General features: G+C 43.3%; 1 protein-coding gene across 2 annotated transcripts; it reads left to right on the top strand.

Annotated features, from left to right (window-relative positions):
* Positions 1-13520: 13520 nt before the first annotated feature.
* BNIP3 (BCL2 interacting protein 3) lies at positions 13521-70002 on the top strand. 2 transcript variants are annotated; one of them, XM_056529019.1, is made up of 6 exons: positions 13521-13697; positions 32563-32743; positions 40144-40228; positions 52106-52212; positions 53197-53346; positions 68911-70002. In XM_056529019.1, the coding sequence occupies exons 1-6, from the start codon at positions 13652-13654 to the stop codon at positions 68954-68956; spliced, it is 615 nt and encodes a 204-aa protein (XP_056384994.1). In that variant the 5' UTR covers positions 13521-13651; the 3' UTR covers positions 68957-70002. The 2 variants fall into 2 exon arrangements, with proteins under 2 accessions (XP_056384994.1, XP_056384995.1); XM_056529020.1 differs by having other exon boundaries at positions 13531-13697; positions 32566-32743.
* The last annotated feature ends 2087 nt before the right edge of the window (positions 70003-72089 follow it).

The following is a 72089-nucleotide window of genomic DNA, read 5'->3' as shown; positions in this document are numbered from 1 at the left end:
CCTGAGGAGTGATGCAGATCAATAGCTGGACCATGAAGTTAGGAGCTCCGAGGGATCGGGCAGCATCTTTTGGTATCTTTTGGAATCTGATGATTCCTAAAGGAAAGAAACGAGTTGAGAGGAAAAGCATCATGACATATCATACTACTTGAGTATCCATTCTTATTTTTTACACCCTTATCTCTGCCCAATTTAATGGTAATGGGGATATGCTTCTGTGGCTGCAGATTCTGACCCTGATTTATGAGCAGGACTGTGATGTCTGCATGTACAGGGGATTGTTGGTTATCTGTGCATTTTTTCTCCTGTTTACGATTGCATTAATGGGGGACAGTCTGTTATTTGTGAAGTTTCTTCTGTTTGGTGCATCATAATGTTATCATATGATTGGTTAATTAATTGTGATACCTATCTACGCATGTTCCTCTTTCTGTATGTTACACACATATTATCGTGGCAACAAGTGTCTAATGAGGCGATTTTGTACCATATTGATATGTATCGCTCCTCGTATGTAGGATGATATACTAAAGTAACTGGGCAGCTGGGTGACCTATACCATTGTATTTTTGGGAGGGGGCATTGTTACCCTGCTGGTTGAGGCTGGCCCCCTTCTTTACTACTGGCTAACGTACTGTATAACCTTAGTACCATGAGGGCAGTGTGCCATGCACCCCCCTGTACATTGCCTCCAATATATGTATCATCAGCATGTACTGTACAGAGGGGATCAAAAGTTTGGGCACCCTAGGTAAAAATTTGTATTCATGTGCATCAAGAAGCCAAGGAAAGATGGAAAAATCTCCAAAAGGCATCAAATTACAGATTAGACATTCTTATAATATGTCAACAAAAGTTAGATTTTATTTCCATCATTTACACTTTCAAAATAACAGAAAACAAAAAAATGTCATCTGCAAAAGTTTGGGCACCCTGCAGAGTTAATATCTTGTACGGCCCCCTTTGGCAAGAATCACAGCTTGTAAATGCTTTTTGTAGCCAGCAAAGAGTCTTTCAATTCTTGTTTCAGGTATCTTTGCCCATTCTTCCTTACAAAAGTCTTCCAGTCCTTTGAGATTTCTGGGCTGTCTGTCACGCACTGCTCTTTTAAGGTCTATCCATAGATTTTCAATTATGTTGAGGTCAGGAGATTGTGAAGGCTATGGCAAAACCTTCAGTTTATGCCTCTTAATGTAATCCCCCTTGGATTTCGAGGTGTGTTTAGGATCATTATCCATTTGTAGAAGCCATCCTCTCTTTAACTTCAGCTTTTTCACAGATGGCATCAAGTTAGCATCCAAAATTAGCTGAAATTTTATTGAATCCATCTTTCCTTCTACTCGTGAGATGTTCCCTGTGCCACTGGCTGCAATAAAACCCCAAAGCATGATTGATCCACCCCCAGGCTTAACAGTTGGACAGAGGTTCTTTTCATTAAATTCTGTTCCCCTTCTTCTCCAAACGTACCTTTGCTCATTCCGGTCAAAAAGTTCAATTTTAACCTCATCGGTCCACAGAACTTGTTTCCAAAATGCAACAGGCTTGTCTATATGTTCATTTGCAAAGTTCAAACTGTGATTTTTGTGGTGAGGACGTAGAAGAGGTTTTCTTCTGATGACTCCATGAAGACCATATTTGTACAAGTATCTCTTTATAGTGGAATAGTGTACCACAACTCCAGTGTCTGCCAGATCTTTCTGGAGGGATTGTGCAGTCAAATGGGGGTTTTGAATTGTTTTTCTCACAATCCTGCGAGCTGTTCTGTCTGATATTTTTCTTGGTCTTCCAGATCTTGATATAACTTCCACTGTTCCTGATGACTGCCATTTCTTAATTACATTCCGAACAGAGGACATTGATATCTGAAAACCTTTTACTATCTTCTTATAGCCTTCTCCAGCTTTGTGAGCATAAACTATTTTCAGTTTCAGATTCAGTTTCAGAAGAACCCATGGTGCTGATTGTTGGGGCAAGGTCAGATGAGTCTGGGCATTTAAAACCTTTGAGATTGACATCACCTGGTCTTCCCAGATGATGATTGAGAACAATCCATGACACTGGCAGGTCTCAGCTTTGCAAAGGGGCAGTGCATGCTATAAATTCTGCAGGGTGCCTATACTTTTGCAGACGCCATTTTTTTATTTTCTTTTATTTTGAAAGTGTAAATGATGGAAATAAAATCTAACTTTTGTTGACATATTATAAGAATGTCTAATCTGTAATTTGATGCCTTTTGGAGATTTTTCCATCTTTCCTTGGCTTCTTTATGCACATTAATACAAATTTTTACCTGGGGTGCCCAAACTTTTGATCCCCACTGTATTAAGAAATCAGGACCATATAATGCCTTAGAAAAAATCTTTTTGAATCCCATCCTTATAAAGGATATACGCCAGCTCTTTGCATTTTGCCCCACTGGTGACTTAGAAATTTTCCACAGCCTGACACAAAAATATTGTCCCAAAAGAAGACATCTACTCTAGCATTGTCTTGCATTAGGAGGAACCCAGGGCCAACCGCACCAGCTCACAAGGGGTCTGAGGATCTCATCTCGATACCTAATGGCAGTCAGGCTACCTCTGGCAAGCACATGGAGGACTGTGCGGCTCCCCCAATGAAATGCCACCCCATGCCATTACTGACCCACCGCCAAACCGGTCATGCTGGAGGATGTTGCAGGATGCAGAACGTTCTCCACAGCATCTCCGGACTCTGTCACATCTGTCACCTGTGCTCAGTGTGAATCTGCTTTCATCTGTGAAGAGCACAGGGCGCCAGTGGCGAATTTGCCAATCTTGGTGTTCTCTGGCAAATGCCAAACGTCCTGCACGGTGTTGGGCTGTAAGCACAACCCCCAACTGTGGACGTCGGGCCCTCATACCACCCTCATGGAGTCTGTTTCTGACCGTTTGAGTGGATACATGCACATTTGTGGCCTGCTGGAGGTCATTTTGCAGGGCTCTGGCAGTTATCCTCCTGCTCCTCCTTGCACAAAGGCGGAGGTAGCGGTCCTGCTGCTGGGTTGTTGCCCTCCTATGGCCTTCTCCACGTCTCCTGATGTACTGGCCTGTCTCCTGGTAGCGCCTCCATGCTCTGGACACTACGCTAACAGACACAGCAAACCTTCTTGCCACAGCTCGCATTGATGTGCCATCCTGGATGAGCTGAACTACCTGAGCCACTTGTGTGTGTTGTAGACTTCGTCTCATGCTACCGCTAGAGTGAAAGCTCCGTCAGCATTCAAAAGTGACCAAAACATCAGCCAGGAAGCAAAGGAACTGAAAGTGGTCTGTGGTCACCACCTGCAGAACCAGTCCTTTATTGGGGTGTCTTGCTAATTGCCTATAATTTCCACCTGTTGTCTGTGCCATTTGCACAACAGCATGTGAAATTGATTGTCAATCAGTGTTGCTTCCTGAGTGGACAGTGTGATTTCACAGAAGTGTCATTGACTTGGAGTTACATTGTGTTGTTTAAGTGTTCCCTTTATTTTTTTGAGCAGTGTATTTCAAGGACACACAGTAAACCAGCCCTTATGTTGTGTACCCCAAATTACTTTTACTTTGAGCATGTAAACTTGTCAACAGAGATAAAGATTTAGAAAATCAATAAAAAGGTTTTACATAAGACTGTAGACTCCTACAATATGGGTATTAACATACAGAGATTATGTGTTTGCTTGTGTCATATAAACAAAAAACATATTTTTTTTCACTCCGTACCTAATCCTGACCATGTACATCTAATTTTTATGTATTTAGCACTTAATTTATTTTTTATTACACTTTTAATTTAGCTCACTAGTCTGAATTCCTCTCAAAGGGAGGGGGCGTGTCCTACTGTGCAGGTCTCCGCCCCCTCCCTCAGTATGCTGTCTGCTCACATCTCCCCTAGCATTAGCAAAACTACAACTCCCAGCTTGTCCTCACTGACAGTGGGAGGCTTTTTCTTCCAGGTGTGAGCCCTGCACTCACAGCTGTCAATCAAGGAAGTGTGTCCATGACATAGGTGATGACGCATGGACACAGCAGGACTAGTATGTGTCCAAGCAGGCAGGAGAGGCAGTTGTTTGACTGGCTTTTTAAGTATGAAATACAAAAATGTTGTAATGAAAGCAATTGCAAAACCAATTGGTTATACATGCTTTACAATATATCAAAAGTTTTTGTATCTGACAGTGCCCATTTTAGAGTGACTAAACCTAGAAATTTTTACCATCTGGGGTTCTCATGGAATTATAGCATCTCACCCATTGAAAGCCAGTTTAGTTTCCTGTAGTGTCAGGAAACGTATCTCTAACCACATTAATCACACACGACAGGATGGACACCTGATGTCCTTTTCCCAAATGACCATATGTCATGGCAGAGAATGATCTGTAAGCCACCCAGAGTAGATATCTGTAGAGAGAAATAACTTTTCCAAATTCAAAAAATACACAATAAACTATGTAGAGAAGAAAGTATAAACACACAATAAACTATGTGGCATAAAGAGACTAATTCCAACATGGTAAAATGGTAAACTGAAAAAGTTCACCACATTGCCTACTGCAGCTTTTTGTAACCTGGAACAGTACAGCCACAGCAACCAAAAATAGTTGGTAAACACAGTTATGGAAGAAGCCTATTTTTAATTTTTTTTTTTTAAAGCAGGATAAACACACTTCTTTTTCCTAACGAACTTGTTTGGGATATTTAGCATTTACATTACAGAAACACAGAGTCACTTTCTACACTATGGGTCTTTACTGCTGTCAAAACTTTCCCAATATGACAGACAGCAGATAATTTGTAAGGTACCCAACGTATCCAAGAAAGCCTGTGTTAATATTTTGACTCTTTGGTGGTAAAATGGACAATGTTGCCTTTGTAAAATTTAACCAATAATAATCAATTCACAGCAGTCAACAATCAGCGCCATTAAAATGTCACTTACCGATTTGTCTCACGTTGCAACTGTCGGTAAGGGACAAGATTGCCCATATTTATGTGATGGCGAAGCAGGGCCCCATCAAGAACCCATTGTTGCATTTTCGGATGTGAACACACACATTGCAAATCTTGCTTGAAATCGCGTATCTGGACAAACTCGGCACAACGTAGGCTTTCCTCTACACTCATCATGAGCCGGCAATTGTGACATGTGCCCCATTTAGCTGCTAGGAGTCTCCCCTCCGTATCAGGCATGAGTCTAGGGTGCCTTTCATTAGGCCTCCATCGTTGACAGGGGTATTAATGACAGGGGTGTTAATGACAGGGGTCTGGATGATGACAGGGGGGGATGATGACATGGGGGGATGATGTATTTCCCACCCTAGGCTTATAGTTGAGTCAATAACTTTTCCTGGGTTTTGGGGGTGAAATTAGGGGCCTCGGCTTATATTCGGGTCGGCTTATACTCGAGAATATATATGGTAGTTTAAAATCTAATACCAAAAGTATTGGACATTAAATGAGTAATGCATGTTTTGGGAATATTTGACAAAGCTACAGGGGCTGTACGTTTAGTGTAGTTAATAATATATTGAATGTACCTGTGGGTAAGTGTGGTCTCCCAAATCTTCAGTGGTTATGGTCCAATTTTTAAAATGTATAAGATTTTTTTCAAATAATTGATGGGTAGGTATTTACCAGGATGAAGTGAATGAAGACCTGACATCACTAGTGTGATGATCATAGAAAGCCTGACCTGCTTCAAATGTGCTTCAAATATAGGCCTGCTGGTTAAAAAACACTGTTTTTAATGGTGGAAGGAAGATGATGTGTGAAAGATAGACAAATAACCTAATACTGACAAGTATGGAAATATGGGCTGTGTATTTTAGATACCAAAATCCAACAGGAAATATCCAGTCCTGCAAGGTTTGTCTCAAAATCACCTTATGGTGCATAACCCCTTAAGATATTGCAAACATAATTACCCGATTATTTTAAATATTACCCGCTTTTTTTAATAGAGTTACATTTAAGACCATATAAAAGTATATTTAGCGTCACTTAGGCGATGTGTTTATCCAAAATGATCTTCCATCAAGTAGTGTGAGGTAATTTAACAGGTTGGTTTTAATAATGTAATGACAAAAAAAGTGTGATAGAGTAAAACTAGGATTTGTTAGTTTGTATATTTTCATGGTGCAACCAAATTACATGATTGGATGGATTGGTGTCAAGCAGTCCATAAATATTTCCATGACTGCTTCTTTAAAAATTACACAACTTACACATTTTTGCACTGTATTTGCATGGCATTTTGATCAGAAACATCCCAAAAATGGTAGTTATTTCAATTGCTATGTAGGTGTAGGGGTGTCATAGAAGGTGGAAGCTGTGAGTTGCTAGGGTCATGAATTTTATGGGCAGTATAAGCTTCAATATAGTGTGAGAACATTAATTTGCAATGAGGTAATAGAATGACTTTTGCTCTCTGCTTTGATTGATAAGAAACAAAGAGTCTTTGAAAGCATGCTTGAGTGAAATTTTTTATGTTAAAAAGGTGTTCTACGCACCTAGACATTTTCATCTTTTTTAAAATTCAATGTGTGAAGATGTCTTATCTGTGTGTAAACCCTGAAATCATCAATAAATGGTTTGAGGTTGCGACAGGGATTGTAATGTGATGTTACGGCCCTTCAAGAGTGACTAAAACATCTCCTTCACGCTAGATTATTGGTTGATTATGGAGGGCCAATATTGTAGACCTGCCTGTAGGAAGGGGGCCTTGATGTGAGGGGGGCCATACGTGATGTAAAGAGCCACGTTTCGGACAAACTGTGTACGTTACACCAATCCTACAACGCATGTGGAAATTTCCTGATTCAACATACTGTGCTTGAAGGCCGTGTGGTAATGTTGTTTGATTGAGGTGAATTTTCCTCTGCTAGATCCTAGTCAAAAAACATAACCAAGTTTACTCCCCATTATTCGAAAAAAAAAAAAAAACATTTCTATGGGTTATGGATACACAAAGTTGAAGTAAAATCTAGAACATTCTCACGCAAAAGTGTCTGTAGATTTTTGCAAGCATTGTGAAAAATGAAAATTGCAGAGTTGGCCCTAGGAACCATAAACACATAGAGGGCACTGGCAACTGTAAACTAGCCAAAATAAAAAAGAATGACGTGAGGAATGAAGAATGCAAGGCCAAGGCAGCAGGGCAATAATGCAGGTTTAAAAATAAATAAAAAATAAATAAATAAAAAAAAATAAAAAAAATGGAAAGAACAAACACAGTTTCCACGTGTAAAAAAAAAAAAAGAAAAAGAGGAATAGTGGAAGTGTAGAAAAGAGAGGCACAGTCGAAGTGGAAGAGGGGTAGAGGTATGTTTTTAAATATAAGAAAAAAAATTGCATATTATTGCTGTTGCCCCAAGCAACCAATAAATTAAAACTGTTTAAAAGTGCATGTGAGAGGGAGTCCCATTAAAAAAAACAAAAAGATTAATCTTAGAAATTAGAGGCAACAGTTGCCATGGTAGAGAGTGTAGACTCTCTAAAGATTATAAACCAAGTTTACAAAAAAAAACTAAAGAAACATCAAATTAAACACACACACAACAAAACATTACCTCAAGAACAAACAGAAATCACAGAACATGCAAATGAACATACAAATTAGAAAAAAATGGAACAGATATTACCAAAACATGAGACAAACATAAGAAAAAAAAACAAAAAACAACACACTAGAACCCCTCATGCAAACAACAAAGCAATGGCAGGAACTTGAAATAATACCTCACAATATTAAAAACAGTCCAAATACCATACAGATAGCAGAGAACACACCATTCAGCTGCAAACCTTTCAACAACTCAGCACAAAGCTGTAAGTCACTGAAACTGGACGACGCACAACAAAGCAATGGCTGAAACAAAAAAAAAACTTCTGCACACTATTCCAAACAGTGCGGAAACCCTGCTGAAAACCAGAAAAAAAGTTAAAACATTTTTTTAAACCATACTGAAAGCAGGTACAAGCAAGTAGAGCCAGCTCCACCCCAGGCTTCTGAGCGCGGACAGGAGCAGGACTAGTCCAAACATTTGCAAGAAAAGAAGAATGTCCAGCGCATACACGTGTAAAACCGAGCTGCTTTATTGCATAGTTGCCATAGGATACATCGGACACTCAGGTAACGTGACGCGTTTCAGCCCGCAGGGCCTTAGTCATACACATGTTACTAGCACTTAGATCATTTATATATGCAGGGTGAGAATATCCTGGGCGGGGCTTAGCCCCGGTTCACGTGACATCACGTCTGCACATATAATTACTAACAATGTTAAAAGGTACGTACCATATCTTTATTTCATCATAATTATAACAAGATTATATACAAAAGAAAAAGAAAAATGAAACATTGTAAAATAAATCCTATGCGTTAGTTATACACATCTGGTTCCAAAACCTGGAAGACCAGACTCCATCCATTTTAAACATATACCCGGATGGTAGTGAACAACTAGCACATAGACCTAAAATATCCAATGCTGATCCTGAAGAGCGATTGTGTGCCGGAGCAGGGAAACAGTTTCAAGCAGCCAAAATGTCAAGTTACAGACAAGTTAAGCAGAATATAAATTTATATGCTTATATAAAACACTGAACAGGTGACTGGAAAGCATACAACAAATGAGACATGCACAGCAATATCTGGATTTTTAACATTATGGTTATAAAACCCAACTAATTTAATAATGTAAAATCGTATCCAGTCTCCTGTTCAGACCTAGCGGTATCCTCGTCTCAAGGGTGAGAATCCAGTATATTTCACGATCCAACACTTTCTGTCTCATGTTTCCACCTCTCAGTGGTTTATCCACCCTTTCGATGCCTTGTACCGCTAGGCTAGAGGTATTTCCACCATGTACCTCAGCACAATGCTTGCTCATCATTGATACGTGCCGTGCCTGGAAATGTGCAATATCTGATAGATGTTTTCGTACTCTGATTTTTAGTGGGTTGATGGTACAGCCCACGTATTGCACACTACAGGCACGGCACGTAAATAGGTACACCACCCCAGCTGTATTGCAGTTAATGTATTGTCTAATATTAAATGTTTTATTGTTGCTTGTGAATGTGAATGATACTGAGTTATTCATGTAGTTACAGCAAATGCATTTTCTAGATTCACATTTGTATGTACCTTGGCAATTAAGCCAAGTAGATGCTTTTTTCGTAGAGCTGGAAAAGAGTCTAGGGGATAATGTCTGACCCAAAGTTGGGGCTCTCCTGGATACACATCTAATGCCCCCTTTCAATGCTGTCCGAAATTCGGGATCAGTATATATAAATGTTCTTTTTAATGATATTGCTGATTGGCTTGAACTCAGTACTAAACTGAGTAGAAAAAACCACAGGTGGATTTAGACTATGGGTCTTGTTGCTATGGGTTTTTTCTTTTATTAAATCAGAATGACTCTTCTTAGTAGCAATTCTCTTTCCTTTTTTTATGATCCAATCAGGGTAGCCACGTTGCTTAAGTCTGTTGCTAATGGCAACCATTTAGCTCGAAAAATCCTCATCAAGCGAGCAATTGCGGCGTGCCCTGATCATTTCTCCTGTGGGTAAGTTCTCTATCACATACGAGGGATGACAGGAACCGGCATGTAGGAAGGAATTTACTGCGGTGGGTTTTCTAAACGTGCATGTAACAATATTGCCGGTGTCACTGTCTCCCCGCAATGTAAGATCCATGAAATTAACCACACTATGCTCCTGGCTGATTGTAAAATGAAGGTTGAGTTCATTAGAGTTTATGAACTCTTCGAACCCCTGTATGGCCGTCACATCGGACCCCCAAATAAACAGGAGGTCGTCAATGTAGCGGCCATACCACAACAAACCAGAGGAGAAAGGGTTTGTGGGGGCGAAGAGAATCCCCCTCTGCCACCAACACATGTAGATGTTAGCGAGAGAGGGGGAGAACTTCGCCCCCATAGACGCTCCTGTCACCTGCAGGAAAAATTTTGAGTCAAACATGAAAAAATTGTGACCAAGGAGATATTCAACAGCCAAAATTATGAATTCACGTAAGTTAACTGGATACTGTGAGTAGGTGTTTAGAAACCATGTAAGTGCACTGATCGCTAATCTGTGTGGAATGACCGAGTACAGGGAAGGCACATCTGCTGTGACCCACCTGCACTCAGGTCGCCATTGCACAGAATTCATGGCGACCTATGGCAACTATGCAATAAAGCAGCTCGGTTTTACACGTGTGTGCGCTGGACAATCTTCTTTTCTTGCATACTGAAAGCAGAGAACACGCCATACTGCTGCCAACCTCCTAGCAAATCAGCACAAAGCTGCACGTCACTGCATTGGGTCGATGCAGCATTGTGACACAGCAGAACAGCAAGGTGATTGGGCAGAGCAGAGCAGACGAGTGCTAGCAAGCTAGGCTAACCAGGGCGGCATAAAATGTAAACCACACCCCAACAAGCAAAACCAAGGGCGTATTATGGGCGTCAATAAATATGCTAAACAGGGCACCATTATATTAATTATTCATTAGAAAGGGCATGAGCCAAGACAAGCCCAGGTGGGCATGAGAACATTACAACGGGGCCGGCCAAGTTACCCGCCAGGTAGCCGTGGGTTCTCCTGGGAACAGTAGTCCGAACGCCGCAAAAGACAGGAAAAGATACACAAAACAAACGGAGTGCACAACAAGAAAACAAACCAAACACCATGCACGGCAGAAGAGGATTGAACAGAACACAGCCACAGTAGTAAGGTAAGGTAAAAAGCAAGATAGCAACGGAGTACCCCTTTAAGCTTTCTGTCTATCCTATTCATCTCCCTTGCATTTAGGTAGGAAGAGACCGTAGCTCAGTTAGGGGCATAGCAAGGGCCCTAGCAGCCCCCTGTTACTTGACTTGTGTGTGTGCTAAACATGCCGCATATACCTCGTTGGTGCATATTTCAAGTTATCCTGTTCATATTATCATTTCTGCCATTTATTTTGCCTTGGTTCTTAGGTTGTTGTCTAAACACTATATACCTGCTGCCATGTTTCCCTGATATCTGTTTGTACTACTTTGCATTCCTGCCATTATTCAGTATTCCGGTTCCCTGACTTGTGTCACCGACTTTGTACAGTTCTGTTTTACTGTTTTGACCATGATGCCCCTGCACCTTAGAGTATGGACTGTCTCCAAGTTGTTGAATCGCTGTTCAGCAATAGGCAGGGCTCACTCCTACCCTACATGACATAACATTCATATACATGGTAATGGGATTCTAAACATCTTTATTGTCGTCGTTGTCTATATGGTGTTCAGGCTGGATGTGGTTGTAGCATGATGCTCTATCTATAAACATGTTGAAGGTTGGGGAGAGTCTATGGCATGGAGATGTTGAAGTTGTTTTCCAATCTTTAGGTATCACAAATATCAGTCGGTACCCATTGGTTTACCAACTTTTAAAAAAGCACAAAAGCTTTAGGATTTCCTCCAGTGGATTGTCCATTCCAGATTTTTCTGGAGCAGATTAGAAAAATAGAAGAAGCAGAAATATTTAATTTCTTATAAAGAGCAAGAACATCCTCTACCTTTTGTTTGATGAAGTTAGACGCTTCTCTGTTAGTTGTGAAACCTCATTTATAAGGGATTTATTCTCTCCAGCTGTTGCCAAACTACAACTCCCAGCATGCCTGGACAGCCTAAGGCTGTCCAGGCATGCTGGGAGTTGTAGTTTGGCAACAGCTAGAAGCACTCTGGTTGGGAAACACTTTTTTAGGCTTAGGTTCCTCATCAATAGGAAGATCCTTAAAGTCGAGTTTAAAGCTAATGGATATACTGTAGATATGGAATTAGTTAGAAGAAATATAAAAACACTTATACTCACCCCAGCGCACACTCCTGATCCAGCACTGCCGCCTCTACAGAGTCCCCAGTAGAAGTGCCTTAGTAAGGTCACCATACACTGTGCATGAGATGCTGCTGTGAACCACTGGCCTCGGCATTCATGTGCACTTACCCCTGCACGTAAAGCAGATGTTGTATTGCGACACCACATTGTTAATGTAGCCACCATGTGACCACAACACACGGTTTTGATATCTCCAGCTCTCCCATAGAGATACATAGAGGGAGAGTGTCAGCCGTCACTTTGCGCAGGGGGTCAACACGCCCCGTTCCTGGAGATGGCCAGGGTGGCATGCAGGAGATTGCAGAGGGGTTCCAGCTGTTGAACTGGGCTGCCCTGCAATCAGACACTTATCTCCTTCCTTCCTTATTATTTATTATTATTTTCATAATTGTTATCTTGGTGGCTGTTATTAGCAGTATTATTCTTCTTATCACTATAATGTTTTTATCACTATAATGTTTGTTACCATTACAATCACCTTTATTTCCTAATATTCTTATTGTTGTTTTGTTACTAATTTCTTCTTTTTTTCTTCTTATTGTTGCCTTATTTTTTTGCAATTGTAAAAGTTATCATTAGTATTATTCTTGTTCTTACGATTAAAAGCATCATTGTTTTTATTAGTGCCATCCTTATTAGGATTCTCCTGACAAGTTATCATTATTTCTATTATTTTTAGAATGATTGTTATTATGGTGGAAATATTGTTCTTATTATCCTTAGGATTTTTGCTACTGTTAAAATGATCTTTCTTTCTAATCTTGTTGTTTTTGCATTATTATTTATTTTTATTATTCTTATAACTTTTACTATTATTATTATTAACATTATTTTCATAATGATTGGTATTATGTTGGCTTTGATTAGCAATATTATTCTTATTACTTTTATTATTTTTGCTGCTGCTACTACTACTACTACTACTACTACTACTACAATTATCTTTGTATTTTAGTTTTGTTGTTGTTTTTGTTACTAATTTATTATTATTATTATGATTATTATTACATTTTTTGTTACTGTTGCTGTTTGGTGTGATTGTAAAAGTTATCATTGGTATTATTCTTGCTGTTATAATCATCCTTGTTTTTATTAGTATTATCTTAGTGCTATTTTTTTTCCGTATCATCATGATTATTGTTATGTTTTTTTCCTTCTGTTCCTTCTGTGATCCTTATTATTGTTATGATGATGAGGATGATTGTTGTCGTTATTATTGTTGCTGTAATTATTCTTAACATTGTTTCCTTTAGTCATTCTGTAACCCCCTACTTCCTACTGAGTGGATGATTCCATATCCTTGTGATACCAGAAGACACTGCAGTATGTCAATAAGCAGCGTAGAGCTGTGTTTTCCAAACAGGGTGCCTCCAGCTGTTGCAAAAACTACAACTCCCAGCATGCCCGGACAGCCTTCGGCTGTCCGGGCATGCTGGGAGTTGTAGTTTTTCAGCGCTGGTCTAGAAAAAGGTGACAGGATCCCTCCAGTAAGCAGTGCTTCGCTGTCATTGAACTTGTGCAGAACTAGTTGAGCACTGTACAGGCCAATGGCCGCCTGTTATGTGTCTGTATTGGAAGTTGGCCCTTCCAGCACAGTGGGTGGGAGCTGCATCTAGCTAATCAGCTCCTAGCTACGTGTGAAACGTCATCCTTGGAGCTTAAAGCAATAACAATAACAAGCCCAGCGACAAAGACAGCTGCAGCAGCTGTGGCCGTGTATATGAGAGCAGTGCGGAGCCCAGGGAACCACAGCCTGAGCACACAGCAGTAGCACCATGTCCCACAGTGAAGGGCAGAACCTTCAGGACGAGCCCTTGCAGGGTAAGAATATTTCCTTCTACCCTATGATTCTCCAATAATAATAATAAAAAAAAAAAGAATATCTCATACTGACGTAGCAGAGCTGAGTTTGTCGTCTAAGGGTACGTTCACACATACAGGATACTGCGCAGATTTGATACGCAGGATTTGCCACTGCCGATTAGAAGCTGTGCTCAGTCATTTAGTTTACATTGCATCAAATCTGCGTACGTGTGAACGAACCCTAACCCTTAGGCTGCGATCGGTTTGTGTTTGCATAATGCAGTTGTGTAATGCCGCACGTGGGGCTATGGTGACGACTCTGCTACCGACAGCATGGCGCGCCGCGTGCATTGAGCGGTATAGGGAGAAGGAGCCGTATTTGCTTTCTAAACACGATTCTTCAATGCCCCTTTTGTTTGCGCGGTTTGTCAGCTGCGTTCCCTGGCACGCGCTGTGTCAACAGTGCGAGGTGTGATTGCTTTTCCCAGGGGTTTGTTGACATGGTATAGACAAGGGGGGCAATGGAGGCAGCGACTACGTGTTTTTCCTAAGAGTCAGCAGAGCCGGATCCCTGACATGAGCGGCCGGTGACGTTGCCTGCTCTAAAGATTAGATTGTCCCCAAATAGAAGCACCTGGCCGCAGAGGGATCTGATGAGTAATGGTCAGGTGTAGCAGTATTGAGTTTGTAAGTGTAGCAGGGCTGAGGTTGTTACTTTGCGCTTGTTTGAATATTTGGTGTGTAATATTGTAATGTCTGATATTTGACTTTTAGTTTTACCCCCACAATTGTATAGTGCTGTGGAATCTCTTGGCACAATATAATTAATAATAATAATAATAATGATAATAAAATAATAATAATTAGAGATGAGCAAACTTACAGTAAATTTGATTCATCACGAACTTCTCGGCTCGGCAGTTGATGACTTATCCTGCATAAATGAGTTCAGCTTTCAGGTGCTCCGGTGGACTGGAAAAGGTGGATACATTCCTAAGAAAGAGTCTCCTAGGACTGTATCCACCTTTTCCAGCCCACGGGAGCACCTGAAAGCTGAACTAATTTATGCAGGATAAGTCATAAACTGCCGAGCCGAGAAGTTCGTGACGAATCGAATTTACTGTAAGTTTGCTCATCTCTAATAATAATGATAATAAAAAAAATAATAATAATAAAAAAATGATATTATTATTATTATCATTATTATTATTTATTATTATTATTATTATTATTATTCTCATTATTTTTATTATCATCATTATTTTTATTATCATTATTATTTTACATAGGACTGTAGTTAAAGGAGTATTCCAGAGCAAAATAACTTATCCCCTATCCAAAGGATAGGGCATAAGTTATAGATCGCGGGGGGTCTGAGCGCTGGGGCCCCCCGGGATCTCCTGGACGGGGCCGCAGCAGTCTGCAGGAAGTGAAGTTTCGTCCCCAGCAGAAAGCAGCAACAGACACGCTCCCTCCATGTATCTCTATGGGGTACATGGAGGGGGCATGTCGGCCGCTGCGTCATGCTGGGACGGAACGCCCCCTTTCCTGCACACTGCTGCGGCCCCGTCCAGGAGATCCCGGGGGGCCCCGGCGCTCAGACCCCCCGCGATCTATAACTTATCCCCTATCCTTCGTATAGGGGATAAGTTATTTTGCACTACAGATCTTCTTTAAATCTGTTTGCAGGGACATAACTATAAGGAGAGCACAAGATGCGGTTGCACGCGGATCCCGAACACAGAGGGGGTCTCTTTTTTCTATACGTGGAGACCAGAACTATAAATGATTAAATGAAGCATTAAAGGGATATTGCAATATAAGACAATTGATCCCCTATCCAGTACAGCGCTCAGGTATCTTTGACTCTCCCATAGAAATGAATGGAATCTGCGCACTATCTCCACTTCGTGTGCTAGGAAAACCAGGGCGCCGGTCAGGAGATCGCAGGGTGTCCCTGTGGTTGGACCCTCCGCGATCAGACACTTATCCCCTATCTGATAAGTCAGTGTTTCCCAACCAGGGTGCCTCCAGCTGTTGCAAAACTACAACTCCCAGCATGCCCGGACAGCCTTCGGCTGTCCGGGCATGCTGGGAGTTGTAGTTTTGTAACAGCTGGAGGCACCCTGGTTGGGAAACACCGCGATAAGTGATAAATACAGTACTGCTTTAAAGGGGTACTCCGGTGAAAACCTTTTTTCTTTTAAATCAACTGGTGGCAGAAAGTTAAACATATTTGTAAATTACTTCTATTAAACAATCTTAATCCTTCCTGTACTTATTAGCTGCTGAATACCACAGAGGAAATTATTTTCTTTTTGGAATGCTCTCTGATGACATCACGAGCACAGTTCTCTCTGCTGACATTATTATAATAACAAAAACACTTTATTTATTGTTGTCCTTAGTCGGATTTGAACCAAAGTCCCCAGCATTGCAAGGCAGCAGTGCTAACCACTGAGCCACCATGCTGCCCTTAGCATACTTCTGCTATGCATGGTTCCTAAAATGGACAGAGATGTCAGCAGAGAGCACTGTGCTTGTGATGTCATCAGTGTTCCAAAAAGAAAGGAATTTCCTCTGTAGCATTCAGCAGCTAATAAGTACTGGAAGGATTAAAAAAATTTTTAATAGAAGTCATTTACAAATATGTTTAACTTTCTGCCACCAGTTGATTTAAAAGAAAAAAGGTCTTCACCGGAGTACCCCTTTAAAGTTAGAAGTTCCAAAGTTTCAGATTTTGCAATAGAGTAGCAGCAACTTCATAATATGCCTCTATTTGTACAAAACATACAACAGAATGATACAATCTGCTATATCTGTAACAGTGGGAATAAGGTTAACAATGACTCCACAAGGACTGTCAGCTCAGCAACGCTGTATAGGCCTTTTTTTTTTGTGAAAGGTTCTTTGTTGTATTGGAACTATAATTTCAAGGTATTTCTCCTATGTATTGTTGTAGACCTTTCTATTTGCTTTTGTCTATGGCTCAGGCTACACGGCGACTTTTGGTCACGCAACAGGCACCGTGGCACTGCGACACCACATCTAATGATTGTTAATGTAGCCACCATGCGACACCACAACACAGCCCCAACTTTGATGGATTTGTGGTTGCACACAACATTGCCAGCATTGACCTTAAAGGGGAAAACAAAACGTTTTCAAATCAACTGGTGCAGAAAGTTCTACAGATTTGTAAATTACTTCTATATAAAAAAAAATCTAAAAAGATCTTAATCCTTCCAGTACTTATCAGCTGCTGTATACTCCACATGAAGTTGTGTAGTTCTTTCCAATCTGACCACAGTGCTCTCTGCTGACACCTCTCGGACCATGTCAGGAACTGGCCAGAGCAGGAGAAGTTTGCTATGGGGATTTCTTTGTATAGTTAAAATTTTAATAATTGTATAAGAGGAAAAGAAATCTTCAGCTTTCTAATATATTTAAAGGGGTTCTCCACCATAAGGTGATTTTAGTACGTATCTGGCAGACAGTAATGGACATGCTTAGGAAGGGTCTGCACTTGTCTTTGGGCAAATGGCTATGTTGTGAGATTATCATAACACTGTGGCTAGCTTTTTGTGAACTGGTATTTACTGTTTGACTTTTCTTTTTTTGACTACAAATCCCATAATTCCATTTTCCTCCCTCCCACACATCAGCCACCCCACCCATTGAAACATAAATGAGCTGCATCCATTCAAAAGACCTGTGGTTTTCAATCAGGGTGCCTACAGCTGTTGCATTAGTTGTAGATGGATCTCCCTTCCACCAAGCGATCCCTCCACCCATTGAAGCAGACAGGCTCCCTGTCATCAGCTGACTAGTGAGTCAGGTCTCCGCCGCATTGCAACCTGGGAAAAATCTGAGACAACAGTCATTTTGTATGCTGTTAAAAATAAATATTGGGGTGAAAATCACATGAGAATTGTGAGAAAACCGTCACACACAGGTACAGACACTATATTATGAACTACACTAACTTTACAGCCCCTGTAGCATAGTCAAATAAAAAAAAAATCCTTGAAAACCCCTTTAATGTTTCCATTCTTCACCCTTTTCAAGATCTCTGCTTGCTGTAATTGTGTAAAAACATTATTGTTAACATCCAGAGACTGAAAAGCTTTATAGCAGTGTTTCCCAACAAGTGTACCTCCTGCTGTTGAAAAACTATAACTCTTATCATGCTGGGAGTTGTCATTTTGTAACAGCTGGAGGCACATTGTTGGAAAACATTGCTGTATAGACTAAGACTTGCTCATAGCTAGTACTGTGGTTCACTAGTATACAGTAAACTAAATTGTCTTTTCGGATAGTTTGCTACAGTGTAGGTCAGTGGTCTCCAAACAGCCAACGGCTGTCCGGGCAATCTGGGAGTTGTAGTTTTGCAACAGCTGGAGGAACACTGGTTGGCAAATATTGACCTTGGAGGTATATAGGCCAAATACCTCCAAACTGTGGACCTCCATAACTACAACTCCCAGAATGCCCGGACAGCCAGCAGCGTCACAGTGCCCATTACGTGTTCATTACGTAACCCTGCCATTGACAGCCATGCAGTGGTGCCATGAACAAGAAACCTGGAATACTATGGTGTAGTGACAAATCCAGGTACTATTCGGGATCCAATGATGATCTGGTTGGAATATGGAGGCCTCGTGGTGAAAGTCCTCTGCGTGCTAAGGGATTAAGGGGGTACTCCGGTGGAAAAACTGGTGCCAGAAAGTTAAACAGATTTGTAGATCACTTCTATTAAAAAATTAATCCTTCCAGTATTTTTTAGGGGCTGTATACTAAAGAGAAATCCAAAAAAGAAATGTATTTCCTCTGATGTCATGACCACAGTGCTCTCTGCTGACCTCTGCTGTCCATTTTAGGAACTGTCAAGAGCAGCATATGTTTGCTATGGGGATTTTCTCCTGCGCTGGACAGTTCCTGAAATGGTCAGCAGAGGTCAGCAGAGAGCACTGTGGTCATAACATCAGAGGAAATACATTTCTTTTTTTTTTATTTCTCTTTAGTATACAGCCACTAAAAGGTACTGGAAGGATTAAGATTTTTTAATAGAAGTTATTTACAAATCTGTTTAACTTTCTGGCACCAGTTGATTGAAAAAAAAAAAAGTTTTCCTAGGGAGTACCCCTATAAACTTGCTTCAAAGTTGATGAGTGGCAGCTGCTATCAGCAGCCAGGACCCACCAGTAATGACCACTGATATCCACCATTGATTGTGCAATCAATTATAACTGTGGCATCTAAAAGTTAAAATTGGGGAGACTGACTGGGATCTCCACTCCTGGTGTATAAATTAAGCCAGTGTTTCCCAAGAAGGGTGTCTCCAGCTGTTGCAAAACTACAACTCCCAGCATGGCCGGACAGCCAACGGCTGTCCGGGCATGCTGGGAATTGTAATTTTGCAACAGCTGGAAGCACCCTGATTGACAAAACACTGCATTAAACATATTAATAGACCCCATAGCATGGCTGAAGTAAAAAAATTGGCTAATTTTGGCTTCTATTTAAGTGATATCCATTAGGGTATCAGCATCTTACCTATTCCGTTTTTACATAGAACAAATAACTGCATTAAGTGGCATGTCGTCTATTAGAGATGAGCGAACTTACAGTGAATTCGATTCGTCACGAACTTCTCGGCTCGGCAGTTGATGGCTTATCCTGCATAAATTAGTTCAGCTTTCCGGTGCTCCCGTGGGCTGGAAAAGGTGAATACAGTCCTAGGAGACTGTTTCCTAGGACTGTATCCACCTTTTCCAGCCCACCGGAGCGCCTGAAAGCTGAACTAATTTATGCAGGATAAGACATCAACTGCCGAGCCGAGAAGTTTGTAACGAATCGAATTTATTGTAAGTTCGCTCATCTCTATCGTCTATCTTCAATGGACATTGCGAGACACCGTGTGAGATCAGCCTTACCCAGCGTGACCTATAGGAACATATATGAAGGTTATTTCCATAATAAGTGTAACTGGATTATTCTTAATTGTTCTTTACCGCAGGCTGTGGCTGTTATCAGTAGTTCTCCTGGTCCTGCAGCTTGTCACGTCTCACCGTGCTGTAAACTATTATGTTATCAAGGTGTATGGGTAGAGCTTTGTAAGAAAAGGAAAAAAAAGTCTCAGGCTGTTTTTTTTTTTTTTACTGCTGTTTTTATTTTATTTTTTTCTATTTAGGGTCTATTCACACGTACAGTATTCTGCGCAGATTTGATGCGCAGAATTTCAAGCTGTGTTCAGTCATTCAGTTTACATTGAAATCTGCAGCAGAAAATCCTGCGCATCAAATCTGCGCAGAATCCTGTACATGTGAATAGACCATAAAAAAACAAAAAAATAAAACACATGACAAAAAAAAGACTGCCCTGTTAATTTGCACTCACAATATGCTGTTTTTGTGGTGTTTTATTTTTTTTATTTTTATTTTTTTTTAAATAGTGGGTTTTAGTTTTGATTTTATTTTTTCTAATTTGGCGTTTTTTTTTTAAATCATGACAAGTCATGTGATTATTTTATCATGTGACTCAAGGATTTCTATAGAAGGAATGGGGACAAAAAGCCAGGATAAACGCCAATGCTATACCCACATGGCGTTACATAGAGCAGTGATTACAAACGTATGCTTCTCCTGCCGTTGCAAAACTACAACTCCCAGCATGCCCTGACAGCCGCATACTGGGAGTTGTAGTTTCGCAACAGCCAGAGAGTCATAGGTTGGGGAGTACTGAAATAGAGCATCTTACTTTGTGAAGGGCGCGGAAAGAGAAGGGGTCCAGACCAAGCTGGGGACTGGCATAGGACTCCCTATTTGCATAGGACTCCCTATTTGCCACCACTAATACATTTAATACATGATGAGACCTGACGTTTTCCCCAGTGTCCTGCACGAAGCAATGTCAGATCAATAATGCATTAGCAGGAAAGTCTATTTTTGTAGCTGGTTATTTGACAGCATACCAATCCTCTCCATATTGGCCCATTAATACTTGGTTTTGTAGACATCGTAGTTATATCTGATTCTGGGGCAGAAATTTTGTTAAAGGAACCTGTCATGACATATGAAGGGCGTTATGCCCTTACTAAAAAGTCACAGCATAACCATTCATGGCAACTTTAATGTGGATAAGTGCAAGATAATGTACCTGGGGGCATAAAAACCCAAGGGCAGAATACAGAATTTGTGATGCAGTCCTAACCTTAGTATCTGAGGAAAGGGGTTTAGGAGTCATTATTTCAGAAGACTTAAAGGTAGGCGAACAATGTCACAGAGCAGAAGGAAAATACTTGGGTATATAGGGAGAGGTATTAGCAGTAGAGAGCAAAGTGCTCATAGGTGTATAGGAAGAGATATTAGCAGTAGAGAGGGAAGGACTCATGGGTGTATAGGGAGAGGTATTATCAGTAGAGAGGGAAGTGCTCATGGGTGTATAGGGAGAGGTATTATCAGTAGAGAGGGAAGTGCTCACTGGTGTATAGGAAGAGGTATTATCAGTAGAGAGGGAAGTGCTCATGGGTGTATAGGAAGAGGTAATATCAGTAGAGAGGGAAGTGCTCATGGGTGTATAGGGAGAGGTATTATCAGTAGAGAGGGAAGTGCTCATGGGTGTATAGGAAGAGGTATTATCAGTAGAGAGGGAAGTGCTCATGGGTGTATAGGAAGAGGTAATATCAGTAGAGAGGGAAGTGCTCATGGGTGTATAGGGAGAGGTATTATCAGTAGAGAGGGAAGTGCTCATGGGTGTATAGGAAGAGGTATTATCAGTAGAGAGGGAAGTGCTCATGGGTGTATAGGAAGAGGTATTATCAGTAGAGAGGGAAGTGCTCATGGGTGTATAGGAAGAGGTATTATCAGTAGAGAGGGAAGTGCTCATGCCGCTGTACAGAACACTGGTGAGACCTAACTTGGAATATTATGCGCAGTATTGGAGGCCGTATCTCCAGAAGGATATAGATACTTTGGAGAGAGGTCAGAGAAGATACTAAACTAGTACATGGATTGAAGGATAAAACTTACCAGGAAAGGCTAAAGGACTTTAACATGTATAGAAGAAAGAAGAGACAGAGGGGATATGATAGAGACTTTTAAATACATGAAGGGAATGAACACGATAAAGGAGGAGAGCATATTTAAAGGGGTTCTCCGGTGCTTACACATTTTTTCCCCTATCCAAAGGATAGGGGATAAGATGCCTGATCGCGGGAGTCCTGCCGCTGGGGACCCCCGGGATCATGCACGCGGCACCCTGTTTGTAATTAGTCCCCAGAGCGTGTTCGCTCAGGGTTTGATTACAGGCGACCACCGGGCCGGCGGCGTGTGACGTCACGCCTCCCCCCCATGTGACGTCACGCCTCCGCCCCGGTGTGACGTCACGCCTCCGCCCCTCAATGCAAGGCCCGGTGGTCGCCTGTAATCAAACCCGGAGCGAACACACTCCGGGGACTGATTACAAATGGGGTGCCGCATGCATGATCCCGGGGGTCCCCAGCGGCGGGACTCCCGTGATCAGGCATCTTATCCCCTATCCTTTGGATAGGGGAAAAAGATGTGCAAGCACCGGAGTACCCCTTTAAAGAAGAAAAACTACCACAAGAGGACATAGTTTTAGAGAAGCAAAGATTTCTGCAGTAATATGAGGAAGTATTACTTTACTGAGAGAGTAGTGGGTGCATGGAATAGCCTTCCTGCAGAAGTGGTCGCTGCAGATACAGAAAAGAGGTTTAGGCATATATGGCATGTATAAGACTATACTTCATGTAAGATAGGCCATGGACTATTTAGAATATTGGGCAGGCAGACTAGATGGGCACAAGATTCTTATCTGCAGACACATTCTATGTTTCAATATTTTTAAATATAACATTAGAATGTGGCAGGCGCTATCTGTGAAGAGTCTCTGGAGTAGTCATGCAAACCATCCAGAGTGGTATCTGGTACGCAAAAGAAGATGAGGTAAGTACGGTTTACTTACTGAACATGAGCAGTTTCTAAACAACCTGTGGCACAGCTCTAGCCTATTTTCATACATTTACGCCAACTCCAATTATTGTTGAAGCTAGCCATGTGGGGTCAGCATAAAATGAACACACATTTGGCACCTTTTAGACACTGTCACTACCACTGTCTGTTGGATAGATAGGACCAAAACTTGCTGGGCTGCTTAGGTCATCATAGAATCTACTGATGCATTTCAAGCCTCTTATAATACACGGTCAACTCTTCTTACCTTTCTCCACAATTGGGGTGGGGGGGGGGGGGGCAAAAAGGGTTCAGAAATCCTTTCATTCCTAATAGATGTAATGGATGCAAGTCCACAGTTCTGGCAGGACTGCGCTTGGGGTGAACATACATTATTGGTGACTCCTTCAGCTACACAGGTTGGCACCACTGGCAGTGGCGTTCATTATTTATTAAGTAGGCAGGGGTCAAGTCCTGGGAGAAAAGTGTGGGAACTCACCCAAGATTTCCACTTAAGGGCTGGTCCTGCAGGACTCTTGCTAATAGGAACAGTGTTCCTGCTGTGGGAAAAGTGCAGGAACTCACCCAAGATTTCCACTTAAAGGGGTACTCCGGTTTAACTGGTGGCAGAAAGTTAAACATATTTGTAAATTACTTCTATTAAAAAATCTTAATCCTTCCAGTACTTATTAGCTGCTGAATGCTACAGAGGAAATTCCTTTCTTTTTGGAACACTGATGACATCACAAACACAGTGCTCTCTGCTGACATCTCTGTTCATTTTAGCAACCGTGCATAGCAGATGTATGCTTAGGGCAGCCTGGTGGCTCAACAATAAATAAAGCGTTGTTATTATTATAATAACACCAGCAGAGAGCACTGTGCTCGTGATGTCTTCAGAGAGCATTCCAAAAAGAAAAGAATTTCCTCCGTAGTATTCAGCAGCTAATAAGTACAGAAAGGATTAAGATTTTTTAATAAAAGTAATTTACAAATATGTTTAACTTACTGCCACCAGTTGATTTAAAAGAAAAAAGGTTTTCACCGGAGTACCCCTTTAAGGGCTGGTCCTGCAGGACTCCTGCTAATTAGAACTGTGTTCCTGCTGTGGGAAAAGGGCAGGAACTCCGTTCCCATGCATTCTTGCAGGACTTGAGCCCTAGAAGTAGGGTAGTAAACATCATACAACACATGTCAACTAGAAACATTAGAAGAGACCACCCCCTTGTCCTATGACCTTATCGGACCCTAACAGACCGCTATTTTAATCCGCAGTTATTGACTTGCTGCTTCTATAATAAGAAGAGCATGATAAGAACCTAGCCGGGTAAACTAGTACATCTGATCTGTATAACAAGTCAGGAAACCCCTTTCCCTCCTCCATAAGATATCTCCACAGCTGCAATGTAAATGCTTGTCTTATGCTGTAAGGTAAAGCTTGGCTCCTGCAGTTCACCATGATACAAGAAGTATAACTTATTATTCCTATAAGCTAGCCGATAGGGTTAAGAAATATATTTCTAAACTGATTAATTAAATGGATACTCAGCCCCTTGACATCTTATCCCCTATCAAAAAAGCAGGGAATAAGATGTCTGATTGCGGAGGTTGCCCATAGCAACCAATCAGATTGCTTCTTTCATTTTTAAAAAGGCCTCTGAAAGATGAAAGAAGCGATCTGATTGGTTGTTATGGGCAACTCAGCAACTTTTCCTCTGGACAGGTTTTGTTAAATATCCCCCTATGTTTAGAAAGCTGGGTTCCCAAGGTGGAGCTCGTGATGTCATGCCACGCCCCCTTGTGATGTCACACCACACCCCCTTCAATCATGTCTATGGGAGGGGTGTGGCATGATGTCCTGCCGCCAGGACCGCCCCCCCCGCAATCTCCGTGCAGCACCCCGCGTTCTAAACAGCATGGGGGAGATTTATCAAAACCTGTCCGGAGGAAAAGTTGCTGAGTTGCCCATAGCAACCAATCAACTTAATTTTTGAAAAGGCCTCCGAAAAATGAAAGTAGCGATCTGATTGGTTGCTATGGGCAACTTAGCAACTTTTCCTTTGGATGGGGGATAAGATGTCTAGGGACGGAGTATCCCTTTAAATCACTATGTTCTTGGTCTTAATTGATTTTGTATAAATTTGAAAAATAACATTTAAGGCCTCCCTTTACATATGTCAAGCGTCTGGTGGCGTATCCCTCAGGCACTGTAGAAAAAGCAGCAGAAACTAAATGAGGAAATGTTCCCATTTATTCGAATGAGACAGTTCACATTCATCTGGTGTCTCGAGTTGGACGCCGGACAGTGGGACACACCGCATGGGAATACATCTTACTGCATTTTCCTGTCCCGCATGCCTAATTATGAACACCGGATCCTAAACAACTGCTGAATCTTGATGTACCGTATTTTTCGCCATATAAGATGCTCCGGCATATAAGACGCACCCAATAAACCGTTGGCTGTCCGGGCATGCCAGGAGTTGTAGTTTTGCAACATCTGGAGGTCCTCAGGTTGAAGACCACTGGTATAGGAGGTAATACTCATGTGTCCCGCCGCTCCGGACCCGTCACCGATCATCACCGCTGCCCTGGATGTTGCCCTCTATCGCTGTCACCACGTCCCCGGGGTGTCCCCGTCGCTCCGGAAAGTCTCTGCTGCCAGTATCCTCACTCTCCGTCGCTACGCACGCCGCTACACACGCCGCTCCTATTGGATGACGGGACGGCGTGCACGATGACGTGATGACGGCGAAGGAGAGGCGCCGGCCATGCAGGGGATCCCAGCACGGAGCGGACACCGAGGAGGGAGGTACGGTCCCTCCCGGTGTCCTGTAAGCTGTTCGGGACACCGCGGCGGTCCCAAACAGCCCAACTGAGCAGCCGGCATAGTGTCACTTTCGCTTCAGACGCGACGGTCAGCTTTGATCGCCGCATCTGAAGGGTTAATACAGGGCATCACCGCGATCGGTGATGTCCTGTATTAGCCGCAGGTCCCGGCCGTTGATGGCCGCAGGGACCGCCGTGATAAGACAGGGTTTTAATGTGTATTTGCCGTATGAGACGCACCAACTTTCCCCCCCAGTTTTGGGGAAGAAAAAGTGCGTCTTATACAGCGAAAAATACGGTACTTTTGTCATTGTTTGTGGCACCAGTATAGGCTGAGCCAGACACTGGACATATGTGGACACATCCGAAGAAAAAAAAAGTTTTTAAAAATGATAGTTGCACAAGACAAATCATTAAATTCTATAATGGAGAGTTTCTTTTAGCATGGGCAGAATGTTGTCACTTTCTAGAACACTGACCAGTGTTGACAGTGAATCATTGCAGCAACATCTCTGTACATTGCATCATTGGCCATTTATCCAGGTCATAGTGTTATGAAGAACTGCCAAGAATTGTTCAATCTTTCATAATACTCGAAGAGTTAACTCAGCATAAAATCACTAGAGGGAACAACTTTTTATGAATCTTTTTCTTAATTCCCACAGTCGCCTACAAGCAAAGTTCCTGCAAAAGTTACAGACTGTAAGGGGTCACAGTAGATGGTGGATGATGACGTGAGCCTTGCCAGGGAGCGGAGTCTAAGGTGCCGCTGGTTTTCACCAGAGCCTGCCGCAAAGCAGGATGTCCTTGCTGCAGCAGGCAGCACCCAGGTTGCTACCCCTGGCATGACTCGTCCACACAGGTTGCTGGGATGTGGCATGGCACAAAAGGAAACAGGCAAGACGTGGTCAAGGTAGCAGTAGGTCAGGGCAGGCGGCACAGGTGCAGGATCAGGTAACGGAACAAGAATCAGGTACACGGATATCAGGAACACAGGAACACAGAATGCTTTCTCTAGGGAACAAGGCAACAAAGATCCGTCAGGGAACAAAGGGAGGAGCTAATACTTAAAGGGGTACTCCGGTGGAAAACTTTTTTTTTTTTTATCAACTGGTGCCAGAAAGTTAAACAGATTTGTAAATTACTTCTACTAAAAAATCTTAATCCTTCCAGTACTTATTAGCTGCTGAATACTACAGAGGAAATTATTTTCTTTTTGGAACATAGTGCTCTCTGCTGACATCATGACCACAGTGCTCTCTGCTGACACCTCTGTCCATTTTAAGAACTGTCAAGAGTAGGATAAAATTCCCCATAGAAAACATATGCTGCTCTGGACAGTTCCTAAAATGGACAGAGATGTCAGCAGAGAGCACTGTAGTCATGATGTCAGCAGAGAGCACTGTGTTCCAAAAAGAAAATAATTTCCTCTGTACTATTCAGCAGCTAATAAGTACTGGAAGAATTAAGATTTTTTAATAGAAGTAATTTACAGATCTGTTTAACTTTCTGGCACCTATTGATTAAAAAAAAAAAGTTTTCTACTGGAGTACCCCTTTAAAGACAAGATGCAGGTGTAGACACTTAATTAATTGAGTACTGGCCCTTTCAATGTAAGAGCTCGGGAACAGAAAGACCAGGGAGGTGAGTGATGGGCTTGGAGTCCCGCGATGCGAATCCCAGCCCCGCCGGCAGCGGGGACGTGACAAGAGAGGGCTCACGGCCAGCGTGTCTGGCCGGAGCGCAGATGTTACACTGACTACTAGCACAGAGAAGGAAGAAGCTGGCAAATACAAAACTAAGCGCAGGGAGAAGCACAAGGAAGCACATAGAACTGACCCTGATAAACTTGTGACGGTGGTGCTCAGCCACAACAAGGTCAAGAATCCAGTAGTAAAAAGAATAATGCAATAGACGGCACTCACCAGGCAGGGGTATATTTACTGACAACAGAGAAACATCTCACAGGTAGCAGGCGGGGGAGCAGTGGTGGAGGACGGGGCTAGCCCCGTCCTCCACCACTGCTCCCCTGCCTGCTACCGCTCCCCCGCCTGCTACCTGTGAGATGTTCCTCTGTTGTCAATAAATATACCCCTTCCTGGTGAGTGCCGTCTATTGCATTATTCTTTTTACTACTGATATCTATAACAGACATGGCTGCTCCAATAGCTGGGCCCCAATTCGAAAAGGTGTAACAGGTCCCCCAACTGCAATGTGTTTCTTATTATATTGGTGTATTTAATGTAACAGAGAGGCTTTTGGACCCCCTCAGGCACTAGGACATGTGTGAATACTACCTTTGTACCCTCTACAGCGACTGTATGTGCCTGGTTGGAAAGTATAAAAATGTTCAAAGTGGGTAGGGGGCGCTCCTGATATTTTAGCACTGGACCACCAATGTGTTAAAATGGCCCTTGAATTTTCTATGATCTATACAAGTAGATATACCAAACACTAGAACATCAAAACTGTAATAACTACTTTATTTATATAGCGCCAATATATTCCGTAGCACTCTACAGAGCTCCCTGTCCTCAATGGGGCTCACAATCTAAATTCACCTGTCCGTATCTTTGGGAGTATGGAATATTTTGTTAGATATATTTTTGTAGCATTATGTGTAGCAGTATCTTCTGTAGCATTATATGTACTAATATAGGGGGAGATTTATCAAAACCTGTGCAGAGGAAAATTTGCCCAGTTGCCCATAGCAACCAATCAGATCGCTGCTTTCATTTTTAACGAGGCCTCTGCAAAATAAAAGGAGCAATCTGATTGGTTGCTATGGGCAACTGGGCAAATTTTCCTCTGCACAGGTTTTGATAAACCTCCCCCTATAACTGGAGGAAACCTATGCAAACACAGAGAAAACATACAATTTCCTTCCGTGAAGTTGTCTGTTGGGGGATTTGAACCCAGGACCCCAGTGATGTAAGGCAACAGTGCTAACCTGAGCCTTGAGTTAAACTCGCTTTAACAAATGATGTCAATATATCTGCTACATTATTAGCAAGTATGTAAACATGGAAGTACTAAAGCTGGCACTGCCTGAGCCTCCGTGGCATAAACAAGGCGGGCAGCCAAGTTTTCCGCTAGGCTATTAAAGCGACACAACCTGCAACAATGGACGGAGCAAACGCTTCATTCCCTTTAATTAGCTAATAAGCGGGTTAAAGATTTCTAGATGTATGACTCGCTATGTGGAGGTTGGTTTTCTAGTAACATCTCAGGACGGATTGTATTGCTATTTTTAAGTGAACTTTTGTTCTCTCGCCTCCGGCGTAAGGTGAAAACAAATGACATGTGACTAGGAGTCATTTGATTTCCACATACAGTACAGTCTGTTTGCATAGAGAGGAACGATGACTGTGATAACACAAGATATGTTTCCCGGTGACGTGAGGTATGTTCTCATTGCTTCTGGTAAATATTGTCGCTGTTGTGGAGGTTAATAATAAAACGGATGGTGCTTGTCCTGAGGGCTGAACCAAAGTAACCTTTATCCTCGCATTTGTCTATTGCACAGAAATGACCGAAACTGAGATAATTCTCTTGGCATTTTACTAAATTGTAGCAGTGGAGAAAATGTCTCCAATTTTGGTATATACTGCAAATTCAATGTGTTTACAGCATGGATGTCAAGAAAGTTTAGATCAATATACAGCAGTCCCTCAACTTACAATACCCAATGGTTTCAGAATGTCCATTTCTGCTGATCCCCCCCCCCCCCCCCAGAAAAGTGAAGATTAAAGAAAAATAACACACACAGTTTCCCAAAAAAGTATAATGAAGTTGCCCTCACCTAGTGTCCAAAGGAGCAGCTAAGGCCCCTTTCACATTACCATTATGACCTGGTAGTGTGACGGCCATCAGGGCCGCCGGGGAGAATAGCGGGAGAAAGCATAGTGCTTGCACCATCTTTTTCTCCTGCTATTTTCTCTGAAAATAGCTGTGCCCCACGTACCCCATTCACTATAATCGAGTCCATCGGGACCCGTTATTGCCTGTTGCACTCCGTTAAAATGACGGCCGTCAAACTCCAGAATAAAAAAAGAGAGAGTTTGATGGACGTTACTGACGGGGCGCATATAGTGTGAATGTAGCCTAACACTGGCACAGGTAAAGAGTAGTGCAGAACATGTAGTACAACCCTGTACTGTAGGGAGGCACTACCAGACAGCCAGTCAGTGCATGCACTTCAGTAGTACAGGGGTTTTACTTGTGAAATGTCCATTCTGATTGGTTGGTTCTTACGGCCATTGACACTTTTTGCAGATCTGGACTGTCTTTAGCATTGTATGTTGGGTATGGTTTCAAGTTCCAATGGTCCAGAAAAGACTGAAAATATTGTAACCCGAGGCCATTGTAAGTTGAGGGACCATGGTAACATATCTGTATTCTCTCAATGGAAGGCAATGCAGTTCAAAGATATACAGTAGATCTGCCTGTCGTACTCTATGAAGTACAGATCCGTGTCTTCCCTACATATATGAATAACTTCTATACATTTATCTCTATATTTACAAGACAATTACTGACTGTACTGTATATGTATCTTCTATAGGGACATTATGGATATATAACTTAAAAGGGGTATTAAAACAATTTTAAATAAAACAGCAGGGGTAGGTGCTATAGAAAAGAGTAGGACTAGCCCCGTTCTTGACTGGTCCCCCGCACCACCTGTTCACCTCATCCGGTACCCTGATCTTCTTTATTCTTGCTTTCGAGATGAGCACTTGGAGAAGGACCTGCTCTCTCAGCCAATGTCACTGCATGACTCCTCCTGCAAAAGTGGTTGCTGAAGATACAGCAACGAAATTTAGGCATGTATGGGATAGGCATAGGACTATCCTTCATGTAAGATACGCAATGGACTATTCAGAATATTGGGCAGGCAGACTAGATGGGCCGAAAGATTCTTATCTGTAACCAATAACCTGTGGCACAGCTCCAACTCCAATTATTGTTGAAGCTAGCCATGTGGGGTCAGCATAAAATGAACACACATTTGGCCCCTTTTAGACACTGTCACTACCACTGTCTGTTGGATAGATAGGACCATAACTTGCTGGGCTGCTTAGGTCATCCTAGAAGCTACTGATGCATTTCAAGCCCATAATTGCTCTTATAATACACGGTCGACTCATTCTACTTTTCTCCACAGTTGGGGGGGAGGGGGGGGGGGGCGGACTAAAAGAGTTCAGAAATCCTTTCATACCAACAAAATCGCTAATAGATGTAATGGATGCAAGCCCACAGTTCAGGCAGGACTGCGGTTGGGGCGAACATACATTATTGGTGACTCCTTCATCTACACAGGTTGGCACCACTGGCAGTGGCAATCATTATTTATTAAGTAGGTAGGGGTCAAGTCCTGGGAGAAAAATGTGGGAACTCACCCAAGATTTCCACTTAAGGGCTGGTCCTGCAGGACTCCTGCTAGTTGGAACAGTGTTCCTGCTGTGGGAAAAGTGCAGGAACTCCGTTCCCATGTGTTCCTGCAGGACTTGAGCCCTGGAAGTAGGGTAGTAATCATCATACAACACATGTTAACTAGAAACATTAGAAGAGACCACCCCCTTGTCCTGTGACTTTATCGGACCCTAACAGACCGCTATTTTAATCCGCAGTTATTGACTTGCTGATTCTATAATAAGAAGAGCATGATAAGAACCTAGCTGGGTAAACTAGTACATCTGATCTGTATAACAAGTCAGGAAACCCCTTTCCCTCCTCCATAAGATATCTCCACAGCTGCAATGTAAATGCTTGTCTTATGCTGTAAGGTAAAGCTTGGTTCCTGCAGTTCCACATGATACAAGAAGTTTAAAGGGGTTCTCCACCATAAAGAGATTTTAGCACGTACCTGGTAGATAGTAATGGACGGGAGGACGGGAGGTGCTTGTCTTGGGGCTAAATGACTATGTCATGAGATTACCATAACACTGTGGCTAGCTTTTTGTGAATTGGTATTTCCTGTTTGAGTTTTTCTTTTTTGACTATAAATCCCATAATTCCATTTTTCTCCCTCCCACACATCAGCCACCCCACCCACTGAAACATAAATGAGCTGCATCCATTCAAAAGACCTGTGGTTTTCAATCAGGGTGCCTACAGCTGTTGCATTAGTGGGTAATTGATCTCTCTCCCACCAAGCGATCGCTCCACCCATTGAAGCAGATAGGCTCCCTGTCATCAGCTGACTAGTGATGTCAGGTCTCGGCCGCATTGCAACCTGGGAAAAATCTGAGACAACAGTAATTTTGCATGCTGGTAAAAATAAATATTGGGGTGAAAAATCACAGAAGAATTGGGAGAAAACCGTCACACACAGGTACAGACACTATATTATGAACTACACTAACTTTACAGCCCCTGTAGCATTCAAAGGATAGGGGATAAAATGTCTGATCATGGGGGTTGCCCATAGCAACCAATCAGATCACTTCTTTCATTTTTAAAAAGGCCTCTGAAAAATGAAAGACGCAATCTGATTGGTTGCTATGGGCAACTCAGCAACTTTTCCTCTGGACAGGTTTTGTTAAATATCCCCTTATGTTTAGAAAGCTGGGTTCCCAAGGTGGAGGTCATGATGTCATGCCTCGCCCCCTCATGATGTCACACCACCCCCCCTTCATTCATGTCTATGGGAGGGGCGTGGCATGACGTCATGGCCCCGCTGCGGGAACCAACATTCTAAACATACTGTTTAGAATGCTGGGTGTTGCACAGAGATCGAAAGGATTCTTGGCGGCGGGATCCCCCGCGATCAGACATCTTATCCCCTATCCTTGGGATGTCTAGGGGTGGAGTACCCCTGTAAATCAATATGTTATACTTGATCTTAATAGATTTTGTATAAATTAGAAAAATAACATTCAAGGCCCCCTTTACATATGTCTAGTTGCGTTTCTAGTGGAAAAGAGTAGGACTAGCTCATTCTTGACTGGTCCCCCGCACCACCCATTCGCCTCCATCCGGTACCCTGATCTTCTTTATTCGCGATGAGCACTTGGAGAAGGACCTGCTTTCCCAGACAATGTCATTGTATGACTCTTGTGCTCTTGTGTTCTGACCAGCAGGTTCCTGGGTAGAGCTGCATTTCACCAATAACGGTAATGGTGGCTTAACAATGGTGGGAGGACAAGAACCGGGGCCAGCCTCGATCTCCATTCACAATGGGGACATGGAGAAGATATTATTGGATGCTCAACATGAGTCTGGCAGGAGCAGCTCCAGAGAGAGTTCCCATTGTGATAGGTAAGATTTCATTATATCATTCCATATACAGTATAGTTGCTCACAAGTCCAAACTAATATCTAATGTCATAATCCTGGATACCTGCATACCTACCTTGGATGTTTGTTGAGACTTAAAATACCATCATGGCTCTCATCCGTGACTTAAACGGGTCTCACGTGTTCATGGCAAAAACAGCACTGCAGACTACACCCATGAAAAGCACCAGAACCCTGGTGGAACAGAAGCAAATGGGAATGTGAAGAAAGCCCTAGCTAAGTGGGGTTAAAGGGGTATTCCGGGCAAAAACATTTTATCCCCTATACAAAGGATAGAGGATAAGATGTCTGATCGCGGGGGGCCCACTGCTGAGACCCCCTGCAATCTCCCTGCAGCACTCGCATTCTGTGCGGGGACTGCGTCTCTAGTTTCGGAAACCTCTGGGTTTTTGGGACAGGAGACGTGACGTCACGCCACGCCGCCTCCATTCATGTCTATGGGAGGGGGCGTGAAGGCCGTCACGCCCCCTCCCATAGACATGAATGGAGGCGGCGTGGCATGACGTCACATCCCCAGTCCCGTAAACCTGGAGGTTTCCGAAACTGGAGATTCAGCACCCGCATAGAATGCGGGTGCTACAGGGAGATAGGGGATAAAATATTTTTGCCCGGAATACCCCTTTAAGGGACTAGCAATATATATACAAGAAGGGGGTCTGACCAGGGGCATAGCTTTACAGGTAGCAGAGGTTACAGTCGCACCGGGGCCCTGGTGCCTAAGGGGGCCCCAAAGCACATCTGCCCCATAAAAAAGCAGTACAATAATGGGGCCCTGTTGCAGATTTTGCATCGGGGCCCCTAAGCTACAAGCTACGCCTCTGGGACTGACCCATGGGACCTCCAGTAATCAGGAGGCACCTGTAAGAGTTTATTGTATATATGTATGTAATGTATGTACAGTGCCATACATATGAGTGAGGCCGCACCTGGTACTGCAGCTCAGCCCTGTTTTTTTTTTTTTTTTTTTTTTATAACTATTTATTTGCATAGAAATTTCATCTTGCCTCAGCATACAGTCAGTCATCAAATGAAACAAAGGATAACATTGTTATTTACAAATAGCTTTGCATGAACTTCAAACACAACTATAAATCCGACATCAGAGGGAGATTCGGACACCGGCACTACTGTCTCTGTATTAGACACTTGGAGAATCACACAATCTGGTGAAGGCTTCCACAAACAGAGGCTTGAAAGGCTTGTGCATAAGACTATGGGGGGTGCTCACATTAATAAGGTATAGTTCACATCAAATATTCCATGAAAGAGAAGTGTGAAAAAATGGAGCACTCACCCCAAAAGTAGTCTTGTAGTAACTTTATTCCATGACGGACATCACAGTACACAATCAGGTGCAGGATATTCAGGTGCAGACATGAGGCGGGGGTAGACAAGCAGACGGAGGAGCAACAATTGTTTCACGCTGTGAAGCGCTTCCTCGAGCTCCAAACCGACGCCATCGCGTGGCAGCACATTTAAATGCACCGGGTAACGTCACTCATAATGAATACAAACAGGTAAGTGTGAATACATTAAAATACAACTAAAAGTGACATGTGTGATCAACAAACAATGCTTAAAACCAATTCTTACTCAGCTTGTTACTATTTCATATGAAAACTCCTAATTCGTTCTTATCATTAAAACCGAGTGGGCCCATCGCGTCTAATCTCATGATCCAACGGGCTTCTGCTTGCATAAGTGCTGCATGTCTATCTCTGCCCCGCTCTGGCATATCAACTCGTTCGATGCCAGCGAATTTTAAACATGAGGTATCGCTTGCATGGACCTGTCTCTTATGATGTATTAGTTTTAAGACGCCTGTTCCAGATTGTATGGAGCGAATGTGTTCCTTCATTCTGACAATCATTTGTCGCTTTGTTACAATTGTTACAAGTACAAATCACTTTGAAGGAAATTAAACGTGACAAATATGTGAGAGATAAACGAGATTTCAAAACTAAAACTGAATTTTCCTGGTCTAAACATTAATATAACCAAGGTCAGAAGAATAGAGGTGGAAAAAATAAATATCCGAAGAGTTCAGACTTTCTCACTACTGAATCAGAGACTAGTTTGTCTGATGAAGGAACGGATAATTAAAGCAAACACTGCCTCCGGTCACTTCCCTTTAGGAAGAGAATCCACCGAGGAGGCAGAAGAAGAAAATCAAAGAAGACAACCATGGAGAAATGTCAGGAAGAAGAAAAAGACTGTAACTTGGAACAACTAGATGCAGATCAATTGGTTTGAATACTGACTTTTCCTGAGCATAACTCACTAATCTTACTGATATTGCCCTGACCGAATCTTGTGTCTCTGCTCTAGAGAAGGGATTAAATTTTGGTATCACTGAGCCGCTTAAGCTTGAGCAATTTGAGATTGATTTTTTCAGGGCAATACGTAAATTGAACTTAAAGAAGTATTTTTCTGTTAAGGGCAATACAGATGTACACACCGAGCAGACTAAAGAGGGTGAGTTGCCTTGTCATATAGGTCCCTTGGGTTTTTCCGTGCCAGAGGAGTTTACAAAAACTGACATAGATTGTGCCAAAATGCTAGTGGAGTTATCTGAAGGTGACTTCTGCTTTGCCTCGCCCATGGCTGTGGGGTCCAAACTGTTTCAAGGGGGCAATAAATCTACCTTTCACCCCCCCCACACACACACACACAAACACTATCCCTGGCAGTCCAATTGACATTTTTAGTAAAACAGTGATGCGCGAGGTAAAGGCTCTTAAGTATCCGGAACACATGCTTAACTAATCTAACAAAAAAAGGAAATAACTTACAGCATTAGCAAGTAGGGAAGATGTCCTTATTACAAAGGCTGATAAGGGGGGGGGGGGTGATCTGTTGTGATCTGGAAGTAGGAAGATCATGATTATGAGATTTACAGGCAGCTAAACGACACTGCTACATATCAAATACTCACAGGAGATCCAACACAAAAGATCATTAGTAACTTAAGATCATTGTTGAGGAGAGGAGTGGAGATAGGGTTAATATATGAACAAATGGCTGAGAAACTCATCCCCCGTTTTCCAAGAAAACCTTATCTATTCATAATTCCCAAGATTCATAAGTCGCTGAGCCGACCTCCGGGACGCCCCATTGTCACAGGGATCGGCTCGGCGCTTGAAAGCCTGTCAGCTTTCCTAGACTGGACCTTGTCTCTCATACTTAAACTATTACCTTCTTTTTTGAGAGATACTAGCGACCTTATTGCTTCCCTCAAAGATTTTGTCTGGTGTGAACAATACAAACTGGCATCAATTGATGTGGAGTGCCTGTACACCCGCATCCTCACGATGCAGATGTACAGGCGATCCAAGAATGCCTCTCATTCACAGGCAAATCCCAGTCATACATTTAATTTGTTAGTGAAGCCCTGTATTTTGTCTTAAATAATAACACTTTTCAGCATGATGGTAGATGGTATGCCCAGAAAAATGGTACTGTGGTGGGTACTCCGGTATCCTGTAGTTATGCGAATATTTTTTTGTCAGTTTTTGAGCACAGATTCGTCTTCACTTCCTCCAACCCCTTTATTGGGCAAATTAAACTTTTTTTTTAACGTTTTGTAGATGATATTTTTATTATTTGGGATGGAAGTGAAGACAAATTTTTGGCTTTTGTAACTCATCTCAATACTGTTAATGATGTTAACATGGCATTCCCTTCTCTTTTTGGGAACAAATCCCTGGACTTCATTGATGTCAACATTTCAATCAAAAATAACACCATAATTACATCTTCTTTTAGGAAATCCACTTCTAAAAATGCACTGTTGCACTTTAAAGGGGTATTTTGGGCAACAGTATATTAGCCCCTATCCAAAGGATAGGGGATAAGATGTCTGATCACAGGGGGGCCCGCTGCTGAGACCCCCCACGATCTCCCTGCAGCACTTGCATTCTATGCGGGGACTGCGTCTCTAGTTTCGGAAACCTCCGGGTTTCCGGGACTGGGGACGTAATGTCATGCCACGCCCCCTCCATTTATGTCTATGGGAGGGGGCGTGACGGCTGGAATGCGGGTGCTGCAGGGAGATAGCCGGGGGGGTCTCAGCAGCTGGCCCCCCGCGATCAGACATCTTATCCCCTATCCTTTGGATAGGGGATAAAATATATTTGAACGGAATACCCCTTTAAGAGCTCTCACCCAGCCCATGTCAAAAAAAGCATTCCCTATGGACAATTTGTCTGTATCAAGAGAATCAACAGCAATAGGGAAATTTTTCTAATACAGGCACAGAAATTGACTTCCTGTTTCTTGGAACGGGGGTATCCAGCCACATTAGTGAGAGAAGCATTCAATAAAGTGGAACAAAAAAACAGAGAAGAACTCTTACATAACCATAAAAAGAAAAACAAATCACCCAGTCAATCTGACAGATTCACTTTTTTATTCAAAAATACACCGATGAATGAAACAGTGAAAAATATTGAAAAAATGGTATTCTCAACTCACCACCCCTAGGACAGCATTCAGATGGATTTGTAGATATTCAGCAGGTCTGTAGATATCGGGAGCACGGAGGCAGCCATGACTAAGGACTCCAAAAACCTATAGTCACTTATCGCAGGAATAAAACCCTCTAATAAATAATACCAAAAAAGGACACAAGCAGAAGAGTAACTGGTTAACTGATTCTCATCCATTAGGCAACTTTAAATGTGGAAATTGCTCTTTATGCCAGTCCAATATTACCAGTAACATTCTGAAACTAGGTAGCAAATATATACAATTGACACAGTTCATAACCTGAAAAACGACCCATGTGGTATATTGGCTTTTTTTTTTTATGTCGGAAAGACAAAGCGACAAATGATTGTCAGAATGAAGGAACACATTCGCTCCATACAATCGGGAACAGGCGTCTTAAAACTAATACATCATAAGAGACAGGTCCATGCAAGCGATACCTTGTGTTTAAAATTCGCTGGCATCGAACGAGTTGATATGCCAGAGCGGGGTGGAGATAGACATGCAGCACTTATGCAAGCAGAAGCCCGTTGGATCATGAGATTAGACGCGATGGGCCCACTCGGCTTTAATGATAAGAACAAATTAGGAGTTTTCATAAGAAATAGTAACAAGCTGAGTAAGAATTGGTTTTAAGCATTGTTTGTTGATCACACATGTTACTTTTAGTTGTATTTTAATGTATTCACACACTTACCTGTTTGCATTCATTATGAGTGACGTTACCTGGTGCATTTAAATGTGCTGCCACGCGATGGTGTCGGTTTGGAGCCCGAGAAAGCGCTTCACAGCGTGAAACAATTGTTGCTCCTCCGTCTGTTTGTCTACCCCCGCCTCATGTCTGCACCTAAATATCCTGCACCTGATCGTGTACTGTGATGTCCGTCATGGAATACAGTTACTACAAGACTACAAAGTGAAGCAAGAAAGAGAGCACTCAGGAAGCAATATCACCTTCTACGACTTACAGCAAGGTCCTCGGCAACCTATCTCAATGTCTCCTGCGGGGTGCACACACACAAGCATGAAGCATCAATATGAAAAAAAGCAAAGAACACGTAGGTGCACTCACCACTGAGCAGAGATGGTCAGGTATGGGAGTCTGGTAACAGGATGCCGGGTCACGGCATAGGCGCTGGTGTGTAGTGCTCGGAGCACCTACGTGTTCTTTGCTTTTTTTCATATTATTACTACAAGACTACTTTTGGGGTGAGTGCTCCTTTTTTTTCAGACTTCTCTTTCATGGAACAACTATGAATCCTTTTACTTGACAAAATATTAGATATCTTACTCATAATCAGGCCCTATTCAGCCAACATGCCCAAATCAGATTGAATTTATATTCATTACCCCTTTTGCTGTAAATGGCCCTATCCCATGCCACCACTGTCTCCATCTTCCTAATAAATTCTTCCTTTGTAGGTGGTTTTGAGTCTTCCCAACATTGAGTAATTAGTTTCCTAGCATTATATAGCAATCTACCCACTGCCGTTTTGTGATTCTCCTCTATGGCCAAATCCTCAATATAGCCCAAAATACATATCTTAAATTCATTAGGAACTGTTACTGTTAAGGATTCTGGGATATAATCTAATATGAATTTCCAGTATTTCTTAATATGAAAGTATGTGGATAAGATCTGCATCTATGTGAGAGCAACGTGGGCACTTGGAATCCTCTGTAAGGCCAAATTTAAAAAGGAAAGCAGAGGTTTGGTATACTTTGTAAAGCATATATATTTGAGAAAGTCTAGCCTCCTCCCTCAAAGACTGATTTGGAACAGATTCCGGGATAAACTTCCACTGCTTATTAGTCACTCTCATAGCCCAGCCCTGTTAAAGCGGTACTCCGGTGGGAAACAACTTTTTTTAAATCAACTGGTGCCAGAAAGTTAAACAGATTTGTAAATTACTTCTATTTAAAAATCTTAATCCTTCCAGTACTTATCAGCTGCTGTATGCTCCACAGGAAGTTCTTTGCTTTGTAAATTTTTTTTCTGTCTGACCACAGTGTTCTCTGCTGACACCTCTGTCCATGTCAGGAACTGTCCAGAGCAAGAGCAAATCCCCATAGCAAACATCTCCTGCTCTTGACAGTTCCTGACATGGACAGAGGTGTCAGCAGAGAGCACTGTGGGCAGACAGAAAAAAAAATTCAATAAGAAAAGAGCTTCCTGTGGAGCATACAGAAGCTGATAAGTACTGGAAGGATTAAGATTTTTAAATAGAAGTAATTTACAAATCTGTTTAACTTTCTGGCACCAGTTGATTTAAAAAATAAATAAATAAAGGTTTTCCACTGAAGTACCCCTTTAAAGGTGCTGAATCGGAGAACCAAACACAGATGCTGCCCTTAAATTCTGCTGATTGAAGAAGTCCTGGTGGTCAGACCCCAATAATCATACATTGGTGACTTATCCCAGTGGTCTTCAAACTGTGGCCCTCCAGATTATGCAAAACGACAACTCCCAGCTTGCCCGGACAGCCAACGGCTGTCCGGGCATACTGGGAATTGTCGTTTTGCAACATCCAGACAGCCACAGATTGGAGACCACTGCCCTCTCCTAAGGACAACCCCTTTATCGGTTTCGGCTGTTTGCTTGCATTAGACAATTTTTTGTTGAGGCTGACCTCTTGCATTGGCTTACCGCCATATAAAGATACAAAATTACCATAAAAATGACAACAAATTAAGCCAACTAGGTGGATTCCAAAAGCATTGTCATAATATTCAATAGCGTTCTTACTGAAATCTCACCGATAACAAAAAAAATTAACCAATATGCATATCCGGCTCTTTGTCACTATGTATAAGATTTCATAAACCATTTCTCAGTTTGTTCTAATGTGTTGACTATTTCTTGATTTTTTAAGTCCACCGCGATCTCAAACACCTCAAAGCATTCAAAGACTGAGCGACACTGACACCCATGGGAGTAAAGAGAAGAGCAGCTCGCAGGTACATAATAGTTTGAATACTACATATAATGCTACAGAATATACTGCTACATGTAATGCTACAAAAAGATATCTAACAAAATCTAACAGTTTAATAATCTGATAAAAAAAATGGGGATTGTGTGAGATTTACAGTCTTTTTTCCAGAAAAAGCACCACACTTGTCTAGAGGGTGTGAGAGGTATTGCAGCTCAGCTTCGTTTGCTTTAAAGGAGATATCTTATGGAATAAAACTTATCCCTTATCTACAGGATAGGGGATAAGTTTTAGGTCACGGAGGGTCCGAGTACTGGGGCTCCCCGCAATCTCCTGTATGGAGCCCCGTCTCTCCTGTGGAGCGGCGTGTCACCCCCTCTCCATATATCTCTATGGAATAGCCGAAGAAAGCCGGCTCTCCCATAGAGATATATGGAAACGTGCCACTCCACGGGAGAGCCGGGGCTCCATACAGGAGATCGCAGGGGACCTCAGCGCTCAGATTTCTGCGGCTAGGGGATACATCTTTTTTCCATGAGACTGCTCTTTTAACCCCTTAAGGACGGAGCCCATTTTCACCTTTAGGACGAAGCCCTTTTTTGCAAATCTGACCACTGTCACTTTAAACATTAATAACTCTGGAATGCTTTTAGTTATGATTCTGATTCCGACATTGTTTTTTCGTGACATATTCTACTTTAACATAGTGGTAAATTTTTGTGGTAACTTGCATCCTTTCTTGGTGAAAAATCTCAAAATTTGATGAAAAAATTAAAAATTTTGCATTTTTCTAACTTTGAAGCTCTCTGTTTGTAAGGAAAATGGATATTCCAAATAATTTTTTTTGGGTTCACATATACAATATGTCTACTTTATGATTGCATCATAAAATTGACGAGTTTTTACTTTTGGAAGACACCAGAGGGCTTCAAAGTTCAGCAGCAATGTTCTAATTTTTCACAAAATTTTCAAACTCGCAATTTTTCAGGGACCAGTTCAGGTTTGAAGTGGATTTGAAGGGTCTTCATATTAGAAATACCCCATAAATGACCCCATTATAAAAACTGCATCCCCCAAAGTATTCAAAATTAGATTCAGTAAATGTTTTAACCCTTTAGGTGTTTCACAGGAAAAGCAGCAAAGTGAAGGAGAAAATTCAAAATCTTCATTTTTTACACTCGCATGTTCTTGTAGACCCAATTTTTTTATTTTTACAAGGGGTAAAAGGAGAAAATGTATACTTATATTTGTAGCCCAATTTCTCTTGAGTAAGCACATACCTCATATGTCTATGTAAAGTGTTCGGCGGGCGCAGTAGAGGGCTCAGAAGCGAAGGAGCGACAAGGGGATTTCAGAGAGTACGCTTTTCTGAAATGGTTTTTGGGGGCATGTTGCATTTAGGAAGCCCCTATGGTGCCAGAACAGCAAAAAAAAAAAAAAAAACACATGGCATACCATTTTGAAAACTAGACCCCTTGAGGAACATAACAAGGAATAAAGTGAGCCTTAATACCCCACAGGTGTTTCACGACTTTTGCATATGTAAAAAAAAAAAAAAAAAAAATCACTAAAATGTTGGTTTTCCCCCAAATTTCACATTTTTTAAATGGTTAATAGGAGAAAAGACCCCCCAAAATTTGTAACCCCATCTCTTCTGAGTATGGAGGTACCCCATAAGTGGACCTGAAGTGCACTGCGGGCGAACTACAATGCTCAGAAGGGAAGGCGTCATATTTGGCTTTTTGAGAGCAAATTTTGCTCGGGGGGCATGTCGCATTTAGGAATCCCCTATGGTGCCAGAACAGCAAAATAACCCCCACATGGCATACCATTTTGGAAACTAGACCCCTCACAGAATGTAATGAGGGGTACAGTGAGCATTTACCCCCCACTGGTGTCTGACAGATCTTTGGAACAGTGGGCTGTGCAAAATTTTTCATTTTCACGGACCACTGTTCCAAAGATCCGTCAGACACCTGTGGGGTGTAAATTCTCACTGCACTCCTCATTACATTCCGTGAGGGGTGTAGTTTCCGAAATGGGGTCACATGTGGGTGTGTTTTTTTTTTGCGTTTGTTAGAACCGCTGTAACAATCAGCCACCTCTGTGCAAATCACCTCAAATGTACATGCTGCACTCTCCCTTCTGGGCCTTGTTGTGCGCCCCCAGAGCACTTTGCGCCCACATATGGGGTATCTCCGTACTCGGAAGAAATTGCGTTACAAATTTTGGGGGGCGTTTTTCCCTTTTACCTCTTGTGAAAATGAAAAGTATAGGGCAACACCAGCATGTTAGTGTAAAATTTTTTATTTTTTTACACTAACATGCTGGTGTAGACCCCAACTGTTCCTTTTCATAAGGGGTAAAAGGAGAAAAAGCCCCCCCAAATTTGTTAGGCAATTTCTCCCGAGTACGGCGATACCCCATATGTGACCCTATTCTGTTGCCTTGAAATACGACAGGGCTCCAAAGTGAGAGCGCCATGCGCATTTGAGGCCTGAATTAGGGACATGCATAGGGGTGGACATAGGGGTATTCTATGCCAGTGATTCCCAAACAGGGTGCCTCCAGCTGTTGCTAAACTCCCAGCATGCTTGGACAGTCAATTGCTGTCCAGAAATGCTGGGAGTTTTTGTTTTGCAACAGCTGGAGGCTCCATCTTAGAAACACTGCCATACAATACGTTTTTCATTTTTATTGGAGAGGGGGGTGGTGGGGGGGCAGTGTACGTGTGTATATGTAGTGTTTTACTCTTTATTTTATGTTAGTGTAGTGTAGTGTTTTTAGGTTACATTCACACTGGGAGTCTCCCGCTAGGAGTTTGAGCTGCGACGGAAAATTTGCCGCAGCTCAAATTTGTAGCGGGGAACTCACTGTAATCTACCGCCAGTGTGAATGTAGCCTGTACATTCACACGGGAGGGGGGTCAAAACTACAACTCCCAGCATGCACTGACAGACCATGCATGCTGGGAGTTGTAGTTTTGCAACAGCTGGAGGCACACTGGCTGGAAAACCTTGAGTTAGGTTCTATGACCTAACTCAGTATTTTCCAACCAGTGTGCCTCCAGCTGTTGCAAAACTGCAACTCCCAGCATGTACTGATTGCGGAAGGGCATGCTGGGAGATGTAGTTATGCAATGGCTGGAGGCACGCAAGTACAACTCCCAGCATGCCAAAACAGCCTTATGCTGTTCCTGAATGCTGGGAGTTGTAGTTTTGCAAGATTTAGAGGGGTTCAAGTTGTAAATCACTGTCCAGTGGTCTCAAAACTGTGGCCCTCCAGATGTTGCAAAACTACAACTCGCAGCATGCCCAGACAGCAAACTGCTGTCTGGGCATGCTGAGAGTTGTAGTTTTGCAACATATGGAGGGCTACAGTTTGAGACCACTTAGTGATCTACAACCTGAACCCCTCTAAATATTGCAAAACTACAAGTCCCAGCATGCCCGCACAGCAAACAGCTGTCTGGGCATGCCGGGAGTTGTAGTTTTGCAACATCTGGAGGGCCACGGTTTAGAGACCACTGTAAACTGTGGCCCTCCGGATGTTGCTAGGCAGCAACTCACCTAGCAGGACCCGGAAGCCGCCGCCGCCGCACGTGGGGGATCCCCGCATGGAGGATCGCGATCCGGGATCCAGGTAGGGACCTTCGGCGCCGACCTTCCCTGGACGGTTCCCCCGTTTTGCCCGGACACCGATAGGTGGGCAATGCGGGGGAACCGAACTTTAACCCCCCCTCCCCCGGTCTGCTATCGGTCGGTCGCTCGGCCGACCAATAGCAGGGATAGGAGGGGTGGCACCCTGCCACCAAACTCCTATCCCTTTAGGGGGATCGAGGGTGTCTCGGACACCTACGATCCCTCTTATTTTCCGGGTCACCGGGTCACCAGTGACCCGTATGACCCGGAATCGCGCAGATCGCAGGTCTGAATTGACCTGCGATTTGCGCGCATCGCGGTCATGGGGGGGTCTCAGGACCCCCCTCGGCGATGTGTCAGGATGCCTGCTGTTAGATAACAGCAGTCATCCCGGCCCGATCACCGCTACCGGTGACGCGGCGCTCCCGGAACCCCGCGACGTACATGTACGTCGCCGCGCGCCAAGTGACACTTCGCGGCGCCGTACATGTACGTCGCTCATCGTGAAGGGGTTAAATGGGCACTCTCATTAACTAATTTTTGCTATTGCACTTAAAAAAAGGAATGTTTATGTTTTATTTGTGTTCAAAAAAGCTGCCACTAGGTGTCTCCCTACTTTTCCAGAGCACATAGTACTTTATGCAAGTCCGGCCCCTCGCCAGCTTTATTAGACAAGTTGCAGGATAAATAAAAACATAAGACAGGAGCAAACGAAAACCTAGACTGTCTAGTCACTAACTAAACAATCCAGCATGCCCTGACTATCAACTGGTGGGCTTTTCTCGGCCATTTAAACTTATGCCCCTGCAACCTTCTACTCACTGTTCACACACAGCATTTGCAACGTCTTGCTGTGTGTCTTGTCCACACTTCACTGTTGGGACCACTCACAGCTCGGGCTGTGTGTTTCTCACCGGGACCCCTGCCTCACCCCTACAGCCATATTGCTGTCTTCTGGAGAGAGCACCAACTATTCTGTCTGACTTCCTTTTAAACACACTTCCCCTTTCTGCTACCTATACACACCAGCCTGATCCCCTCTTCTAGGGTGGAGCTGTGGTCTGTAACCTTGACAACGAGCTATCAGCTAGGAAAGGAAAAGAGCAGGAATATCACTGTGCACTCACTACTTTACATTGTAGCAGAGGGTCATTTCTTCAGTGTTGTCACATGAAAAGACTTAATAAAATATTTACAAAAATTTTAGGGGTTTGCTTACTTATGTGAGATACTGTACATTGGGGATTTTAGACTGCAAGTTTTATGTTAAAGATTTTATGACACAGATTTTATGCTATATACTGGTATATTCACAGGTAGCATATATACGCTGCAGACTTTATGTTGCTTATTTTATGCTGTGTTAATCAATGGGAATAAAAAAATGAAACACTACATAAAATCTGCAGTATAAACTCCACAGCATGTACGCTATGTGTGACCATACCCTGATGGTATAAGAGAGCTTGAGTGCAGATTGGGTGTCTCTGTATGCTCACGCAAAGCCTAATAGGTAGTATGGGCAAACAGGAAACCAATATAAAGTGCTGGCAGACATCACACTGTTTGCCTGCTTTATTCAGGAAGGCCAAAAGGCCAAAGATAAAAAGGTATGTATGGGGAAAAAATGATTGAGATTGACCTGGTCACATTGTGCTGGTACCTTTGAGCATGTTACAGAATTTTATGTGTGAAACTTTAGGTACACTTTAAATCAGGGTTAAAGGGGCACTCCGCCAACAATCATCTTTTCCCTTATCCAAAGTGTCTCCGGCGTGGCACCCCAGTCATCCGTGCATGGAGCGAGCTCCGCTCCGTGCTGAATGACTGTTGACTACAGCCGCCACGCCCCCTCCCATAGACATGAATGGAAGGGGCGTGCCATGGAGGGGGCATAGCATGGCTCCAAGCTTCCATGTTCTGGACGCCAACGCTGCCGGACCGAAGATTGCAGGGGTCCCCAGTGACGGGACCCCTGTGATCAGACATCTTATCCCCTATCCTTTGGATTGGGGATAATATATTTTTCGACGAAGTACCCCTTTAAGCTGCAATACCATAGCCAGCCGATTGACGCCATTTCTGAAATAAAAACAGCTAGTTTTGCTAATATGTTAATTGTCCCTTAATCCTGCTTGTTAGCTACAATTCTATGCAGTAATTTGGCTGCAAACATTATGTACCGTACTTTGTCATGTGTCTATATTTTTCCGCTATGAGTATTTGGCACTCCACCCCGTGTGTTTCCTTGGAATGGATTTTGATTATAATGTGTCCTACTTTTACCCTGAAGCTTTTAATCTCTTTTATGTTTTGTTTTTATGCTTTTCAATTCTTTGACTCAACATTATATTAGGTAGAAAGACAAATGATCTCGAATGGAAAACTACCAGACTTCATACATAAAAGGCAGCTCAGTATATCAGCAAAATCTGAAACATTTCATTAGCTTACTTATTGGTAGTGTTAGGATGAAGCTGATCTGCCACTGTGCTCCCATGGCAGCACTTCAGTGTAGACAGTGATTCAGTGTAGTGATAGGGACATCGCAAAGGCCAAGATTACTTTCCCAAATCTATCTACATCCTGTAAGTGTTAAGTGTAGGTTTATAAGTGCATGCATGTTGGTGGAAGCCACGGTTTGCGTAAGATCATTATGTTAAAGGGGTACTCCGTTTGAAAATCAACTGGTGCCAGAAAGTTAAACAGATTTGTAAATTACTTCTATATAACAATCTTAATCCTTCCAGTACTTATCAGCTGCTGTATACTACAGAGAAAGTTCTTTTCTTTTTTGAATTTCCTTTCTGTCTGACCACAGTGCTCTCTGCTGACACCTCTGTCCATGTCAGGAACTGTCCAGAGAAGGAATAAATCCCTATAGCAAACCTCTCCTGCTCTGGACAGTTTCTAGCACGGACAGAGGTGTCAGCCAGAAAAGATCTATACAACTTCCTCTGGATCATACAGCAGCTGATAAGTACTGGAAGGATTTTGAATTTTAAATAGAAGTGATTTACAAATCTGTTTAACTTCCTGCCACCGGTTGATTAAAAAAAAAAAAAACAGGTGCATCCTGTAAATGCCGTAAGAGATATCAATAAGTTGTACAATAGGTGACAAGAATTGTGAGGATAGCCTCAGATACCTTATATATTTTTCTCGCCATTAGATGGCGCTAATCGGTGTGCCGCGGTTTCCTGAGCAACAAGTTTGGAATAAGTGACATGTAACTTATTCCAGCACACTGTGAATGAGTAAATAAATTCTGAAATCATAGCCTAAGGCTGGGTTCACACCACGTTTTGTTAAATACGGCTCCCGTATACGGCTGGGAGGAGAGGAGTGGGGCTTAATTGCGGCGCCCGCACTCAACCATATTCGGGAACTGTATTTAATGTATGTCTATGAGCCGACCGGAGTGAACCGCAGCCTCCGGTCAGCTGCTTTTTCGGCCGTATGCGGTCGACCACGTTTTTGCCTGCGGTCGGGAAACCGCATACGGCAGAAAACAAAGCCAACCGGAGGCTGCGGTTCACTCCGGTCGGCTCATAGACATACATTAAATACGGTTCCCGAATACGGCTGAGTGCAAGCGCCGCGATTAAGCCCCGCCCCCCCTCCTCCCAGCCGTATACGGGAACCGTATTTAACAAAACGTGGTGTGAACCCAGCCTTAGAGGTTGTGCTTATGGCAAAGACCCTGCCCGAAAGCATCCATAGTCACTTCATGTGCTGCAGTAGGGTACCTCCCTGAGAAATCATATTCTTTCCTAGGAACAATGGGGGAGAGTTATCAAAACCAGTGCAGAGGAAGAGTTGCTGAGCTGCCCATAGCAACCAATCAGATCGCTTCTTTCATTTTGCAGAGGCCTTGTGAAAAATGAAAGAAGGGATCTGATTGGTTGCTATGGGCAACTGAGCAACTTTTCCTCTGGACAGGTTTTGATAAATCTCCCCCAATGCTTTTAGGGAAGCAAAGGATCCAAATGCACCGTCCTCCAGAAGGAAAGACAACTCTCATACTTACCAACGTTGTCTAAAAATTTGCATTGTTTTCTTTCATGGAAAATTGAGTCAAAAATGAGCCTCCATACAAGTGATCTCTTCAATGAGGGTCAGAACCTTCCCAGTTGCATCTAAGGTTTCTCTAGGGAATCAATGCCCTACTCTGTGCTGAGGAAAAACAACAAGCTATGTAGTATCTGTTCTTAAAGGTGTCTAGTACTAAAGCCATTGAGACAGAATGGATCTACTCACGGAATGGAATTACTTCATATGTACAGGCACTGGTCCAATGGCTACCGTCAGATGACCTGTGTCTATGGGTACAATGCACTGGGAGTAATGGTGCTGGAACTCACTTGGGATATCACTTGTACCCTCTTAGGGCACTCACTTCTAGTTTCCCATAGCCATCAGGTTCCTCACCTCCCCGAAAACCTTAAAGGGGTACTCCACTGCTCAGCGTTTGGAACAAACTGTTCCAAACGCTGGAGCCGGTGTGAGGTGTTTTTTTGCGCCCCCGTAGATCCATGCGTCCGCTCCTCCCCCAGCTCTCCGAACATTTCCGAAGCTAGAACTGGGGTAGGGCAGAGCAAGGGGAGAGAGAACGTCCACGCCCCCTCCCTCATCTCCCCTCCCTGAGGTCGGCTGGACGCAGATCTCTACGGCACGCCCCCTCCCTGAGGACCTAGATCACCACGGCAGGTCCCCTCTCTCATCTCTCCTCCCTGAGGACGTAGAGCAGTGCTCCCAATGAGCTCTATGTGTAAAGGGGGACATACTGCACGGGCTAAAGGGGGACATACTGTATGGGCTAAATGTCCCCCTTTAGCCCATACAGTATGTCCCTCTTTAGCCCGTAGATGAGGGAGGGGGCGTGGACCTTCTCTCTCCCCTTGCTCTGCCCTCCCCCAGTTCTAGCTTCGGAAATGTTCGGAGAGCTGGGGGAGGAGCGGACGCATGGATCTACGGGGCGCAAAAAACCACCTCACACCGGCGTCGGGAGCTTGTGATGTCATAGCCCCGCCCCCTATTATGTCACGCCCGCCCCCTCAATGCAAGTCTATGGGAGGAGGCGTGACAGCCGTCACGCCCCCTCCCATAGACTTGCGTTGAGGGGGCGGGGCATGACGTTATGAGGGGGGCGGGCTATGACATTACGAGCTCCCGGCGCCGGCTTTAGCATTCGGAATAGTTTGTTCCAAATGCCGAGCAGCGGAGTATCCCTTTAAGGTATACCAACCAGTTGTTATGAACCTCTGTTGATATTTAGGTCCTCCCTAAGCTTCAGTGAAGGGAAGACATCAATTTTGGACCCTTGCAGGTGTCCTTTGACCCAAGGGGAAAGTTTGTGGGAGGCCTCTGCCTTCAGGAGAAGGGCTTGCGATAGCCTGCATCTTGTTTTTGGAAGAGACTCAGATTTGGCTAGTATGAGACACTTACTTCTTAATGGAGGAAAGCTAATTGGCATACAACGTAACAAAGAAATGATAACATCTCACTGTAGGATAAAAGCATCTGTCTGCGAGACATAAACGGTTTCACAAAGCTCCATTCTTTAATTTGCAGGTTATTATAAGACTTGCTAATGGAAACTGTAGCAATTTTGGCATTCCCCAGAGTGCCCTGCTTTAATTGGACTTAACTATATATGTACAGTATATTATACTGCTTTCTTTGGTAGCAATTTATTTAGGGTTTTATGTTTGTGCAGTTATGATATTTTCAAAGCTTTCTAGTAATTTCAAAAGATTGTTAAAAGCTTATATTGTCTTGTTAGACAAGGTGATTTTAAGACTCTCTGTGCTGTTACAGAGCCCCTGAGAGCCCCTTCCATGGTGAACAGCTATAGCAGAACCAGAGCTGGGAAAGGAAATTCTGTCCTGAGCTTTATTGGTGTTAACAGATGAGAAAGAAGCTTTGATTTACCTTTCAGAAACAGTGTGGATCATTTTCAGCAGGCAGACTAGCTCAGCTCGCAAGTACACCGCCCAGGATTTCTCAGGCTCTCTCCCCTCTTGTGAACATAGCACATGCTAAGCCCTGTTCCCACTTCCTGTGTTTCATCTACATCTAGCTGTTAGAAGAGAAAGAATTCCCCTAACAGGCAGTGAACAGCAGATTGCAGAGTAGTGAGACATCTTCTGGCCCAGAAGTGAAATTAAATGATTTACAAATTCGTAAGGAATCATATGGATGGGAAATTGTTTGAAGTGACCACTCAAAATAAAATGGCCAAGATCTCCTTTCAGGGAGTAAGAAGTCATAATACTTCCCCATGTTTTCTATAGGGCTATACAGTCCCACTGTATGCTGTTGCTTATATAGGGAGTTATACAGAGGCTTTTTCTGTTGCTTTTACAGTAGATAGAATTTGACAGCAGCAAAGCTGGAGCGTGTTCCACTGGACGCTATATTATGGAGAGATATACACACTGTTTCTAGAGCACCATATGGCACCACATGCGACTTCTTGTAACTTTTTTGTTACTATTTTATATAAAAGTATTTAACTAACTTTCTCTTACAACAAAAAAACGTGGTCTCAAATGGCTGGAGGTGCTCAACCCCAAATGCGGTTGTGCATTTATACTGGGGGAGCAGATCCTGCCCTTGTAGTCCGTTGCAAGGGGCGATCCCCAGCATAAAAATACATACAATGGAGGATGCCTGCAGCGGACTACAAGTGCCACAATAGAATCCTACACCAGATAGACAGTGTGAAAGTGTAACAATAAGAATGATACAATACAGGAATATGGGTGCACTACTGTGGTAGATGTATACAATGACATTGGCTATCCCTCAACACTGATGTTAAAATTGAGACATTCGCCAGTATATCCTTGTATGAAGGACATACCAGAGCCCGCACACCAACGCCAAGGTTTCTCAAAATGGCGCGGGACCTAACGATAATCCTACATGTGCGTGATAAGCAAAACAGGGGCCAGTGGGCAATTACGGCAGCATTTGGTCGACTCACAGCCTCCTCCCAGGTACCCTCCAGCGTGACTGATGGGAGGAGGGAGGCAGGCTGCAAGCCCCACCTGAGTTGGCTAATATAGGTGCATGGCCTCACAGGTGCTACCCTAATGCTGCCTGGAAGATATTCAAGGCGCATTACACATGGAGTTTACACACCTCCAAGTATAAAATTTAAACAAACAACAAAAAACGTGGTCTCCAATGGCTGGAGGTGCTCAACCCCAAATGTGGTTGTGCATTTATACTGGGGGAGCAGATCCTGCCCTTGTAGTCCGTTGCTAGGGGCGATCCCCAGCATAAAAATGCATACAATGGAGGATGGCTGCAGCAGACTATAAGTGCCACAATAGAATCCTACACCAGATGGACAGTGTGGATGCGTAACAATTAGAATAGAACTAACTTTCTCTTGTTGTACAAATACAGTGTGTCCTTGAAGAGATACTTAAATATGGAAGTGAATTGGTTTCTGGTTCCTCCTGAATTCCAAAAATAGATTGTTTTTTCTTTTGTGATTAATGTTTAGTTAGTTTGGGGGGAAAGAGAAAAATTGTGCAAACGTCTGTGGCTCATTCTATTTGTAAGCTGGACATGTAAGTAAAATGTGGCTACAATGTTTACATATTTGCTCATTCACTGAACTATAAACCACCCTCATCGTCGGGACACATACATTGGCCTTTATTTACTAAGAGTGGAGTGTAGGTTTCTTTATGGGTTTTAATTCCCTACAATTTATTTTCCACGGTATTTACTAAGGTTTCCCTACATTTTGCACTTTCCCTACCCTTTGCTTTTTTTTACACATGCTCTGATCTTTCGGGTTTTCCTTAGTTCAAATCCACCACATTTTATGTGGAAACCTTAGTAAATATGTTGGGTTTTTGTGAAAATGTCGGGAACACGCCCCTTTTCGGAGACCATGCCCCCTTTCCTGGTGGCCACGCACCCTTTTCGGGTTTTCTTAGCAAAATGGAGAGTTAGTCGGGGTTTTTTCAATTCTGGCGCAAAATCTGGCGCAGGCAGAATTTCTGGCGCAATGTGACAGAATCTGGCACACAATCCGACAAAACATGTTGGGTTTGCCATAGTAAATGAGGGCCACTGTTTACATGTCTCGTCTACGTATGAATAGCCGTCATCCATTGGTTGCACATACTGAATTGTTGTGTTCTTCATAAATTATGATTATCTTTATATATTATATGTATTGTAAAAAATGTCTGTAATTTTTAAACACAGTAATTTTTTTTTCTTCTGTTAAACAGTCAGAAGAAGATTACATCGAACGAAGGAAAGAATTAGAAAACTTACTAAAGAAGAATTCAGACTGGATCTGGGATTGGTCTAGCAGGCCAGAAAATATCCCTCCAAAGTAAGATATTGGGCATTTAGTTCCTTTTGTTTGTGTGCTTAATCACCCTAGAGTGCCTCCACAGGAGAATTGAGGCATTACACTGTGCCAATTGAAACCAATGTGCTGTGGTCCTCCAAGGCAAGCAACACTCTTTGTATCCACTCTATGCTTTGGCTTATAGATGGGAAGGAGAGTGGAGAGTTATGCTATAATACTTTTCTGCTATATTTCTTAAAGGGGTACTCCATCCCTAAACATCTTATCCCCTATCCAAAGAATAGGGGATAATATGTCTGATTGCAGGGGCCCCATCGCTGGGACCACTGTGATCTCTGGCAAAGCACCTCAGTCATTCTGTGCACGGAGCAAACTCCGCTCTGTGCTGGTTGAAGCGCGACCACAGCCATCACACCCCCTCCATTCATGTCTATTGGAGGAGGCGTGATGGCTTTGTACTAGTCGTTAGGCCCTCTCCCATAGACATGAATGGAAGAGGTGTAGCGTGGCATCATGAACATGGAAGCTCCAAGCTTCCATGTTCATGAACGCTGTGGTGCCAGCCCGGAGATCGCAGGGGAGCCCAGCGTCTGGACCCACCACAATCAGACACTCTATGCCCTATCCTTTGGATTGGGGATAAGATGTCTAGGGGTGGAGCACCCCTTTAAGACCCGTCTACGTGGACCAATTGTCGGACAAATGAGCATTTGCAGAAAGGCTTGTTCCCTAAAATTGGCCCTTGTAATAAGGCCAGCAATCAGCTGACGAATGAGAAAATGCTTGGATGATTGGATCTTTTGAGCAACCAATAATATCAGCACTATATACTGCATATTGCCCTATGTGAACAGGGGATGTGTGATCAATAATGATGTATTTACATGGGTGTATGATTGATTAAGCCTTGTGGGTGAGATAATCGCTGGTTTGCTGATTCACATCGTAACAAGGGGATTTCAGATGTTCAGATTCTGTTTACAGACCTTTTTTTTTTTTACATAGGGAATTTGTCTTCAAACATCCAAAGCGAAGCTCTACATTAAGTATGAGGAACACAAGTGTCATGAAAAAAGGTGGCATTTTCTCAGCAGAATTCTTAAAGGTCTTTCTTCCATCCTTACTGCTATCACACCTTCTTGCTATTGGACTGGGGTATGTTTCTACTGCCAAAAATGATACAATTGTCACTGATGGTATTACAAATATACACATTTACATTTAGCATATACACAAGATGTGTCATAAACATCTGGTAGATGAGGATCCCACCTCAGACAGCAAGCTGAGATCTTGATCATGATCAGGCATTAAAAAAAATGCTAGTTGCTAAATATTTCATTGTCCAATAATTAAAGTGGTACTCCGCCCCTTGATATCTTATCCCCTATCGAAAAAATAGGGGATAAGATGTATGATTGTGGGGGTCCCGCTGTTGGGGACCCCCGCGATCTCTCCTGCAGCACCCCTGTTCACCAGCTGCACAGAGCAAAGAACGCTCTGTGGCTGATGACGGGCGATACAGGGGCCAGAGTATCTTGATGTCATGGCCCCGCTCCTTGTGACATCACAAGGGGGTGGGGTCAGGACATCACAATACTCCGGCCTCTGTATCGCCCGTCATCAGCCACGGAGTTTTCTTCGCTCTGTGCAGCTGGTGAACAGGGGTGCTGCAGGAGAGATCGCGGGGGTCCCCAACAGCGGGACCCCCACAATCATACATCTTATCCCCTATTCTTTCGATAGGGGATAAGATATCTAGGTGCGGAGTACCACTTTAATTATTGGACAATGAAATATTTTGCAACTAGCATTTTTTTTAATGCCTGATCATGATCAAGATCTCAGCTTGCTGTCTGAGGTGGGATTGCAGGGGTCCCCAGTGGCGGGACCCTCGCAATCATACATCTTATACCCTATTCTTTGGTTAGGGGATAAGATGTATAGGGGTGAAGTACCCCTTTAAAGCCTACCTATCATTTCATAGACCTTTGAAATAGACCTCTCTGATGTATAAGTGCCTAAAAATTCTAATTCCCCATGTATTTGTTTTTGACCCCATATGCTGCTCATCCGTAAAAGCCGACGTGTTTCTCCTATGTCCCGCATCTGCCAGTACATCCTGACACAAATGCAATCAATTCCCAGGATTCCTTGCAGCCAGATAGGGCATGTGCTGACTTTGCAAGAAGCTAGGGAAAGCGTGGGCTCTGATGGTTACAGAAGATTGGAAATTAGCAAATGTTGTGCCCATTCACATAAAGGGTAGTAGGGAGGAATCAGGCAACTATAGGCCAGTAGGCCTGACATTAATAGTGGAGAAATTAAAGGAAATCATACAAAGTTATAGAATTGTGAAACATCTAAAAAAAAATCACATGGATTGCAAGATGAGTAACAACATGAGTTTATTTCAGGGATATCATGTCAAACTAATCATATTGATTTTGATTGGGTAACTAAAATAATAGATGGTGGAGGTGCAGAAGACATTGTTTATGTAGATTTAAAAAGGCTTCTGACTTCACAATATACTGCAGTATTTGAGTTTGGACTCCCATATTGTTGAATGGATTAGGCAGTGGCTGAGGGACAGACAACAGAGGGTTGTAGTCAATGGAGGAAATTCAAAGCAAGGTCTTGTTACTAGTGGGGACCTCAGGGATCTGTACTGGGACCCATTTTGTTTAATATCTTTATTAGTGATATTGCAGAAGGTCTCGATGGTAAACTATTGATCTTTTTGCTGATGACGCAACAATATGTAACAGGATTAATGTAAGGGGATAAGTGCAAGATAATGCATCAGAGGTGTAAAAACCCAAGAGCAGAATACAGAATATGTGATATAGTCCTAACCTCAGTACCTGAAAAAAGGGATTAAGAGATTATTTTTTCAGAAGATTTAAAGATAGGCAGACAATGTCATAGAGCAGCAGGAAATGCTCGCAAAATGTTTGGGTGTATAGAGAGCGGTAAGTGCTCATGGGTGTAAAGGGAGAGGTATTGGCAGTAGAAAGAGGGAAGTGCTCTTGGATGTATAGAGAGAGGTATTAGCAGTAGAGAGGGAAGTGCTCATTGGTGTATAGGGAGAGGTATTGGCTGTAGAAGAAAGTGTTCATGGGTGTATAGGGAAAGGTATAAGCAGCAGAGTGGGAAGTGCTCATGGGTGTTTAGGGAGAGGTATTAGCAGTAGTGAGGGAAGTGCTCATGTGTGTGTAGGGAGAGGCATTAGCAGCAGAGAGGAAAGTGCTCATGGGTGCATAGGGAGAGGTATTATCAGTAGAGAGGGAAGTGCTCATGGGTGTATAGGGAGAGGTATTGGCTGTAGAAGAAAGTGTTCATGGGTGTATAGGGAAAGGTATAAGCAGCAGAGTGGGAAGTGCTCATGGGTGCATAGGGAGAGGTATTAGCAGTAGTGAGGGAAGTGCTCATGTGTGTGTAGGGAGAGGCATTAGCAGCAGAGAGGAAAGTGCTCATGGGTGTTTAGGGAGAGGTATTAGCACTGGTGAGACTTCACTTGTAATATTGTGCACAGTACTGGAGACCGTATCTGCAGGAAGATATAGATACTTTGGAGAGAATTCAAAGTAGATACTAAACTAGTGCATGGATTTCAGGATAAAACTTATCAGGAAGGATTAAAGGACTTTAACGTGTATAGAAGAAAGAAGAGATGGAGGGGATATGATGGAAACCCTAAAATACATGAAGTAAATCAACACGTAGAGGAAGAGAGGATATTTAGGACATAGTTTTATATAAGAAGAAAAAGGTTTATGCAGGAAGACATCTGTAGGCCAGTTTGTTTAATGATACGGTATATGGACTAAACTTACAAATGTCTGAATAATTCATTGTTGTAATACGGGGAGCCAGGTAGCAATCAGACATAGTGAGCACTAATAATAAGTTATGGTGGGAAAAGTATTAAATATATAATGTGACTTTAATAATCCTGCAATATGGCCACAAATTTAGGAAATGGCAGTAACTAAGTGTTATTTACTTATATATATGGCAATCTCTATAAATAGAAAATATGCCAATCTAAGGCAGATGAGAAGTGCTTTTCTTACGGTTTACACAACTTGTTTTTTATATATAGTTGTTCACTTGTATGAGCACAATGGATATTTATACACACCCATATCTCTATAGCGTTAAATATCCACTCACTCTTATGTTTACATATTGATTATATTAAGCTGTAAATGGTGTTTGGTCAATCTATAACTTAAATGGTAAATACCATAAGCACATATGCTGTGTATACTATACACTCCTTCTCTGCTGTAATAAAACGCCGCAATATAATCTGTAAATACCTCTTATAGTATCTGACTTACAGGTTATGGCCCATTACCGGTATAGGTCCCCTATCCAGTGTCCCTGTAAACCAGTTCTTTGGTGTCACTAGGTATTTGTCCTGTGGCATTATGGGGATTTTTCTAGGATACGGAAATAACATAGTTATTAAATAGATTATATTTTATATCTGGTAGATGAGGTTAGTTACAAGAAATTCTGCAAAAAGACAGTTTCATATATATATATATATATATATATATATATATATATATATATATATATATATATATCCCTCCTTTAGTAAGGAAACCAAAGCATGGGTGTATGTATAGGGTTATTTTAAAAAATTGCATTTAAAGGGGTATTCCGCTGCAAAACATTTTTTTAAATCAACTGATGCCAGAAAGTTTAACAGATTTGTAAATTATTTCTATTTAAAAATCGTAATCATTTTAGTACTTATCAGCTGCTGTATGCTCCAGAGGAAGTTATTTTCTCTTTGAATTTCCTTTCAGTCTGACCACAGTGCTCTCTGCTGACCCCTCTGTCCACGTCAGGAACTGTCCAGAGTAGGGGAGGTATGCTATGGAGATTTGCTCCTACTCTGGACAGTTCCTGACATGGACAGAGGTGTCAGCAGAGAGCACTGTGGTCAGACAGTAAGGAAATTCAAAGAGAAAATAACTTCCTCTGGAGAAAACAGCAGCTGATGAGTATTAAAAGGATTAAGATTTTTTAATAAAAATAATTTACAAATCTGCTAACCTTTCTGGCATCAGTTGATTTAGAAAAAAAATGTTTTCCAGCGGAGTACCCCTTTAAGCCCCAGTGCCTTTATAATATTATTATAAGTGTTACATGGTAGGTCACAGTGGAGAAGATACATGATCCATGAATATGGAGAAGCATATGCTTTTCTTGGCATTTAGCTGGAGAAAGAATCATACTGTTAACTGGAGCTTTAAAATAACATAGAATATAGTTTATGGAGAGACGACAAGTTTTGAGGGTATTGCACCATCTTCATTAGGTCTGCGTATCTGTTCCATGGACTCTTAAAGGGGAACTCCGCTGCTCAGCATTTGGAACAAACTGTTCCGAACGCTGGAGCCGGCGCCGGGAGCTTGTGATGTAATAGCCCCGCCCCCTCAATGCAAGTCTATGGGAGGGGGCGTGACAGTTGTCTATGGGAGGGGACGGGGCTATGACATCACGAGCTCCTGGCGCCAGCTCCAGGGTTCAGAAGAGTTTGTTCCAAATTCTGAGCAGCGGAGTACCCCTTTTACCGTCCTGATTTGGTTCTGTAGTAGATGTGCGCTGCCTATGGCTGTCAATAATTATATAAGGCATACGATGATGTTGTGCTCATCAGGTGTTGCACTTTTAAACCCTCCATATTTAGGAGATAATAGTACTAAGTGCGCCCTCCCGTGTTCTTCTTTTTCTTTACATTACTGCCTTTTAGGTCCCAGGACCCAAACATTACACCTTTGACAGCTAGTGGGGTATTCTGGCCTTAGACATCTTATCCTTTATCCAAAAGAAAAGGGGATAAGATTTTTGATCGCGGGGGTGCCGCCGCTAGGGGATAAGATGTCTAAGGCCGGAATACCCCTTTAAGGGCAGCCTTATAGCAGCCACCAGGGGCTGAGAAGGATCCCCAAAACACTATGGGGTCACTTGTAAGAGAACACTGGAGAGTGAAAGAGCAATACTAATGACCCTTGTTATATTTTTTTTATAATGCAACATTACAACAATAGTCTGCATAGGACTCAGGATGTTTTGTAACCTTTCGATTTTTGTTTGCTTATACCCCACTACATGTCTATTTCTGTAAGCAGTTGTGAAATAATGTGCCCAACAAACACATGAGTGATAAGCTGAATTGCTGTGCAGAAACTTGGAATCGGATATGTGTAAATAACTGAAGTGGCTTCTTAAAGGGGTACTCCGGTGAAAACCTTTTTTCTTTTAAATCAACTGGTGGCAGAAAGTTAAACATATTTGTAAATTACTTCTATTAAAAAAAATCTTAATCCTTCCAGTACTTATTAGCTGCTGAATGCTACAGAGGAAATTCCTTTCTTTTTGGAACACTGATGACATCACGAGCACAGTACTCTCTGCTGACATCTCTGTCCATTTTAGCAACCATGCATAGCAGATGCATAGCAGATGTATGCTAAGGGCAGCATGGTGGCTCAGTGGTTAGCACTGCTGCCTTGCAGTGTTGGGGACTTGGGTTCAAATCCCACTAAGGACAACAATAAATAAAGCGTTATTATTATTATAATAACGTCAGCAGAGAGAACTGTGCTCGTGATGTCATCAGAAAGCATTCCAAAAAGAAAAGAATTTCCTCTGTAGTATTCAGAAGCTAATAAGTACAGGAAGGATTAAGATTTTTTAATAGAAGTAATTTACAAATATGTTTAACTTTCTGCCACCAGTTGATTTAAAAGAAAAGGTTTTCACAGGAGTACCCCTTTAATCATTTCATAGGAAAGCCATGCATATTTTAAACAAGAGCATTTAACCCCTTAAAGAGTACCTGTTATGATCTTGTTAAATTTTATAATCCTCCCAGTTCACTGCCCCCATTATAATAAATCACCCCCTGCCTTTATTTTTATTATTTGTTAGTTTTCTACCTTGATATTGCTCTGTATTTTCTGCTCAGTCTCAGTCAGATTCACAGACTGGGAAGGGGCGTGACATCATCTGAAGACATACAGGGTAGAACTTCCTCCCTCACTCTGTTACACACACAGCCCAGAGCAGTTCAGGGTGTAAGATGGACTATGATTAGCTAAGGCTGCACACACGCTTTAACATTTCAGACTGCATTTCCTGATTTTGGACTTCTGCCAGGCCAGCAGGAGTTCAAAGTGTTTGCGAGAGATGGGGGGGTATGAGAAATGTGCTCTGTACAAGTAGGGAGACACTTAGTGGCAGCTTTTTTAACACAAATAAAACATAGAAAACTTAATCTATTAATTTTTTTAAACAAAGTACATTATAAAAAAAAAGTTATTTAGCCATGTGCAATAGCAAAAATTAGTTTTAATGACAATGCCCATTTAAGCCTCATTTCCTTTTTTGCGTTTAATTTTTCTCCCTCTTCCCTTTAAATGGACATAACACTATTATTTTTCCATTCACAGAGCCATATGAGGGTTGTTTTTTTTTCTTTTTGTGTGTGTGACCAATTGTACTTTGCAATGACACTTTTCATTTCACCATAAAATGTATGATGAAACATAACAAAAATTATTTGTGGGGGAATAAAAAAAATGGCAATTTTGCAAGCAGTTTTTTGGGGGGTTCGTCTTTATGTAGTGCTATTCACTGTAATAATGACATGTTTTTATTTTATAAGCAATTCTTGCAGTGCATATACTGATCATTGCTATGCTATTGCATTACAATAATCAGTGAGATCTGTGCTCTGCTAGTAGCATCAGTCTTAGGCTGCATAGTAAAGGCCTCCAGCTAACATAAATAACAAACATGTGGTGGTGCTGATTGGGCTCCTGACCTGTCAGAAAAGCACTTAAGTTCCTTCATAGCTATTGATCATGCCACTTAAGGGGTTAAATGATTGACATCAGCATAATCGTTGATGTCCATATTCACTGTAAGTGGTGGCTGCTGATAGCAGCCATTACTAACCATCTCATGCTCTCGTATCATAGACAGAATGCAGCAAATGTAAATGTACGGCATGGTGCAATAAAGGGGTACTCCAGTGGAAAACTTTTTTTCCTAAATCAACTGGTGCCAGAAAGTTAAACGGATTTGTAAATTACTTCTATTAAAAAATCTAAATCCTTCCAGTACTTATCAGCTGCTGTATGCTCCACAAGAAGTTATTTTCTTTTTGAATTTATTTTCTGTCTGACCACAGTGCTCTCTGCTGACACCTCTGTCCATATCAGAAACTGACCAGATCAGGATAGGTTTGCTGTGGGGATTTGCTTGTATTCTGGACATTTCCTGACATGGAGAGCAGAAAGCACTGTGGTCAGACAGAAAAGAAATTAAAAAAGAAAAGAACTTCCTGTGGAGTATACAGCAGCTGATACGTACTGGAAGGATTAAGATTTTTATATAGAAGTCATTTACAAATCTGTATAACTTTCTGGCACCAGTTAATTTAAAAAAATTGTTTTCTACCAGAGTACCCTTTAAGGCACAGGGATGCTTTCCATTAACATCCAATGTTGGAAAGGGGTTAAAGGGGATCTGCTTTGGACAATCCATTTTGTTAGAAAGGACTACCGATGTAAAGCAAATGACAGGTTGTCCCACTTTCAGTCGTAAACGGTGTCTTAAATTTGGCAGTGTTAAATTGTTATGCAGCGCCACCACAGGGAAAATTAGGAATTACACAGTTTCAAATAAAATCTATAGGCTGTCTGTGTAATTTATGGACATGCTGGGTCCTCTGACTCAAGAGATGCACTTTTGGGGCTGCTCTCTGCCCTGCTGGAATCTTTCTTCTCCGTTTCTTATCCAGTAATGTTTCTTGCATTAAAAAGTCCAACATACCTACAATGTGTGAACAAGGCCTATAAGAGGACTGAAATCTGCAGCTCATAGAAAGAGTTGCTACTTTCATTCCATCATCCGTATGATGATATAATAAAGGATTAAGCCCTCATCTATCTAATAATGCATATTTGTCACATCAAATGGTTTCTGTAAAATACCCAGTGTATTATATTTGCTGGATTGAGTAATTTAAGATATTTTTTAAAAGAAAGAGGGACCCTTTACCTTAAAGATCTCTTCATGATCAACAAAAACAAAATGGCGACTTGATAAAGGGATTCTCCACTTTGGAAAAGAGTCCCATGGCAATAAAGCTGATCAGAAACTCCCCTCCTGTTGGGACCCTGATCTGTAGTAAATCTGTGGGGAAATCTGTTGGTGAGTGTTTAGTTTCCCTTTAGCACCCCCACAGGTGAAATTAAGCATTACACAGTTATTTTAAACGGTGGCCCTCTAGATCAGTGATGAGAACCTTTTTGAGCCCGAGTGCCCGAACCGTAATGCACGCCAACACTTTTCCCCTCAAAGTGCCAGCACAGCAATTGAATCAGAATACACATTAGGATTGGCAGTATAGTTCCCCCACATTAGGTTGGCAGTATAGTTCCCCCCACAAGGTTGGCAGTATAATTCCCCCCCACAAGGTTGGCAGTATAATTCCCCCCCACAAGGTTGGCAGTATAATTCTCCCCACAAGGTTGGCAGTATAATTCTCCCCACAAGGTTGGCAGTATAATTCTCCCCACAAGGTTGGCAGTATAATTGCCCCCACAAGGTTGGCAGTATAATTCCCCCCACAAGGTTGGCAGTATAGTTCCCCCCACAAGGTTGGCAGTATAGTTCCCCAAACAAGGTTGGCAGTATAGTTCCCCCCACAAGGTTGGCAGTATAGTTCCCCCCACAAGGTTGGCAGTATAGCTCCCCCCACAAGGTTGGCAGTATAGTTCCCCCACAAGGTTGGCAATATAATTCCCCCACAAGGTTGGCAGTAAAGTTCCCCCCACAAGGCAGACAGTGTTCCCCCCACATTAGGCAGGCAGTGTTCCCCCCACATTAGGCAGGCAGTGTTCCCCCACATTAGGCAAGCAGTGTTCCCCCACATTAGGCAGGCAGTGTTCCCCCACATTTGGCAGCCAGTGTTCCTCCAAGACAAACAGCCTCTAGCATTATACAGTGTATGGCTGGAGGCTGTATGTCTGTGTTGGAACACCGAAGATGACGTCCCGCTGGTCACTTACCATGCGCGCGCCATCCCCGGTCCTCCCTGATGCTCCACTCTGCTTTACGGGCGCACACACGGGATGTCAGTGACGTCCCTGTGTGCTCTACCGGCAGTCCCTGCATTTTTAAAGCTAACGCGGGGCCGCAGAGAGGTAACCGGGACATCCTTGTGTCCCGAAATGACCTTTTGGGACACAGGGATGTCTGGAATGTGACGGGGGCCTGTGGCCGCGTGCCCACAGAGGGGGCTCGGCATGCCACAGCTTCGCCATCACTGCTCTAGATTATGCAAAACTTCCACTCCCAGCATGCCTGGACAGCCAATGGCTGTCCGGGCATGCTGGGAGTGGAAGTTTTGCAATATATAGAGGGCCATAGTTTGAGACCACTGCATTAATAGGTTATATGACAATTGGTTTTCTAAACTGGGCAACCCCTTTAAAGGGGTACTCTGCTAGACAACTTACTCTCTATCCAAAGGATAGGGGATAAGATGTCTGATCGTGGGGGTCCGGTTGCTGGGGCCCCCTGCAATCTCCGTGCAGACATTATGTTCAGAACGCTGGGTTCGGGAGGCCGTGATCTTGACATCACGCCCTTTCCCATAGATATGAATTGTGGGGGTGTGGCGTGACATCGCAACCATGGCCTCCCGAACCCAGTGTTCTGAACATAATGTTTAGAACGCCATGTGTCTCCTTTGGGTAGGGGATAAGATGTCTAGCAATGGAGTACCCCTTTAAGGAGTCAAGGCTTTGCCTCGTCTCCAGTGCTGACAAAGCAGTAGGAAAACATTTATTTTGCATCAAATTGCTTTCGAATCTCGGGCAAAGTAGGGCAGACAGCCTTATGTATTTTCTTCCATCTATTCCCACAATTTTCCCCCAGGAGTGGGGGGAGAGGGGATTATTACCTCCTGAAATACATTTTGAAAAAGAAGAGGATCAAAGAAGTAAAGGAGATAAAAGGCCATTATTATTTATGTATCCCAGCTCCCTATTGTCACTCGTTCATAACTCTGAGAAGCTTAGATAAGGAGATGAGTTCACCATGGCCGCCACACTGGGGAAATCAATGGTAATTTTCTTACCCTAAAGAAAAAATGGGATCTTTTTGACTCTCAAAACCAGTTACAGTATAATTAGGAAATACAAATCACCAGTGGTTCCCAGCTTTCTAGTGTAAGGACCCCATTAAATAACTTCACAAATTTCAGCTTCCTTGACTCTTGAGAGTTCAGGTAGCCATACAACTTCAGTAGCTGTTGGCCTAATGCTCTTTTTTGACCTACCCATGCACACAAATGCCTGGACACTTATGTGTTGTCCCTATGAACAAAAGGATTGGACCCTTAAAGGGGTTGTCCAGGAATAGAAACAGAGAGCTAATTTCTTTCAAAAAGAGCTCCACATCTGTCCCCAGGTTGTGTGTGGTATTACAATTTGGCTCCATTCCCTTCAATGGAACTGAGCTGAAGAACCACACTCAACCTGGGGACAGATGGGAAGAAGCCACCATACACATTAGATGTTTGACTGATCCCATGACACATGGTTAATGTGTGGAGGCCTTTTGTCTTCAGGAGAAGGAGGGCAGGGTTAAAGGGGTACTTCGCCGCACACATCTTATCCCCTATGCAAAGGATAGGGGATAAGATGTTGGATCGCGGGGGTCCTGCCGCTGGAAACCCCCCGTGATCTCCGGGCCAGCAGCTACGGCATCTGGACACATTCATGTCTATGGGAGGGGGCGTGACTGCCCTACAAAGCCGTCACGCCTCCTCCCATAGACTTGAATGGAGGGGGCGTGGTGGCCTGCATTGCCAGTCATCGGGCACAGAGCGGAGTTCCCTCCTAGACCCAAATGACAGGGGTGCCGGCCCGGAGATCACAGGGGTCCCCAGCAGGGCGGGACCCCCGCGATCTAACATCTTATCCCCTATCCTTTGGATCGGGGATGAGATGTGTGTGGCGGAGTACCCCTTTAACTACTTCAACCTTAGTTATTAGGTGTTGAGTCTTTCCTGAAGATAATGTGGAAGCCTTGAAGCCTATTATGTGCCCAATGACTGGCAATGCAGGCTGCCATGCCCCCTCCATTCAAGTCTATGGGAGGAGGCATGACGGTTCTGTACTAGCAGTCACGCCCCCTCCCATAGACACAAATGGAGGGGGCATGGCGTGATGTCACAAAAACGGAAGATGCAAGCTTCCGTGTTCCGGACGCCACAGCTGCCGGCCCAGAGATCGCGGGGGTTTCCAGCGGCGGGACCCCCGCGATCTAACATCTTATCCCCTATCCTTTGGAGTCTCCCTGTAACTACTTCAACCTTAGTTATTAGGTGTTGAGTCTTTCCTGAAGATAATGTGGAAGCCTTGAAGCCTATTATGTGATCTCTCAGAATACACTGAGTGATTTCCATGTGTCGGCATACACTATATTGAGAAGGTTATACACCATCATTAATCCCACACACATGGTGCATACCATTTTGTACCTCCTATTCCTTTTCATTCTTTCCTTTGTTTGTACTGTTGGCCAGCATGTTCCTAAAACATTATGTACCCTGAGCAGGACACTTTATCTAACATTAGGAACAGTTGGCAACTTACTGTTGTCTGGGAATTTATGTCGAGGGGTGGATTGCAGCATTTGTGTTTCATCATTTTATACATGGATTTAAAAAAAACACAGTATATTGTAAAAATAAAACAATAATAATAATAATAATTTAAACCTGCTCCATTCACTCAATATGGCTCAATAGTTCATACATTTATGGAGGCAGTAAAACACTGCCACTTTTTTTGAGCACCTTTTGGGCACATTTCAGCTTGCCTGCAAAAATGCACCATTCTGAATTCTGGCACATAACTCTGCTTAAAGGGGTAGTCCACTGCTCAGAGTTTGGAACAAACTGTTCCGAACGCTGGAGTCGGGAAGTTGTGACGGCTGTCACGCCCCCTCCCATAGACTTGCATTGAGGGGGCGGGGTGTGACATCATGAGGGGCAGGGCTATGACGTCAAGAGCTCCCGGCGTGCCAGTTCCAGCGTTCGGAACAGTTTGTTCCAAACGCTGAGCAGCGGAGTACCCCCTTAAGTTGATGATCCATACTTGGGACGGCTCGAGGCATGGTGAAAATGATCATGAATCTCATAAATTAACACTTATATTTATATTAGCTCTTATATAGAGCCTAACACATGGCTTAACCATCACTGTATTGTTTGTGGGGGCCTTTGCTGCCATCACTCATTGGCCACATGTTCCCTATTGCATTAGGAGATGTGTGGCCTACGAGTAATGATTTTTTTTGATGGGTCAAAATGACCTGATCAGCCAACAAACTTGTTTATCGGCTAATTGCTGACCTTATGACACAGGGAGATATCGGCCAATAATCGGCCCATGTAATAGGGTCTGTAAGCTAAACAGCCTGAAAATGAGCCAGATTTATCTAAGCCACGTTAATAGATCTGGTGTATTCTTAGACTGTCTAGTCTAAAGTAGCTTTGTAAGAGCTAGATAGTTTTAAATCTATGCCTACATTTATTTTCTAATTGTTAAGATTTTTTTATATACTTAAATAGGAAAAGTTTATATTTTTTAACACTTTGTACATTCTTTTTCTTTAGTCCCACTAGAGAATTTAATGGAAAAGTATCATGAAAAAAAAAAACGGAATAAGTTTTAAATTGCGGGGGGTTCAAGCGCTGGGGCCCCCCACGATCTACTGTTTAAAGCCCTGGCTTTCCTATACAGTGGCGCGTCACTACACCTCCCCCCCCCACGCCCCTATATATAGTTCTTTGGGAGAGCTGAAGATTGCCGAACAACTCTCCCATAGAGCTATATGTCGGGGGCATGGCAACCACTGCTTCGGGCGGGGTTGTGATGTCCCGTTGTATAGGAGAGCCGGGGCTCTAAACAGGAGATCGCAGGGGACCCCAGCACTTGGACCCACCGCGATCTAAACTTATCCCCTATCCTTTTGTTTAGGGGATACCTTTTTTTTACATGATTCTTGTCCTTTAAAGATGTTATTGCTTGTACAGTATACTGCAATACTTCTTTTATTGTTACCCTGCCTGCAACAGGTGGACTAAGATGGCAAGTCTGGAAGATTTCACTAGGCCCTGGCTATAACATTTTTCTGGCACCCCGCAATTGCTTCCCAGGGAAACAGGAGGCGTCCTTCTTCTAAGGCCTTAAACGGTGGCTGCACATGAAGGGGCTTAGCTGCTAAACCTGCTAATCCATATTGTCCCTGATCAAACCCATTGTACTAGGGGATAAAGCCTCCACTCAAGCCTATAAAAACAGGAAATGTTTAGAACTGCTATTTTGTCAGATCATGGGAATATATATGTACTACCAGGGCCAAAACCGGTAACCAAGTGGTCCAGCAGCAGTACTTTTTTCTTCCCAACCTTGGCGTTCTATCGCGTTGTATCACTTAAAGGAGAACTCCAGAATTTTTATATTCTGGAATTCTCCTTTAATATTGTTACTGTGGAACTTCTGACATCCTCTTAAAAAAAAAAAAAAAAGGCCACTATGCATATTGTATTGTGGACTGAAAATCTGTCACACAAAATCTGGTTTGGATAAGGGGAAGGTCTTCTTAAAAAGGTGGTCTTTTGGAGAGGTTTCACTGCCTTATATAGTATACATACTTCCTTTTCCCCCATTAATCCCTCACTACTCCTAACTGTGGAGGAGTAAAGGCCCCCTAATCTGCGAGGCCAGATAGCATTCGCTCTATCTGCTATCCTGGTACTTAAAGGGGAACTCCGGTGGGAAAAAATGTTTTCAAATCAACTGGTGCCATAAAGTAAAACAGATTTGTAAATTACTTCTATTAAAAAATCTTAACCCTCTTAGTACTTATCAGCTGCTGTATACTACAGATATACTTCAGAAAAAACTGTGAAGTTCTTTCCAGTCTGACCACAGTGCTCTCTGCTGACACTTCTGTCCATGTCAGGAACTGTCCAGAGCAGGAGAGGTTTTCTATGGGGATTTGCTTTCAATCTGGACAGTTCCTGACACGGATCGATGTGTCAGCAGAGAGCACTGTGGTCAGACTGGAAAGAACTTCAGAATTTTCTCTGTAGTATACAGCAGCTAATAAGTACTGGAAGGCTTCAGATTTTGAAATAGAAGTCATTTCCAAATCTGTTTAACTTTCTGGCACCAGTTGATTTGAAAACATGTTTTCCACTTGTTTACACCGGAGTTCCCCTATAAGTGCTTGTATATTAGGATACACTGTAGCTTCCTATTGTACGTGAGATCTGAGCGAAAGAATGATGAGGATCTGATAATTCCCATGACTGCCGCTTCAGCTTCTGGATGTGAATCTAAACTGGATGTGAATTAGCCCATTAATGTGGGGTGCTTTTTGTTATTTTATAATAGAACTAAGTGATACTGTGCAACAAGAGCCACAATGTAACAATGTCATACATCAGTGCTCTACAGATTGTTGTTAACATGTTGCTTAGTGCTCCATTACCCTACATACAGAAATATGCAGCTCAGAAAATTCTGCATAGAAATAATATTATTAATTATAGAGAATTATAAAGAATATTTTTTTAATGATAATACAAATCAACATTTGTGAAAAAAAGAGAGAACAAAAAGTACTCATCCGTGGGATCGGCACAGATTTCATGAGCAGGTGGATCTTTGTCTCCGACTTTACCTATACACTGTTCCTTTTTTCTTAAAGGGGTACTCCGGAGCTAAGACATCTTATCCCCTATCCAAAGGATAGAGGATAAGATGCCTGATCGTGGGGGTCCCGCCGCTGGGGACCCCGTGATCTTCCACGCCGCACCCCATTAAAATCAGCCACCGGAGCATGCTCGCTCCGGGTCTGATTACTTGCGATCACGGGGACAGAGCATAGTGACGTCACGCTCCGCCTCCTCAATGCAAGCCTATGGAGGGGGTGTGACAGCTGTCACGCCCCCTCCATAGGCTTGCATTGAGGGGGCGGAGTGTGACGTCACACGGGGCAGAGCTGTGACGTCACTATGCTCCTTCCCGTGATCGCCAGTAATCAGACCCGGAGCGAGCACGCTCCGGGGGCTTATTCTAACGGGGTGCGGCGTGGAAAATCGCGGGGGTCCCGCCCCCTTTGGATAGGGGATAAGATGTCTTAGCGCCGGAGTACCCCTTTAAAGTAACAAAAACCTAACAAATATGAGCTTCACATGGCAGGCTGTTTCACTTGTTCTACAGCTCCAATTTGGAGACCATTGTTGTAGTCATATCCTCTTCTATCTGTCCTCTCCTTTTTGCTTATACACATTTGGTATATTAGTAAGACGTGGTGGTAAATAGAAAAGAGTATAACTGCAGAATCAGACTACACACAGCTTGTAGTCTGTTACCATGGAGACAGATTAGTCTGAATAAGAACTGTAAACAGTAGGATATTTGTAATCAAGATTATTTGCAAAGTTGCTTCTTGTTTTATCCTAGATGTAATGGAGCAAGAGATTGCCTTTACCTTTATGTGTGAGGGGACAAAGGGGATATGGACTTCATGTGTCTATAGGGATGTGTAATTATTAATATATGTCTAATATACAAATCTGTATTTGTCTCTTTAAAGGGTATATATTGGAAGGCGTCTGACAACCTCTACAGGGACATTTTAGACCAGAGAGACAGCATCACAAATGACAAGACACCAGACCAGACCACTGGTCGTACAGTATATCTACTTTTGTTGATTGTTATAACAAAAATCTGTCCTCCATAACATGGGGGTACTAATCTCTATAACTAAGATATCCCATTTCATTCAGTGGGCATGTGTTAAGTAGATTTTCTTCAACTGTGAATTGTAGTTGTTTAAGTATTGGTCAATATTATGTACACAGTTAAAAAAAAAAAAATCCTAGTGCCTATTCTCCATAGTTGATTTATTTGGCCCAAATGGCTACCAGAATATAAATACACACTGCTGAAAATAAATAAAGGGAACACTTAAACAACACATAACTCCAAGTCAATGACACTTCTGTGAAATCACACTGTCCACTCAGGAAGCAACACTGATTGACAATCAATTTCACATGCTGTTGTGCAAATGGAACAGACAACAGGTGGAAATTATAGGCAATTAGCAAGACACCCCGATAAAGGAGGAGTTCTGCCTGTGGTGACCACAGACCACGTCTCAGTTCCTATGCTTCCTGGCTGATGTTTTGATCACTTTTGAATGCTGGCAGTACTTTCACTCTAGTTGTAGCATGAGACGGAGTCTACAACCCACACAAGTGGCTCAGGTAGTGCAGCTCATCCAGGATAGCACATCAATGTGAGCTGTGGCAAGAAGGTTTGCTGTGTCTGTCAGCGTAGTTTCCAGAGCATGGAGGCGCTACCAGGAGACAGGCCAGTACATCAGGAGACATGGAGGAGGCAGTAGGAGGGCAACAACTCAGAAGCAGAACCGCTACCTCCGCCTTTGTGCAAGGAGGAGCACTGCCAGAGCCCTGTTTTAGTCCAGGTCTGGGAGGACCTCCCTCAGGAGACCATACACCAACTCATCAGGAACATGCCCAGACGTTGTAGGGAGGTCATACGGGCACGTGGAGGCCACACGTCATTTGACTTGTTTTAAGGACATTACATCAAAGTTGGATCAGCCTGTAGTGTGGTTTTCCACTTTCATTTTGAGTGTGACTCCATATCCAGACCTCCATGGTGTCACGATTCGGCTTCCAGGTAGTGGATCCTCTGTGCCAGAGAGGGATTGGCGTGGACCGTGCTAGTGGACCGGTTCTAAGCCACTACTGGTTTTCACCAGAGCCCGCCGCAAAGCGGGATGGTCTTGCTGCGGCGGTAGTGACCAGGTCGTATCCACTAGCAACGGCTCACCTCTCTGGCTGCTGAAGATAGGCGCGGTACAAGGGAGTAGGCAGAAGCAAGGTCAGACGTAGCAGAAGGTCGGGGGCAGGCGGCAAGGTTCGTAGTCAGGATGGGTAGCAGAAGTTCAGGTACACAGGCTTTGGACACACTAAACGCTTTCACTGGCACAAGGCAACAAGATCCGGCAAGGGAGTGCATGGGAGGAGACTAGATATAAGCAGGGAACAGGTGGGAACCAATTAAGCTAATTGGGCCAGGCACCAATCATTGGTGCACTGGCCCTTTAAGTCTCAGAGAGCTGGCGCGCGCGCGCCCTAGAGAGCGGAGCCGCGCGCGCCAGCACATGACAGCAGGGGACCGGGACGGGTAAGTGACCTGGGATGCGATTCGCGAGCGGGCGCGTCCCGCTGTGCGAATCGCATCCCCAACGGCCAAAACAGTGCAGCGCTCCCGGTCAGCGGGACTGACCGGGGCGCTGCAGGGAGAAAGACGCCGTGAGCGCTCCGGGGAGGAGCGGGGACCCGGAGCGCTAGGCGTAACAGTACCCCCCCCCTTAGGTCTCCCCTTCTCTTTGTCCGGTAACTGCCTCCCCTGGGATGAGGACACCGGGAAAGAATGGAGGGTTTCCTCAACGGCAGGCAGTACAGCAGGAGTGGGAATGGGGAGGGAGGGCAGAGGGCGAGGCCTGGCACGGGGCAGTGTGACACCAGGACGGGGGCCATGGGGAGGCACAGAGGCTTGCCTGATGGGACTGGGAGGGGGGGAGAGACACTTCCTGTGGCAGGCAGAGTCCCAGTTCCTGATCTCCCCGGTGGTCCAATCAATGGTGGGGGAATGAAGCCGGAGCCAAGGCAGACCGAGGAGGACCTCAGAGGTACAGTTGGGGAGAATGAAGAACTCAATCCTTTCGTGGTGGGGTCCGATAGACATCAGGAGGGGTTCTGTGCGGTAACGCACGGTGCAGTCCAATCTGGCTCCGTTGACCGCGGAAATGTAGAGCGGTTTGACGAGACGGGTCACCGGGATGCTGAATCTATTAACAAAGGACTCCAACATAAAATTCCCGGAGGCACCAGAGTCCAAGCAGGCCACGGCTGAGATGGAGGAGTTGGCTGTAGAGGAAATCCGCACGGGCACCGTGAGACGTGGAGAAGAAGACTTAGAAGCAAAAGATGCCACACCCACGTGAGCTGGGTGCGTGCGTGCGTTTCCCAGGCGTGGAGGACGGATAGGGCAATCCACCAAGAAATGCTCAGTACTGGCACAGTACAGACAGAGATTTTCTTCTCTACGGCGATTCCTCTCTTCCTGGGTCAGGCGAGACCGATCCACTTGCATGGCCTCCTCGGCGGGAGGCCCAGGCGAAGACTGCAAAGGATGCTGTGGGAGAGGTGCCCAGAGATCTAAGTCTTTTTCCTGGCGGAGCTCTTGGTGTCGCTCAGAAAAACGCATGTCAATGCGGGTAGCCAAATGGATGAGTTCTTGGAGGTTGGCAGGAATCTCTCGTGCGGCCAGCACATCCTTGATGCGACTGGATAGGCCTTTTTTAAAGGTCGCGCAGAGAGCCTCATTATTCCAGGATAGTTCAGAAGCAAAAGTACGGAATTGTATGGCGTACTCGCCAACGGAAGAATTACCCTGGACCAGGTTCAGCAAGGCAGTCTCAGCAGAAGAGGCTCGGGCAGGTTCCTCAAAGACACTTCGGACTTCAGCAAAGAAGGACTGGACTGTGGCTGTGGCAGGATCATTGCGGTCCCAGAGCGGTGTGGCCCAAGACAAGGCCTTTCCTGAAAGAAGACTTACTACGAATGCCACCTTAGACCGTTCAGTAGGAAACAAGTCTGACAACATCTCCATATGCAGGGAACACTGAGACAAAAATCCACGGCAGAGTCTGGAGTCCCCATCAAATTTGTC

The sequence above is a fragment of the Hyla sarda genome, chromosome 7, assembly GCF_029499605.1.
Source record: "Hyla sarda isolate aHylSar1 chromosome 7, aHylSar1.hap1, whole genome shotgun sequence".
Taxonomy (NCBI): Eukaryota; Metazoa; Chordata; class Amphibia; order Anura; family Hylidae; genus Hyla; species Hyla sarda.
Note: the sequence above shows the minus strand (reverse complement) of the source record. Positions and strands in the feature narration are given on the sequence as shown.

Coding starts and splice junctions, on each gene's coding strand:
- BNIP3 (XM_056529019.1), top strand. CDS start 13,652: ATGTCCCACAGTGAAGGGCAGAACCTTCAGGACGAGCCCTTGCAGG. Junction 52,213..53,196: donor CCAGAAAATATCCCTCCAAA/GTAAGATATTGG, acceptor TTTTTTACATAG/GGAATTTGTCTTCAAACATC. Junction 53,347..68,910: donor CTTCTTGCTATTGGACTGGG/GTATGTTTCTAC, acceptor GTCTCTTTAAAG/GGTATATATTGGAAGGCGTC.